This window comes from Ambystoma mexicanum, chromosome 6q, assembly GCF_040938575.1.
Source record: "Ambystoma mexicanum isolate Mex_15411 chromosome 6q, UKY_AmexF1_1, whole genome shotgun sequence".
Lineage (NCBI taxonomy): Eukaryota > Metazoa > Chordata > Amphibia > Caudata > Ambystomatidae > Ambystoma > Ambystoma mexicanum.
Window position 1 is genome coordinate 1,050,711,097 of NC_090937.1, and position 72,089 is coordinate 1,050,783,185.

Here is a 72,089-nt window from a genome sequence, read left to right on the forward strand (position 1 = left end):
AACATGCCCCATAGCAACAAACTTCTCTACAAACAGACAATCTGGTGTAGATGCTTCGTACCCATATATAACATAGGGGGAAGGGAAAAGTGCAAGGGGAAGGGGAGGGGGGGGGAGTGCAGTACAGGGGAAGTAGACCAAAAAACAAATACATAGGCCAGCTGGTGGCAACTGCAAAGGTAAGTGCAGACAAGTGCTGGGAAGGGGGGGCTGTAGGGTTAGAGAGACAGTACCGCAGTGCAGGGGTTGCCAGGGAGGCAGTGCAAGTGGAGAGTGGCTGGGCCAGGGACCGAGGTCGGTGAGAGTGGCCCATTTGCAGATCCAGTGCAGTTCCAGTGAAGAATTTTGCAAGGGAGAGGCAGAGAGAAAGCAGAAGCAAAGAGGAAGGTCTTGAGGTGCTTCCCGAACTGGAGATGGTTCCCCTCAAGTTCCAGTGAGGCAGGAAGGCTGTTCCGGAGGGAGGGCCCTGCTGCGGAGAGAGATCTACCCCCAGCTAGTTAAAAACGTATAAGCATAAAAACGAACCAGAACACCCTCCAGTAGATGACTTGACGTAGCAGTACCTCACAAAGGCCAAGTACTACCACAATGATGCAACAACCAAGGTAGCACAGTAAAACAATGTCACAACAGGATGTGAACCATGTGTGGTACATAACATAGGATGATGCACCATGAACGGATGTCTACTGTCACAGGTCCCGTGTACAGGTGCGGGAGTGTCACGAAACAACCACCACCACCGTGTCCCGGGTGCCTGCAAGGTCAAACTCACACAGGCCCCTGGGACCCTGGTGGGGAAGGAGGTTCAGGGATATGCAGTCGGGACAGGTGTTAGCACACTGGATAACTGGAATGAGTGGCAGGAGAGGGGAGGAGGAATGACACATGAAAGTAGGGAATTGTCACGAGTGTTGGGAACCAGCGTATTATCCTCCAAATCTGATATATCAATGTCCTCCTCCCCTTTCTCCTCACCTGTCTCTTCCGGAACGGGGTTTCGTCTGAAGGTCTTGGTCTGGGACTTCTTCTTCTTTGTGAAGAGGTACGGCCGTCCGTGGGAAGAAGCCACCCTAATCCCCTGATAAACAGGGAAGCAGCCGGCCCCCCTCCCGCAGAAACCAAGATGAGAGGAAAAAAGCAGCCGCTTAAAAAAACCTCTCTACGGATGTAGTTGGTACTAATGCTGAGCAGGAAAAAAACAGAACCGGATAATCAAGGCAAGTTCTTCTCGGTGCAGCAGTAGGCTAGGAGAATCCGGTGAAACTGATACTGAACAAGGAGCAGTGCGAGAGACCGGAGCGGAGAAAAACGCCAAGAACCAGGAATGGGAGAAAGGAAGGAGAGGCGAGAAGTAGAGCGAAAGAATATTGCGATAAAGGTCGCGGTGAATGGCAACAGGAGTAAGGTAAGGAAAACACAGTAGCACGGCAACAAGGCACAGGAAACAAAGTTGCAACGCACAGAGCCCAGGGGAGGGCGTGGTTAAATACAGGAACAAGAGAAAAAGACTAGACCGTCAAACCAGGAAGTGAAGAGAAAAACACGGAACATTCTAATGGCGCCGCCAACGCCAAGCCTTCCACAACCGCCAGCGACCACCAAAAGACGGCGGCATGACAGTATGCCCCCTCCCAAGGGACACCCCCCCCCGGTTTCCCCGGGAACAGACGGTGAAACCGCTGAATCAACGCGGGAGCGTGAACATGAGACACCGGTTCCCAGGAGTCCTCCGAGTGTGGATACCCTTTCCAGTGGATGAGGTACTCCAAGCGACCCCGCCGATAGCGGGAGTCACGAACGGAGGCCACCTCAAACTCATCGGAAGGAACCGCCTTGGGGACCGGGTCCTGTGGCAAAGGGCGATGGTAGGGATCACCCTTGCATTCCCTCAGGAGAGAGGAATGGAATACAGGATGGAGACGGTGCATGTGTTTAGGCAACTGAAGGCGGAAGGCCACGGGGTTGATTTGGTGTAGTATAGAGAAAGGACCCAGGTACCGGGGAGACAGTTTAGAGGGGCGAAGCCAGCGAGGCAGAAACCTAGTAGACAACCAGACCTTGGTGCCCCTTCGCCAAGCTGGAACGGGCTGGCGCTTAAGATTGCAGTATGATCGATACCGAAGATTGCTCGCTCGCAAACTTCCCGTGGCAGACTTGTGAGCCTCCGAGATACTGGTCAGCAAGGCATCCACAGATGGAGTGGTAGAAGGAGGAAAGGAGAGAGAAGGAATAAATCTGGGATGGAAACCATAGGAACAAAAGAAAGGACTGAGACCAGTGGCGCTGTGCTCGGCATTGTTATAGGCAAATTCCGCGGTGACCAGCAGACTAACCCAATTATCTTGTTGGGCGTTCGTGAAGCATCGAAGCGTTGCATTGGTTCTTTCAGTCTGCCCGTTAGTCTGAGGGTGGAAACCAGATGATAAGGCCCGTTCCATTCCCAGTCTCTCACAAAGCTCCTTCCAGAACCTTGAAGTATACTGTGAACCTCTGTCAGAAATAATCTTGTCCGGAGTACCATGTAAGCGAAATATTTCTCTGGCAAATACAGCCGCCATCTCAGCAGCAGTGGGAAGACCAGCCAAGGGAATGAAATGTGCCATCTTAGTGAAGCAGTCGACAGTTACCATGATGCATGAACAACCTTCCGAAGGTGGCAGATCCACAATAAAATCCGTGGAAATAATGCTCCAGGGTCTCTTGGGAAGGTCCTGTTGTTGGAGAAACCCAATCGGCTTTTGAGTGCAATGTTTGGATCGGCAGCAAACCGGACATGACTTGACATAGGTTGAAACATCTTTGGCCATACCGGTCCACCAGAACCTGCGATGAAGCAATTCCAAGGTGTTCTTAACACCTCTGTGTCCTGCCGTTGGATCATCGTGGCACCACCTTAAAGCCGATTGACGGGTGAATCTGTCTGGCAGAAACAATCGCTGTTGCTTGAAACATAAACCATCTTTAAGGGATAGATCCTTTGAGAGAGGAGAGGTGGACCGCGTGGCCATGCGGACCCTTTCTAAGAAAGACTCCACCGAACAGATTACTTTGACTTCAGGAAGCATGAGACTGGGAAATTCTTTCTGAGACATGTTTGAATAAGGCCTTCTAGAAAGAGCATCAGCCAGTATGTTCTTGGAACCTGGTAAGTAGGTTAATGTGAAATCATATTTGGAGAAAAAATGCGCCCAACGCGCCTGACGGGAGTTGACACATTCCATCTTTTGCAGCACTTTAAGATTCTTGTGGTCAGTTCTGATTTCAAAGGGATGGTTAGCCCCTTGTAGAAGATGTCTCCATTCTTTGCATGCAGAATTCATGGCCAGGAGTTCTTTTTCTATCACTGAATAGTGTGTCTGGCTGTCATTCAGTGTCTTGGACATATAGGCAACCGGATGTTCCAAACCTTCATGTTCCTGTAGAAGGGCTGCACCTATCGCCGCAGAGGAGGCATCAGTCTCCACAATGAATCTTAGATTCTGATCTGGTTGATGAAGTACCGGGGCAGAGCAGAATTCCTCCTTAAGTCGTTGGAAAGCTCGGTTTGCCTCAGAAGACCAGAGAAAGGGCATTGAAGATTTTTTTAACAGCTTTGTAATGGGAAGAACTCGATCCGAGAAACCTTGGATGAATTTGCGATAAAAATTGGCTAGCCCTAGAAATCTTTGGACGTCTTTGATGGAATGGGGTGTAGGCCATTGCAATATGGCGTCGATCTTAGCGGGATCCATGCGGATACCTTCCGAAGACAGGATAAAGCCAAGATAGTTGACCTCGGAGGCTTGAAAAATGCACTTATCAGCATTGGCTTTGAGTAGATTGTCCTGCAGTCTTTGAAGGACTTTTTGGAGGTGATCCGAATGGAGTTGGGCGTCTTTAGAATAGACCAGTATGTCGTCAAGATAGACGACGGCACAATGAAAAAGTAGATCAGAAAAGATGCGATCCATGAATCTCTGAAATACTGCTGGAGCGTTGACTAGGCCAAAAGGCATGACACAGTATTCGTAGTGTCCGAAGGGAGTGCGAAAAGCAGTCTTCCACTCATCACCGGATCGTATCCGCAAAAGGTGGTAGGCTCTTCTTAAATCGATCTTAGAAAAGATCTTTGCACCTTGTACTGCTTCCAGAATGTCTCCGATCAGTGGCATGGGATACCTATCCCTAAGCGTGACTTGGTTTAGGCCCCTATAATCGATGCAAGGACGAAGCTCACTGGAACCCTTCTTTGGAACAAAAAAAAGCGAAGCCCCCACAGGGGAGAACGAAGGTCGGATCAGGCCATTATGTGAGTTAGAATCCAGATATTCCTTGAGAGCCTTCTTTTCCTTGAGGGAAAGGGAAAACATACGTCCAAAAGGAACAACAGCATTGGGTTGGAGAACGATCTGACAATCCTCTGGTCTATGAGGAGGCAACTCCTGCGGACCATCGTCCGTAAACACCTCCTGGTAGCGGAGATATTCTTTAGGGATGCTGTTTACCTTCAACACATCTAAGCTGGAGGTTATATCTGGTAAAATGTGTACAGAAGTATGCAGGGTCTGTGAAGAACATGTCTGACGACAAAAAGTTGAGGTAAATGACAATTGGTTCTTTGTCCAATCAATGGTCGGGTTATGCTTCCGAAGCCAAGAAACCCCCAGGATTACTGGAAAATGAGCTGCTCGGATGAGGTCGAATTGAATGGTTTCATTGTGATGTAGGATCTTCATCTGCATCGGAGGTGTGGTATGGGTGATTAGACCCGAGCTGAGTGGTCTACCATCTACACCTTCCACCTTCTGGTCCTCGTCTTTCTGCAAACGGCGAATGCCGACCTTTTCCGCCCAAACCAAGTCCATTAAGCAACCAGCAGCGCCGCAGTCCAGTAGTGCCAGAACCTCATAGGATTTTTGAGAGATAAATAACTCTACTCCGACTACCATGAGACGGTTGACTTCTGTTGTAAGCATGGGTGTGACTGATAAAGAAACAAAGGGACCAGGAAATCCCCCTCGGTAACTCGCCCTACTAGCTCCGAGGAATGGCGTTTCCCGAACGTCTTGGTGGTACATTATGGCAATCTCTAAGGATATGTTGGTTAGATCCACAATACATACACAGGTTGTTCTCCCTGCGTCTTCTTCTTTCTTCCGAGGTGAGTGGTCCTCGAGTAGTCCCAATTTGCATTGGCTCCTCTTTCGACGTACAGGTAGGAGAAGGAGAGGTAATCCCAGAATCAGGGGTAGCAGGAAATCCACGCTGTCTTCTACGTTCAGACCGCCGTTCTGAGAGACGGAAATCCAGCTGTACCACTGTAGACCACAAATCGGTTAAAGTAGCTGGTCTGGTTACCCTTGCTAATTCATCTTTAAGGTCTTCCCTCAATCCTCGGCGAAAAATGGTGTACTGAGCGTTCTCTTGCCAGCCTGCGTCTGCAGCCACCCGTTTAAAGCGGGAGATGTAGGACAGAAGATCGGAACTTCCCTGTCGAATATCCAGTAACTGTTCACTGGCGAGTACCGCAGACTCTTGCCTTTCAAAGGCCAATTTGAACTGGGCGGTGAACCCGGCGTAATCGTGTAGTAGCGGGCTGGCACCGGTCACAAGCGGAGTAGCCCAGGAAAGAGCGTTACCCGTAAGGTTAGAAATCAGAAACCCTATGCGGGCTGCATCTGAGGCATATGTCTGAGGTCTGAAGGTGAAATATATTATGCAAGCCTCCATGAATTCTTTAAATCCAGTAGGTGAACCGTCATATTTACCGCAGGGTAAGGGCATGGGAGGCAGATCACCCCGGGACTGTTCGAAGTGGTCGACTCGCTGTCTTAGAGCAGCGTTTTCGGCTTTCACAGCCTGTAATTCTAAAGTCACATTCTGCATTGCTGTGAGCAGCTCTTGGACCTGTTCCGGAATAGACATTGTAATCTCTTTCTGGCGTTGCAAACTGTCACGAGTGTTGGGAACCAGCGTATTATCCTCCAAATCTGATATATCAATGTCCTCCTCCCCTTTCTCCTCACCTGTCTCTTCCGGAACGGGGTTTCGTCTGAAGGTCTTGGTCTGGGACTTCTTCTTCTTTGTGAAGAGGTACGGCCGTCCGCGGGAAGAAGCCACCCTGATCCCCTGATAAACAGGGTAGCAGCCGGCCCCCCTCCCGCAGAAACCAAGATGAGAGGAAAAAAGCAGCCGCTTAAAAAAACCTCTCTACGGATGTAGTTGGTACCAATGCTGAGCAGGAAAAAACCGGAACCGGATAATCAAGGCAAGTTCTTCTCGGTGCAGCAGTAGGCTGGAGAATCCGGTGAAACTGATACTGAACAAGGAGCAGTGCGAGAGACCGGAGTGGAGAAAAACGCCAAGAACCAGGAACGGGAGAAAGGAAGGAGAGGCGAGAAGTAGAGCGAAAGAATATCGCGATAAAGGTCGCGGTGAATGGCAACAGGAGTAAGGTAAGGAAAACACAGTAGCACGGCAACAAGGCACAGGAAACAAAGTTGCAACGCACAGAGCCCAGGGGAGGGCGTGGTTAAATACAGGAACAAGAGAAAAAGACTAGACCGTCAAACCAGGAAGTGAAGAGAAAAACACGGAACATTCTAATGGCGCCGCCAACGCCAAGCCTTCCACAACCGCCAGCGACCACCAAAAGACGGCGGCATGACAGGAATGCACGAAAATGTACTACCTGCATGAACACATACACAATCCAAACAAACTTGGACATCATTGTCATGGCTTTCTGTAGTCCAGGCTTAGGAGTGGTACGAACCAACCACCCCCTCTAGGGTTTTGGCGCCTGCAAGTTCGGGGCTTACACAGGCATCCGCAACCCCAGCGGGGAAAGAGGGTTAGGGAAAGCAATGCTGCAAAGAGAGCCACAGTCAACAACCTGTACGTGCCAATTACACAAATACACACCACCAAACATGCCGCATAGCAACAAACTTCTCTACAAACAGACAATCTGGTGTAGATGCTTCGTACCCATATATAACATTACCCCTGTGACGGGTCATACACAGTCAATGCAGTAAGTCAGCCGCCGGTGGGTGTGTGGCAAATGGAACACCAATGTGTCACAATTCACACAACATGCAATGTTCCCTGGATAAGCATGCAGACCCATATAGCAAGCCATGACTTCACAGAAAGTTGCGTACCACCATGACCGAAACAAAGTTGGCAGTGCATTTATCATAAAGTACATGGAAATGAAATGCTCTGCACCCGAGTATGTCCCTTGCTGTATGTCCCTGTGAGCTGCCCCTTTCCATGTCTCGGAAGGCTACATGGTTGATACAAGTGCCTCAATGGACCTTGGTGTACCGGAGGGTATGTGCCACTGCCCCTGCAGGTGTCCCAGACAACCTTACAATCAACAGCCATCAGTCCACCAACACATCTGAGCTGCATTGTGTGCTTCAACACCAATATTCGTCCAAGCTCACCCTCAGTGCTGTGACTAAGCCTGCATGTGCAACTCGCCTGGTGCAAGCTTTGCTGTGTTGTGGCCCCCCTGTGCTGCTCACCTTGCCTGTAGTTCCTTGGAACACGTCAGCAGTTCTAGGATGTAGGTCTGCAATCCCTGTGCCTCTGCATGTGCACACATGTGCATGTGGGCACCAACAAACGTGTCCAGAATTCCGTCGTCAAATGGGCCATGTCTGCTGGCAAAGGTGCTCTGGAGGCTCATCCACCTGCAGAAAGGGCATGAAACACATGATTAATGCTTCAAAGTCGTCTGTGTGTGTCTCTTCAGGCATCTCATTACTTGACCATGTCAGAGAGTCACATCATAAATCACACCATCAGTCCTTCTTTCACATCCAAAGTGTGGAACACTATCTACAGCATGAATTGCAACAAGCACGTGTACAGTAAAGATAAGAAACATACTACACAATGCATAGCAATTAATGTACACATTAATCATGAAAAACCCCATCTAGCAAAAGATGAACACTGGACAATAACACCAAAATCATCCCCACTAGGGGTGTCAACACAAGTCACACTGCACCAGACATGCCACAGATATGACAGTCCAAAGACCTTGTGTAAAAGTTTGTGACACCGAACCATCCTTGCGAGCCCATGGATAAGGGAGGCAGGAGTGGCATATGTGAGTCAAGGACCCCAAGCAGCAAACACATACACAAGATAAGCCTGAAGGGCCCAGCTGGAACAGACAGTGGATGCCTTCAAAAGGCACAAAGCACCGCACCGTCACATTAAAGCACAATAGACAAGCAATTTTAAACTATATTAACTAATTACAGTAACTATGGAAAACCTACATTACCTAATTAAACTAACTATCAAACAGAAACTTAACTAACTAAACTAAAAGAAAAATCAAAAATGGCCACATACGACCCGGGGGGAGGGGAGGCACCCAGGAGGGGGGAGGTACAGGGTGCTGCTCAACATCCACATGCGATGATGCTGAGCCAAAAAAAAAACCTCCATGAGCTCAACGCCTGCACAGCCTGACCTATGTGGGAGATAGATGGTCGTCCGAGTCTGGCTCATCCTGTAAAGAAGGACGTGGCACAGTAGCCTGGCCACGCCTAGCCGCAGCTTGCCCCTCGTCGGCAGCAAGTCTGCCGGACGGGTGAGCCTGGTCCTGTGTGGCGATGTGACGTAGGTCTGCATGCAGAACCTCACGTGATACACGTGCTTCCTCTTGCAAGGTAGCACGTGTAACACGGAGTTCCTCCTGCAAGGCCTGGCTGGACAACCGCTGCATCTCCCGGCAAGCCTGTAGCTCAGCCGAGATGGTACGCTCAAGCTGTGCAAACCTCTCCTCTGCCTGCTGCCTCTGGGACATCATAAGGACACCCAGAGTGGATCTGAGGGAAGCATACTCCTCCCTCAGGGCATCCATGTGCGCCTCTGCGTGAGCAGCTATTGCTTGACGCAGAGACGACATTTCAGCCTGGCGTGCCCTGTCTGATGCTGCCATGCCCAGCCTGAGCGAGCGGGCCGTGGACCGTGCCGCCTGCTGCTGGAGAAGCACCTGCCTGCCACACGCTCCATGCTCTCAGCGATGTTCTCCATTGCTGCCCCCTGCCGTTCTGAATTGGCAGTCATGTCTTCCTCCCACTCAGTATACTGCGGTTGCGCGCGGCGACCGCGTTGCCGGGCTTGACCCCTGCGGGACCCAAGGACCGGGGGTCCTCGATGTGTTGGCACCGCCCGCGGCTGCACGACTACATGCCCCCGTTGACGTGATGTCCCAGGCACATCAGTGACTGGTGTGGAGGGTGAACCTGCGTCCCGATCCACCACGGGCGGAGGAACCAAGACTGTCTGATCCCTCAGTGCAGGTGTCGCAGACAGAGGAGTGTCCACATCAGAATCACTCACCCCTGACACATGGACTTGATGCTCATCCAACTCAACATGGACATCAGAGTCGTCATCAAGGCTGGACTCATAGGCAGCCAGAGACAAGATGGACTGTAGCACTTGGGGGTTTTCGTGGCCTACCACCCCACGACCCCCACTAGTGTTGGGTTGATGTAGTGGTAACAACCCTGTGTCTGGCATGACAACACCATCCTCCGCCTCCATTGCATCATCATCTGAAAAATAGAGAGAAAAAAGGTCACTACACATGTCAGAAGCACACAACACACACACACACCGACAGCAAACGCATTAGGCAGACATGTGACACACAACATATAACCTGGCATGCATGCTGGGTCAACTTTGAATTGCTTTTGTGATCAGACCTGTTGAAAGGTGGCAGTTTCCATGGAAGTGGGTCTATGCAGTGCAGAAAATATGTACGCCACTCACTACCTACATGTACAATGACTCCATGGTGTGTGCCAGGAAATGTGAAGGCAGTGCAATGTCAAATTCAGACATCACGTGCATTGTGCATTCAATGTGTACCATATCTAGAAGCCAAACACCCCTCCACCCCAGTACCAAAGCAGGGATGCCTAGCATGGTATCAAAAGGCTGACCATACACCTGTGTATTGACAGTGATTCAAGTGACAACACTGCAAATGATGCTGGGACAGTAAGCAGGACACATGATGAAAACTCTGGATTCCGCCCATGTGTGAAGAAGACACAACAACAGTTGGACAGAGTCATTGGCCACTGAACAGGCTGAGGCCTGTGAGCCACACAGATTGTCAGACCCTAAACATGTGTGCAACGCAGGACTGAGCCACAGTTGACATGGGAAGGCTGATGAGATGGCAGGCAATGTATGTAACCAAGGACTTGTATTACAGTGATCATCCAGTCAAGGACACATAGGGGCATGCGTGCAATGCACATGGAGCATGAATGGGCACTCATGTCCCTGTGGGACATCTGACCTATGCACAGTAGAAGTGAGATACCCTGCTTCAAGTACTAAGGCTGTACCACAGAGCATATGTTTGGCAGATTCTACGCTGGAAGTTAGCATCTACACAGGACGCATGAACAAGAAAGTACACATTGGCAAGATTGAAGAACACCAATGCAAAGGTGGAACTGGGGTGCAGAGTGGCGGAGGAGGGGCAAGGGAGCATGCCTACATGGAGTCCCCGCATGCAGGCAGAGGAGACATGCATGACGGAAGCATTGCATTACTTACACATCAGAACCATGTACACATCACATGTAGCGGCAATCATGCACAACACATCCCACAAGTGAAACACACAGGTCCTCAACAAACACGCATCAACACTCACTGGACTGGGCATCAAAGTCCAGCATCTCTCGCACTCCTTCGACGAATTCAGGTGGTATGAACTCCGCAACGAGTGCCTCATGCGGAGTGAGCTCTTCCTCCTCTGGTGCAGGCCCACCGCCAGTCACCAGAGTCAAGTTGTAATTAGAGGCACGCTTAGCCTTGGTGCTGCGTTTGATGTCATTCCAACGCTTTTTGCACTCTTGCACCGTGCGCACCTCATGGCCGAATGAACTGACATGTTCCGCAACATGCTTCCAGTGGGTGTCACGTTGGGCAGCCGTAGTCTGACTATTGGCACCCACTAGCATGTCACGGCTGTGGCCCCGCACGTAGTCCACGAGGAAGTCCAGTTCCTGCTTACAGAAAGGCTTCTTCCTCGACGTGCAGGAGGTCGTGGCTGTGTGTGGGGCCCCAGCCTGTGCTGCAGGTGCAACCTTCCTCCTCTTGGACTGTGGCGTAGACCTTGGCTGGCTAATGCCGCCATACCAGTATGGCCAGTGGGTTCGGTGGATTGAACCAAGGGAGTGGCAGGTGGAGGGATGACCCAAGACCTGACTTGTGTCAGTGGCAGCTGGGTGCCCACTAATGGACCCTGCGCAGCAACATCAGCTGTGGCAGGGTCATTGACCGCAATGGTCCTGGTTGGCAGACTCACAACCGGGGTGCTGTTGGGTGCATCTGCCCCTGCACTTGGCAACACCGGGCTGTTCGGGGCAGCAGATGACATGACTGCCCCAGGGACACGTGTCTTGGTCTCAGCAGCCCGGCCTGCCCCTATGGTTCCCCTCCTGGAGTGTTGGAGATCTACCAAGGGCTCCTCAAGTGCCAACACAGCCTGCGCTGGCATACCCCGATCCTGGGTGGCAGTGTCCACAGCTGCACCTGCAGCTACCACTACCCTTGGGCCCGTGGCAGTCGATGGAACGGACTGCCGGGTCACACAGGCGCCAGTGCCAGATGCATCCCCCGGAACCACAGGGGGTGGTGGCATGACTGCACCGACACATGGCACAACATTGTGCTCAAGTGGCGCATCCCTGCCTCTTCCCCCTCTGTGGCCGCCCTGGACACCCTGGAGTCCCCCTACTCCCTGGTCACCACGGCCACGTCCCCGACCATGCCCGCCACGAGGAGGACGCCCAGCTGAGGCGCCCCTCACCTTTGGTGTCCTCCCAACCATGGCACAGATGTAGTAGTGCCGGCACAGATGGAGTGGTGCCAATGGGAGGTGTACACCACAATTGACCTGGGCAATTGGGGTGAAGGGGGTCGGAAGCAAGATGTTAACAGCCCCCCTGCACCTGCAAGGCTGTATGTGACCTCGGTGATGTAGTGATGGGTCACGCAATGCTCAGGCACCCCAAAACTGCAGTAAAACTGTGCACGCAACCCTGCAGCCTACGTGCGTGGATTCAACCTCCCGCAGTACGCGGTGGCACCCAGTAACACGAATAACGCGTACGCGTGGGACACGCAGGCTACTATGACATCGAAAATGGGTGCGATACACAGGGGCACCCGCAGTGGGAAAAAGAGCGTGTGCGACTCACCGTCTGACTAGCGCGATGCAGAAAAACACGCGTAGCCAATACCCCTGCCAAAAGAAGAGATACGTCCTTGATAGCTGTGAAGTTGTGATGGCGCGCGAAACAACAGGAAGCAGCAACACACGTCGGTCTCCACGAAAGGCACGTACAGCGAACTGCTGGGCCCGCTCACCTTTAACCCGTGCTGAGGGAAACTCCCGCGCGCGTCACGTCACTTACGCGCATGGGCGCTTTCCCCGGATTACACACGGACGTGCAGTTTTTCACGCGCGCTGAAATGCCCATGCACGCCTGTGCGCGTCACGTCACAGGGGCGCTTGCGCTTGAGGGGCCTTCTGCCCAATGAAATAGCGTATGCGTGTAGACGCGCTTACGCGCTAAGGGCCTTTCCTCGAATTACACGCTGACGTGCAGAATTTTCACGTGCCAAATCACTCCGTATCAAGCTGGCCACGCGTATTACACGGAAGACCACGCTCCTGCCCAGAAGGCCGAATCACTGCCCCCCAGAGCCCCGAGCACGCTCCCACCTGCCTTCTGCTGCTGCCACACTGCCTGCTGCCCACGTGCCCTGCCATTTGCTGCCTGCACATCAGCCAGGGGTGCTGTTGCTGTGACTACCCCTGCTGGAACTGAAGACTCCCGACTGGGATTCCATCGCTCCACAGCCCAGCCCCAGGACCCAGTTGCCCACCCACTCCTGCCTCTGGGGTTGTCATGTCGGGCACTGCAACATCTGGCACCACTGACAACCCCCGGCCAGAGAGGCAGAGGGGCACCAGCTTCAGTGCCAGGGAAGTTGGTGTCCTGGTGGAGCAAGTCCTGGGGCAGTATGATGCCCTCTTCGGAAGTTCCCGCGCCGACAAGGAAGGACGGACTCGGATCTGGACGGACATTGTGACTGCCATCAACGCGGGGGGGGTGGCAGTCCGCGACTTACAACATGTCAAGAAGCGCTGGGAGGACTTCAGGTCCAGGACCCTCAACAAGGCCCGGCGCCTCTTGAAGGCAGCGGATGCTAAGGGGCGCCGGGGCCACTTGTCGGAAGATCAGATGAGGGTCCTGGAACGCATATCCCCAGCGCTCCACGTCCAGGTCCTTGAGAGGCAGACCCGTCTGGAGTCGAGCGGTAAGTGTACATGCATCGTGATTGTGAGCTGTGCGTGTGGTGATGTTTCAGTAGTGTGCAGGTTGCACATCTGTTTGTATGGGGTCGAGTATGGGTGGGGGTGTACAGGGCCGTGAGGCTAACACATGCGAGGGCTGTAATGTGTGAGACATGGATGGTGCTTGTGTGTGTAGGCTTGCATGCCAAATGCAGTTGTGTGGGCACACATGTTTGGATGAATGTGTATGTAAGTAGACATGTTCGTGATGTCACGCATGTATGTTGATTTCAGCTGCATGTATCAGCACTGTGTACATGTGCATTAGTGTGTATTTGACAAGGGTGCAACAGTGATGCAACATGGATGCATGTGACAGCGGGATGTGGAAGCCTGATTGGCAGATGTGACATGGATGCCCATCTGAACACTGCGACACTTGGCAGAGGTGTACACATGCATGCAAGTGTGGTGGTGTGTGTACATGTGTAGTGCACTTCCTCTGTTGCATGTGATGTCTGGCTCAGCTTTGCCTGCTCATGATGTTGTATGTGTATGGATGGTGCTGGCAGTTGCGATATGGCTGTGGTATGGCTCATGTGTGCGAGTTGAAATGACATGTGTGTTGTGGATTGTGATGGCATGTCTGAGGTTTGCCAATGCCACTCATGTACAACTGTCATGTGTGTATGTGTCCATTGTACAGTGCCCTGATGCCTGTGTTTTATTTCTCCCTGTCTGCAGTGTCAACTGATGAAGAGGGCGGAGAAGGTGCTGTGGAGCACAGCGGCGGGGATCCCACCGCCAGCCGGAGACGCAAGGCCCGGCTCCCCTCCCAGGTTGTGATCTCGTCGGGGAGTGAGGAGTCCGGTGCCGCGTCCCAAGCCGCAGCTGCAGGGGGGAGGTCCAAGAGGCAGAGGTTTGAGTTGGACTCCTCGGCAGCAGAAGGGGCAGCTGGGACCCCACAGGGCCCAACGGGGGAAGATGGCACGGAGTTATCCGGGTTGGTGGGGGGTTTGGTGGAGGAGGAGGCTGTGCAAGCAACAGAGACGGGGTCTGGAGGTGGGGATCCCACTGGTGCTAGTGGTGCAGTGCAGGACCAGGGACAGGAAGCAGCACAGGCTGCCGCGGAGCTGCCTGTGTGCAATCCTGTCCCTGATCCTGTCCCTGCATCATCTTGCACCAGCAGTGATGCCTACGTCCAGACCCGTTTTCAGGCAGGGGATGAGCTAACGATAACTGGCCTTCCTCTGCCTGCAGACGTGGCTATCCAGGTCCGGGTTGAGCCTGTCCTGACTGGTGTGGCGTTGCGTCAGCGGGCCATGCGAGGTGACCTGCAGTCTTTTCATGAGGAGACTGCACGTCATCTCGAATGGCTCGTTGACCGCGTCGGCCTACTGGGACAGGTCACCCAGGCCGGATTCCTCCGTTTGATGGGGCTTGCTCCGACCCCCTCCTCAACTGAACCCCCTATGCGCCAGTCGTCCTCCGTGCCATCTTCCCACCCATCAGTCACCTGGGTGCCCTGTGGAGCTGCCTCTGACGGTGCGGCCAGGCTGGTGGAGGAGGCATCCCTGCCACAGTCGGGAGTCGGACGTCCAGCAGGGGTGGCCGCATCAACGACTGCACCCCAGCCGGCGGAGGATGTGCAGGCAGCAGGAGGCAGTGCACGGGCAGAGGCACAGCAGCAGCAGCAACGTGGTGGGAACCAAGAAGGCTCGGGCCTTCAACATCGGAGGGGCAGGCATCGGCCGGAGGGCAGGAGGACCCAGGACAGGGAGTGTCTTCCGTGTGGCAGCGGTTGGGCCACGCCATAGATGCGGAGCGGCAGCGGGCGGAAGAGGCACGGCTCACAATGGTCAGGGCGGAGAACTCCATGTGGAGGGCCCTGAGGCGGGCCGAGTACCTCGAGGTAATCTGCAGGGGGTTGGAGGTGGACACGTCGACGGCCCTGCGGACCCTCGGGCCATGGAGGAGGACCGCCTCCGGGACATTGAGCAGGAGTTTGATGATGCCCTGGCCCGGGACATCCAGAAGTGAGCCGTCAGACTAGCCCGCTGCCCTTGTACATAGTTATGTAGTTAGTGTTAGGTTTACTTTGTTTTTGATTTTATTTTGGACCTTTTGGACAATGGGCCACATTTTTGTATATAGTTTTTTTTATTAGTTAGTGTTGTTAGATAGGTTTCATTTCTTTTGTTGGGATAATGGACCCTGCTTGTTCGTCTGTACATAGTTCACTGTTGGATTTTCTTTTTCTTTCACATTTTACCCATGGAGCAATGGCTTTCAAATATAATTTTCCATTGGATTTTCTTTTGTGGACTGCGACTTTGGACACCATTCCTTTGGATTATGATTTTTGGTTTTGCTTTTTTTCACGGACATGCTTCTTTTCATTTTTGTACATTTCCATTTCTGTTTCTTTATTTTTGATTCAATTTATGTTTCCTTTAATACATATTTTTTTGATCGAACTTCAATGTGTAGTATCATCTCATTGCTTTCATGCATGTCATGATATGGGTTTTGAGATTCACTGACACCCATTGGGTGTATGTAAGGGACATGTGTTTGTTTCCAAACTTGCAATTGGTGTTCTGTCATGTTATTGCCATTTCTGAGTGGGTGGATGCAATACTCGGGTGGCTGTTTTGCATTTGGAGGCTGACCATAGGGACCAGGGATCTAGATTGTGATGACATGTTGGCTGGGGAACATGAGTGGGGGCCTGCTGGGAGGTGCCCCACAGTGCTGGGGGGTTGGGGTGCAGGGGAACATGAGTTGGACATGGGTAGGGGCCTGCTGACAGGTGCCCCACAGTGCTAGGGGGTGGGGGTGATAGGGGAAATGAGTGGGGGCCTGGTGGAGGCTGCCCCTGCACTGCTGGGGGGTGGGGGTGGTGGGAGACATGGGTGGGGGCCTGGTGGAGGCTGCCCCTGGTGGCTGGGGGGTGGGGGTGATAGGGGACATGAGTGGGGGCCTGGTGGAGGCTGCCCCTGCACTGCTGGGGGGTGGGGGTGCAGGGGAACATGAGTTGGACATGGGTGGGTGTCTGCTGGCAGTTGCCCCACAGTGCTGGGGGGTGGGGGTGCAGGGGAACATGAGTTGGACATGGGGGGGGCCTGCTGGCAGGTGCCCCACAGTGCTGGGGGGTGGGGGTGATAGGGGACATGAGTGGGGGCCTGGTGGAGGCTGCCCCTGCATTGGTGGGGGGGTGGGGGTGGTGGGAGACATGGGTGGGGGCCTGGTGGAGGCTGCCCCTGGTGGCTGGGGGGTGGAGGTGATAGGGGACATGAGTGGGGGCCTGGTGGAGGCTGCCCCTGCACTGCTGGGGGGTGGGGGTGCAGGGGAACATGAGTTGGACATGAGTGGGGGCCTGCTGGCAGGTGCCCCACAGTGCTGGTGGGTGGGGGTGCAGGGGAACATGAGTTGGACATGGGTGGGGGCCTGCTTGCAGGTGCCCCACAGTGCTGGGGGGTGGGGGTGATAGGGGACATGAGTGGGGGCCTGGTGGAGGCTGCCCCTGCACTGCTGGGGGGTGGGGGTGGTGGGAGACATGGGTGGGGGCCTGGTGGAGGCTGCCCCTGGTGGCTGGGGGGTGAGGGTGATAGGGGACATGTGTGGGGGCCTGGTGGAGGCTGCCCCTGCACTGCTGGGGAGTGGGGGTGGTGGGAGACATGGGTGGGGGCCTGGTGGAGGCTGCCCCACAGTGCTGGGGGGTGGGGGTGCAGGGGAACATGAGTTGGACATGGGTGGGGGCCTGCTGGCAGGTGCCCCACAGTGCTGGGGGGTGGGGGTGATAGGGGACATGCGTGGGGGCCTGGTGGAGGCTGCCCCTGGTGGCTGGGTGGTGGGGGTGGTGGGAGACATGGGTGGGGGCCTGGTGGAGGCTGCCCCTGGTATCTGGGGGTGCAGGGGGACATGCGTTGGTGGGCAGTAGTGCAAGTTGACATGTGGGTTGGCTGGGGGGCATGGCCATGGTGGATGGGGAGCCTGCAGGACATGTGCAGGGTAGGCCCCTGTGGTGTGGGCCACCTGCAGGGGCCATGGAGGGTGTAGAGGGAACACCTGGGAGGACCGACACGTGCAATTCGCGTGTGATACTTTCCGCACACCCCTGAAATATACGTACCCTGCTGATGTCACATGTGAAACTTCCCGCGCACCCCAAGATACACGTAGCCAGGACATTCGCGTGTGGTACTTCCCGCGCACCCCTGGAATACACGTACCCTGCTGATATCGCATGTGAAACTTCCCGCGCACCCTGTAATACATGTAGCCAGGACATTCGCGTGTGGAACTTCCCGCGCACCCCAAGATACACGTAGCCAGGACATTCGCATGTGAAACTTCCCGCGCACCCCAAGATACACGTAGCCAGGACATTCGCGTGTGGAACTTCCCGCACACCACTGGAATACACGTACCCTGCTGATATCGCGTGTGAAACTTCCCGCGCACCCCATAATACACGTAGCCAGGACATTCGCGTGTGGAACTTCCCGCGCACCCCAAGATACACGTAGCCAGGACATTCGCGTGTGGAACTTCACGCGCACGCCAAGATACACGTACCCTGCTGATATTGCGTGTGGAACTTCCCGCGCACCCCTGATATGCATGTACCCTGCTGAATTCACATGTGAAAATTCCCGCGCACCCCTGATGTACACGTACCCTGATGGAATCGCATGTGGAACTTCAAGCGCACCCCTGAAATACACGTACCCAGCTGAAATGACGTGAGGTACTTCCCGCGCACCCCAGTGATACACGTAGCCCGCTTGCCGTGCTGGTACAGGGTTAGCGCAGCCCTTTGCGCTGGATTGGGGATTTTGATGGCTTTTCCCTGCGCGAGTGGCGTTCTTGGGGGCGTAACTGGCGCTGCTGCAGGGTCGCTGCGCCACTGTGCGCCACGGCTGGTTTTGGTAGCCGGAATCCATGAATACGCTGTGCACGGAATTGGGTTTTGGCGCACGCGGCTGGCGCAGGGATTCGGACGTGCACACTGTGCACCAGCCGCGTGCGCCACTTGTGCGCTAAATTCTATGAATTACCCCCTTTGTATTCTCATTTTCTAATAAGAATCTTCAATATTCTGTCTCAATGCTGTCCCATGGTTCTGTGGAAGGGTATCTGGATAAAAAAACAAAAATAAAAAACAGAATGGGAGATGTGTTCGAATTTTGGCTGTACAAAAGTTATGTACAGCTGAACATTTAGAAAACATCTACCATTCGGTGCGATTACAGGGAACAAGGAGAGCAGGGATTACAGGGATGTCCCCCACACCCTTTGTTCTATGTAATCGCATCAGCGGTTGCAGGGGGTACCCTGCGACTCAGATAATAAAGTAAAAAAAGAGAAAAATATAAGGACCCTGCATCGCTGGTTCCCATGCACGTAAGTGAAGGGAACCAGCGTGGCAAAGGGATGGCAGAGGGTACGGCACACAACGAAGTGTGCTGCCCGAAGGCAAGTGAGTGGGTGGGGGAGCAGGTTGTCCGAAATGTCTGCAGGAGAGAAATTTGTTTTTTTCTCCTTCTGACTTTCGGTTTTGAACAATTCATGGATATTCATGTGGAAAGTCTTACTCTCTTCTCACAGATTTTAAAAAGAGATCCTGACTCACTGGTGTTCAAGGTGGATCCAGTATGTAAATTACATCTTATTGTGGTCTCCCTCATTATGGGCCTGAGAACAAGCTTCTCTTGATCTTTTGATGGCTCTTGCTTTGAAAGGTCACAACACATCTATATAAAAAGCTTCAATGGTGACAAACTGAAGTTCATTGTCTTGGTCGAAATATCTCTGATGGGGAGAGTTACCTGATAAGATAAGTTTATTGGGCCTCATTATGAGTTTGCTGGTCTGGAAACGGTAAGCTTGCCGGTACTGTTGTTTCCAGACCAGCAAACTATGAGTTCTGCGAGCGGGTGCCTTTCAGCCCGCCAGGTCTGACTTGGCAGGCGGAACGGCACCCGCTCGCAGACCTTGACGGATGCACCCTCCAATGGGACTCAAATGGGAATGGGGAGTAATATTTTCGGTGCCCGGGAATAGGCAATTACCGGGTCCGCCAGGGCTGTAATGTCACAGTAATTGCCCATTTCCGGGTGCCGGAAAATTCATGACTCTAGTATTTACCAGCACGGCTACTGCTAGAGTCATAATAAGGACCATTGTCTTGGTCACAATATCTCTGATGGGGAGAGATACCTGTCCAAATATCGCTTTAAATGTATTTTCACAATTACCCAGACCGTGAACTACAATACAAATGAGTGGATTCCTTGGGATGACTGGATACTGTCACCAATATGTTCTGGGGTATACATCAATTTGTAAGCCCTTCAAAAACCTTACCCTTGATTTGGTTCCTGAATACCAGCCCTGGTCACCTGAAACTGAAGAGGCTTTTTTTAAAATAAATAAGCAAGAATGTTCAACACCTCCAGTAGCCGATTATTATGTCATTCACACTGTTTTGCAATGAAAGAGAAGGTTTTACTCAATGTTTGTTAACTCAAATGTATGGTGATGAATAACACCAAGTTATTATAATTAGGCTTAAGATGCAGTGAGTGTAGGGTTACTTTCTTGTTTACAAATTGTAGTAGCTTTTGTGTTGTTGGATGAAAAAGCTGCTGCTTTGGTTCAGAGTCACCCAATAAATGTTGCAGTGTTGCATGCTTTTTTATTATTACTTCTGAAGGGTGATACCCAGCATATTTCAAATTCCTGATTGACCAAATATCAAAAGCTACCTATTCCAGCAGCAAACATGACCATCAGCAGATGTTTTGTTTTAAAATATGTCTTCATGCATCAAATTCCTTCTAGCAGGGTGACTCCTGATTGTCTGGTAGTGGTCGAAAAACACATGACCCCTAGATCTTACTTGAAAGATGTGCCTCTGCATAACCATTAGATAATTCTTTTCATTGCTGGATAATTTGTATGTAATTGTATGGGTAGAGAGTTGGTGGGTTATGCTGTATGTATACCCTCTGAAGTTCTAGAAGCTTATCAGTTACCAAACATAAACCCTGCCCAAGTGGCTGGATTGTTTGCACTCGCCCATAAAACTGCTACAATCTATACAGACTTTAGAAATGCACAAGGTGTAGGTTCAGGATTTTTATATCCTATAGAAGCAGAGAGGATATTTGACTTCTGGTGGTACACCTGCCCTAATTGACACTTATGTCTCTGTCTTATTGAATGTACTTCTTCTTTCCTCGGCTTTGGCTGTTGTCAAATGCTGTGATAATGATATGGTACAAATGTTCCTAGCCTGTGGTCATGAAATGGCTGATAAATCAATCCAAATTTGGGCCTGAAAGTCCCCCTGGAACCTAAAGAAATCCTTGTCTATGGGGGTCATTATGAGTTGGGCGGTAAGGGATTACCGGCACCGGTAAGGAGACCGGCGCCGGTAATCCCTTACCGCCCAATTCCGAGGTCCCTTAGCAGGAATCGTAAGGAACATGTGGTCTGACCACACGTCCCTTACGGGTCCCGCTAAGGGACCAGGGCGCTAAAAACAGGCTTGCTAGTCACGAGCCCGTTATTAGCGTTCTCCCCATTCCATTTTAGGCCTATGGGGCCTCAAATGGGAATGGGGAATCGCTTGTTCAATGGGGACTTACCGGTCCCTCCAGGGTTGGAATGCTCCGGTAAATCCCCATTGAACAAGACCGGTGCCTGACCCGGTATTGGAGCCAGCCATGGCGCAAATAGTGCCATGACTACCACCAATCTCGGAATGAGGCCCTATGTTTCATTGGGACAATCACCAATTGCCACCTTTTCCAGGCTGTGTGTACTGCAAGAGTTGGCACGTGAGATTGAAAAGGAGCTGTGCTTCGAAATCGACTGTTAGCTGTATCTGGTCACCTTGCAATGTTCTCTGGATGGCCACTTGGTAGCGCTTGGGCAGATTGTTCCTATCATACCAGTTTTGTGCATTATGGGTAGGGAGAAGTGATAAACATTATGCATCAGGAATAGTTAGCTCTCTACTTCAACACTAAAGAGATAGAGATTCCCATTTAAGGGAACAACTGGTTATGGATGTCTGCACAGCTCTTGTTATTTCACAGCAGTTTCAATGTGCATCTAGTGGAACAGTTTAATACTCTAATGGGGTAATTAAACTGTGTGTTTCAAAGTTGTACCTGGAGAGTGGATTTACATTGCCTGGGGCTTTGCCTCTAATTTATTACACATGTAAAATAACTCGAACAAAATACATGGTTGGCACTCCACACTATCTTAACTGGACTCCCTATATGCCTGGGTGTATCCCTTCCTGTGTCAATAAACAGTTTAAACATTCAACTGGAGGATGAGAATGATTTAACCTACTGCAAGCCCCTTTTAAAGGCAGTTTGATTTCTCCATTCAAAGGTTAACGGGGCATTGCAAGATCCAGCTTTTGAATCCTAACACTCTCTGCCACCTCGGGTTTATATGTACCTGCAGATCCACCAGAGAGACAAGCTTTTCAGCCCCATTGGTGAGGACCCTACCAAGTTCTGCTTACCTTCCAGACAGCTGTGAACTGTTCGGGGCATCCAACATGAGTCCATGCCTCCCACTGCAAGCAAATCACATTTCCACAGGAAGCATCAGGAATGACTGAAATGCCTTTGTGTCCATACCGCTGGTCAATACTGGATGGAGGACATCAACCAGCCCCTCCACATCCTACACTGTTTGTGTAAGTAGCATTCTTGAGACAAGACTCACAGTTGCTTTGTTCTTTCAAGATTGTCCTTGCACTCTAGAGGAGGCTCTGTAGGCAACTCCAGCACATGTTTATATCACACTGCCTGTAGGTGCTGATACTGGCTCGATAGGTGAGCAGTCACAGCCTGTTTTGAATATCCAATGTTCTGATTGGTCAGTTCATCAAAGAAAGGGCCTTTGTCCTTCCAGAGGATTATATTAAGTAGGGAGACTCTCAGAGCGCTAAAAAAGAAACATTGATTGAAATCTTTCTGGTTTCTATCTAAAAATACATTATGCAGTGCTTTCCATTTGTGATTGGCCTCCTTGTTTTGATTTGCGTATATGACCTCTTGTGACTCTGCCAGAACAGAACGCTTTTTCTGCCTCAACTGCTAATTGATTCAACCAGTATATGTGTTGTAGTTGTTTTCTGGCTTCTGTGGTCCTTTTCTTTTAGCCCTATATTCATTACCTCTGAATCAAACATGTTTCAGAACGTTGCTTGTCATAATTCATTAGCTGAGACAAAAATGATCATAAATAACTGATCAAAGAACAATCATGATGTTTCTATTTGTTTTGATGCTGTCTTTCAGAATAATAGTTTCTATGTTTAACATCTCCTACCATAAATCACAAGAATGTGATGCACATCCGTGGGACGGAAATAAAAATGCTTAATTTCAAGCCACGTAACAGTACACTTGTATTTAGAAAGTGTCTTATTGCTGGGTGTGTGCTAAGTGCCAACGTGGTTACCTACATAATTTCATGTAGCTTTTCTTTCTTTTAACTGGGCTGACATTTACAGTGACCTTAGACTGGTTTCTGGAACAAAAGATCCAGAGTCATTACTCTTAGATGGGATTTTCAGGTTCCCCAAAATCGTCCCTTCCCTGACCACCTTCCAAAGAAACCTCTAACAACACATCTATCTACTCCTGCGAAAGTCCATCACTACTACACTAATACAGGTTTTTTGTTTATGGATAATATCAATGCATATATTATCTATCCAATTGTAAAAGTATGATTATAAACAATAATGCCTGTTTCTTTTCACAAAGGTTTTTCAAGTGTCAATTCTGGGTATGTAACATTTGACATAGATTAATTCACCTGTGGGGTCATTGCTTACTCCTGGTTACCCATGAATTAATTGCCATATAAGTTGTTATACGGGTTATGATGTACATGCCATTATAAATTGCACTCCCACCCTGAAGAAAGAGAGAATCAGTTTAGGACCTTTTCAATGAAAGTATGGTACAGAAAATGCATTGAGTAAGTGTTGCATTGGACTCTGATAAGATCGTACGGTTATCTCTATTATTGGAGCCAGTAGACAATGACACTACTATATATCTGTCACTAATTATGAAGAAGCAACTGTCTATTTAAACTATGGCACTGCAAAATCAAATGGCCCTTGACACCATATTGGCCTCCAAAGGAGGTGCCTGTGCCCTTGTGGGATCAGAATGATGTACATTCTTTCCAAATTATGAAGATAACATCACCAACATTATTGCTCACTTTAGAAAAGACTATGGCCATACTACACCAAAAGACAACAATACACTGGATTGTCTTTATAGTCCTCGTTGATAGGTTTGGCTCATTGGGAGCTTCGATATTACATGCCAAATTGTTAATTTTTGCAATTCTTTCAATTCGGGTTGTGTTGCCTATTACTTTTGAAAAAAGAAAATTGAGAATGCATTGAATGATCAAAAAATACTTTGCCTGATGAAAACATTTGAACATTTCCTGGGATGAGATTTAGGTGTATTCGAGCTGTTTGCCCAGAATGTTTAAAAATGTGAAACTAGTAATGCTGTTCTCGAAGGGGGGATGTTTGCCTTGAAAAATAGTGTAATGATTAAACGCTAGTATGTTAGAATGCAATGCTTTAAAAACCGTAGTAAATAGATCAATTGTAAAATTGCTATACTCTTCTTAGACCTGGCCATATAGTGCTGCCCGGTCCTGGGTTAGTTAGAGGACTCCATCTTGACAATATCGATGATTGCTTGCTGGATAGACTTTCACTCTGGCATTCAGAAATGAGAATATATTCATTCACCTATTAGCAGTTGCACTAAGCTTTTTTTATGTAACCTTGGTCATGTGCTTATTTTACAGTCCGGCACAGGCTGACTCCACTTGAAACAAAGTCCAGACAAAGGCTGCAAATTCATTTCAAAACACATAGCTGCACTGATAACTAGAGACATCGTTATGGGGGTGCAAAAGGGGGTTTGTGCACCTGGCCCTCACCTTGGGGAGTTTGCATGGATACCCGACTCAAGGAAGTCAGGCTGTAATACATTAGGTTTGGGAGTACAGTTCTGACACTTATGTATTTAAGTTGGCTTGACATCACATCTTTGTGCTACTTTTCATCGACCACAGAAATGTGCAAGTCACCTTTGAGAATAAGCACAAATGAAAAAAACACAACCTCTGTGTTTTTCTCTTTTGCTCTCAGTTTTGAGAAAATGTCCGTTTGTCCTTTCACTATTCACAAAATCTGTAGCATACTCACCTTTATGTGGTGAAAGTATTGACCACTTGCAATCCTGAAAGTTGAAATGCATATTGATGCATTTGAATGCTATGAGCTTTTAGAGGATAGCTCAGTGAGGTAAACACTTGTTACAGAGATTTGTGTTCAGAGTCCAGATCACAGTCACACATTACAGCAATGTAGATACAGCCTTTCCTATGTTTGAGGTTGATAAACTCAGGTCTACATACACTTTTGTGATAGAAACACGTACTGTGCTGCTACAAAACAATGTAACTCACCAGATATAAAAAGTAATATTGTGTCAGTATTATGCAGGTCTAGAGCTTGATTCCTCCAAATGAGATATGTAATAACTAACAGCCATCCAAATAAAAAGCCTAAAGTGTTATTCGGGTGAGGTAATTAGATAGACCAATTCAAGATTAAGGAACCGAAGTGTTCAGGCATGTATCCTGGCTTTACCAGCAGATGATACAATGATCCTGGGCAAATCATCTTATATCAGTGTATTGTAGTCTGCTCACTTCTGTGAGAAAGCATTCCTTCTCACACACTGATGTCATTATTTAGCCCATTGCTTGATGTTTCTTTTTATATAGGATATTAGTGTGAAGAGGTGGTATACAGAAGAGAGCTAACCAAATGTCACCGGCCACTGGAGAAAATATTTTTAGGGGTGCTTATTTGGCACAAGAAATTGGTTACTTTCTTATAAAATTTCAAAGGTATTTCTGTGCATCAGAAATAACAGTCAACAATTGTGTGTCTTGGGTTTATTTAAAACTTTAAAATACAATATAAAAAAAAGATGAAGTCTATTAAGCTCTCACCAGTTGGTATTCTGATACTTGTATACGTGACTCGATGACGGGGAACATGAAGCCGAAATCATTCATTTAGAGCATAACATGCTTCTATAATGTTTTGCTTTTAAATATTGTCAAGTTTGGTTATTATGTGATTTGTGATCTTTCCAAGTCAGTTTTTAAAAACAGGGTATTATTTTAGTTTATGAAAGCCAAACATTCCCAAATATTTGTAGTATAATAAAAACCTGGAAACACTGGGCCTCATTACAAGTTTGGCAGTAGCCTTGCCGGTAAAACCGTCAGGCTGCCGGCAAACTTGCTATATTTTCCGGCACTCAAAATGGGCAATTACCGGGGCATTCCGGCCCTGCCGGACACAGTAACTGCCCATTTGCGGGTGCCGGAAAAAAAATGCTCCCCATTCCCATTCGTCCCCATAGTGCCAAATGGGAATGGGGAGGCCGGATACACCGGCACCGTTTATAATGGTGCCGGTGCATCCGGCATGCTGTGCTCGTGGGTGCCTCTCTGCCAACAGGTCCAACCTTGTGGGCAGAAAGGCACCCACGAGCACAACTCATAGTTTGCCAGTCCAGGAACGGCAGTACCGGCAAGCTTACCGGTACCATAGTACCCAGACCGGCAAACTTATAATGAGGTCCAATGTGTCAAATGCAGAAATTGCAGATGGGCTCCTAACCCAGATTCAACTCATTACCAAGGTGTGTGACCCTGGACAATTAATTTAATCTTGTGGTGCAGAACTGTCAAAATTGCCATTGCTATATCACTCTTAGGGGTTGTCAACCCCTAAGAGTGATATAGTTCTCAGGGTATACTCTTCAAAAATGTCTCACTCATGTTTTAAATAGCTATAGTGGTGCTTCATGCATGTCAATAGTGGCCTTGATATAATTCACGCCACAAAGTCATCTATTTCTTTGTTGACTCATATCAATAAAAATTAAATACCATAAACCTCTTCTAATCTCAGTCAATGTTAGCTTGCATGCACCTTTCTGTAGATCCTAATATACTTCCACCATCTCGTCTATGCAATGGTATGAGTACCTTTCCCATTGCTTCCAATCTATTTGCATGCTTGAGCACTTATATTGTCTTCTAATGGAGTCCTCTGTCAATTGTAGGTGTATCTTTTTCATACGATTATGGATATGTGTTCTAAATCTAAAAGTACACCCTCCTCACTAGCTGCTATTTTTAGTTTTGGCTATGAGGTGGTACTAAAGTGCCACCTATAAGTAAAACATATAGCATTAGCATACAGCAAGAATGAAGATGGGGTTTTAGGAGGAATTTACAGCCTGTGGGTGTTTTTTGGTTATTTAACCACCCATTGACTGAATTTGGCCATGCTAATCCCAATGGCCATTCCCACCCACTAGCAGCATCTCCTCGCCCCAAACACATTCTCCTGTGAACTTTAGCCTGCCAGTGTTCTTTCTAAACAGCTCCTGAGAGTTAATGGCTTAGTTGCAGTTGAAAATATGTTACTGGCGCAATAAACATGTCTTACCAAGTGTGTCTGCAGCCACTTGATTAATAAGCAGTACTCATGTTCCTGCACTGAAGCCCTGGTAAAAACAAGCAGTGACAAAGCCATCACTTCTGGCTTGTGTATAGTTATTATATTTGTATTTTTGAGGCACTGCTTTCATATGCCCAGGATTCACACCCTTTTCCAGATGATGTCATGTTATGGCCAGGTGATACTATTATGGCAGTGTGCGGCAAATGCATATCTCATACCTACACAAAAGTCAAACTGTTGGCTTTGTAAATTATTTGTTAAATTGTGTCCTGCAGCATCTTCGTGGGCTGCAAATGTCTCTCTTGAAATGCCACTTGTTTATTATTCTGATTCCTGCAAGTGTGAAGAGGGTATGGGGACTGCAAGGGAGTACCAACACATATGTTGATTGCTGCAGGGCAGCATCTCAAGCTATGGGTTGTGATCGCATTGAGGCGGGGGCAAGGGATTCTGGATCCCGTAATTTCTTTCATTCAGGTGTGTCCAAATGTTCTTGTGCCCTGGGCCCTAAAATTCCTTAAGATGGCCCTGTTGATAAAATTTAGAAGGGCTTGGGGAATAATTTGTGGAAGTTTGAATTGATTGCTTGTTTGTGGAGACTCTATGTGGCTCCTTTCTCAGTTCTCAGTAATTCAGCGGCGGGCACCTGTTACATTTACACTTTCACATGCTTGTTTGCCAACCTTTTTTTAATTTTAAATTTATTTTTATTTATTGTGGTTAACAGTTTGCAGTAAACTTTTCACACTAAAACAAAAATCATAAATACACGTTATTATCATTATACAGGAATACACATGAATACCATGTTTACATGTTTACATGAATACACATAAAGACTACTAATACGTATCAGTCCCATTAAGCTTATACAGTAGTTAAAAACTGTTTAAAAAAAGCAATAACAGCAATACATTTTTTTGTTGACATTTTTATTTTCAATTTAAATACAACAACAAAACACTAAATGTCAACGAAATTATATAAACTATATACATAATTATAAAACATCATAGTAATATCCCCCCTCCCCAATATTTACACAGTTCACATCATATAATATCCAAACGTCAGGTTCAGTACATCGCTAGAAATGTTCCCCAAATCTTCATAAACAACCCAGTCTTGCCTTGTTTCCAATATAAAATCCTTTCCACATCCGCTAGGTTATGCATTTCAATCAACCACACTTACTTCTCTAAAATAATATCAGATTTCCAATTCTTAAGGATGATTTTATTTCCCACCAAGGCACCTCTAAATAGCCATTTCTTTTGGCATTGAGCGAACTCCTCCAAGGTTGCATCATTTCCCAAAATCAGTATTTCAAAATCAAAACCAATTTGTTCATGCAAGACCTTCTCCAAAATTACACCTATATCTCTCCAAAATCCTCGTACCTTCCTGCAATCCCACATCATATGTTCCAATGTACCATTTTCATGAACACACGCCCAACATTCCGGATCATCCTTCAAACCTCTCTTCCATAATCACTCCGGGGTCCAATATACCCTATTTAGAATCTTAATTTGTCTCGTTCTTTCAGACAAACTCAGGGAACAAAGTCTGACATTCGCACATATCCTCGTCCATGTTTCCACTGTTATGTCAGAGCCAATACTTCTACTCCACTCATCAGTCAGCAAATCATTACCTTTATATTCATTCACAATCTCTTTGTATAAACCGGTAGCTAGGCCACTCTCTCCCACCAATGGCTTTCTTGTAAGACAATCCAGATCTACGGTAACCTGAGAATCAATCTCACCAATAGCAATCTTTAATTTCCTGTATTAAATTGTTGTTGTAATTCTCTAGCACTCACCCAATTACCGTCATTGAGGAGATCTCCAATCCAAATGACACCTCCCAAAAACCAATCTGGCCAGAATAATGTTTTATTTTCTAATTTAATAGAGGGATTCATCCATATTGAAGCATCAGGATTTTTGTATGCATCCACACACAATAAACCAGCCAATTTTATCCATGAGTTTCTCAAACAGGCCGTTAGCGGATCCTTCATACTTCTTGCTCTCGATTCTGTGGTTAATAACGCCCTTGGAGATAATGGGCCATTATAACTTGTGTCTGCCATAATCCATTCATCAGGTATCGGTGTCAAGAATTCAGCAATAAAATCACAAATAAATGCAAGATGATAGGCCCTAAAATTAGGTAGTCCTAATACACCTTTCTCCAAAGGTAATTGCAATTTCCATAATCTTAACCTTGGGGGCTTCTTATCCAACAGAAATCCCTGGATAAGTCTGTCTAACTCATTCCAATATTGATTTTCTTTATTTAGCGGGATCATACTCAAGATATAATTGATCTTGGGGGTTGAAACCATCTTTAAAGCATTAACCTTACCCCATAGTGAAAGATTCAATAAACCCAATCTCTCTAACTCATTTTTAAGAGTCATACTGATCATATTAATGTTTTCCTTCACCAACTCACTGACTTTCGGAGTAATCCAGATCCCAAGGTATAGCATTTTATCCGGGCACCATCTGAAACCTAGATCAGTTATATATCGTTTACTACAACAAGGTACTAGGGGCATTACCTCTGACTTTGTCCAATTTACTTTATAGCTGGATAAATCATGAAACATAGTCAAAATCTCCATGAGAGTTGGCAATGACTTTTCCAAGTCTCGAAGAACCAGAAGGATGTCATCTGCAAACAGCCATAGTTTTTGTTGCAACCCCCAACATGACACTCCTTGTATATTAGGATCATTTCAAATAACTGCCGCCAGTGGCTCGATCGCAATAACAAACAACAGAGGGGAAAGAGGACACCCTTGTCTAGTCCCTCTCTCCAGCCTGAATGGATCCGAACGTCTACTGTTGGTGTTGACATCAGCTGTCGGATCTGTGTATAGTAGTTGAATCCATGATCTGTACCCCAAATCCCATTTTTTCAAGGACTAAAAGGATGACTTTCTAATCCACTCGATCAAATGCCTTCTCTGCATCCAGTGAAAACACAGCAGCATCATCCAAAGGATCAAGCGCCTTAGCAATCGTATGGAACAGCCTCCTAATGTTACTTGATGTCTTTCTACCCTTCACAAACCCAACTGGTTCTTTTTAATCAAGGTTGGAAGAAGATTTTCCAGTCTGATAGCCAGGATTTACGCCAGTATTTTATTGTCCGTGTTAATAAGACTAATCGGCCTATAGCTTGTAGGAAGTGTCTCATCTTTTCCCTTCTTAGGAAAGACCGATATCATCGCATGTCTCATAGATATCGGTAGAAGGCCTTTTGCCAAAGAGGCCATATACATATCCTTTAGTAATTCAAGGGCCGAATTTGGCAACAGCTTGTAGAACTCCACTGGAAAGACATCGGGCCTGGGCGATGTCCCTACATTCAGTCTGTTAATAGCCCTTTTGATCTCATCCAATGTCAATTCCTCTTCAAGCAACTGTGAATCAGACTCTGTAAATCTGGCCAGCTGTGCCTTCTCAAGAAAATCTCTACAACCAGTAGTTGTACGAAATTCTTTCCGGTATAAATTTACATAGTAATCTTGAAAGATTTTGTTGATTTCTTCAGGATGAAAGGTGACCCGTCCATCCTTATCTTGAATAGATATAATAGAACATTCCGGCCCTCTCTTCTTTAGCCTATAGGCCAGCCACCGGTCACATTTCTCTCCATTTTCAAAATACACACATTTCTGGTTATGGTATTTTTGTTCTGTCCGTTCCTCAATTATGTTTTTCAGTTCTCTCTTTAGTTTCAACAATACAATAGTACCATCCAAGTCCCTTCGGCCTGCCATTATTTTTTTAGATAAATCACCAATTTTCATCTCAAGTTCCTTTTGTCTATTAACATGTTTTCTATTCAAACCACACGTTAGATGAATCAAATAACCGTGCATGGTACATTTGAAAGCTTCCCATACAATTTCTGGTTTCATATCGCCCCTGTGGTTTTCTGACACGAAACGGTCTTTTTCGGTCTTCAATTTCTCTACTTCCTCTTCAACTTCTAAGACTGCATTATTCATTCTCCAAATATATTGGGCCTCATTACACGGTAGGCGGTGAACCAGGGCGCACTTAGCCCCATGGTTCATGCCGGTAAAATACCGGCACCGCCTTGGTGGAAAGGGGAATTACCGCCCCATTCCAAGGTTGGAGGGGCGGTAATTCCCCCTTCCACCATTGCCCTTCCTCATTCCCATTTTTGCCCCATAGGGCTCTATGGGAATGGGGAAGGCACTAATTACGGCACCGCAAATTGCGGTACCGTAATTAGCTCCCTGGGTCCCTTTGCGGGTTGGTTTTTAACGCCTGCAAAAAGCAGGCGTTAAAATCCCCAACCCGCAAAGGGACCTCGTAGCAAGGTGGTAAGGATTTACCAGTACCGGTAAAACACCGGTACTGGTAAACCCTTACCGCCTAACGTGTAATGAGGCCCATTATCTTTGTCCTGCACAAGCCAATTTAATGCACATAGTCACATGAACATTGTCTGTTAGCAGAATGTTACCTATTCCACTGGTTTCATGATTCTCTGTAATTTTTCCGGCTCTCAGTAACATATCTAGTCTAGAATAAACCGAGTGTGCACCCAAGTAAAAACTAAATTCTCTAGCAAATGGATGTTGCAACCTCCAACAATCCGGCAGGGCGTGTTCCTCTAGCAGGTTTTTCAGAGATAGATAATGACGGTCAGTCTGTTTACCCTTCATGGACACACTTCTATCCAAATCCTTGTTCACAACAGTGTTAAAATCATCCCCTAGAATGATGTTATCTGTACCCAAATCCTGTAATGATTGAGCCACTTTCCTGTAAAATGACCCATCATCCACAGATGGGGCATAAATATTACATAATGCCACAACACTCCCCTGAATATTAACTAATAGTGCCACCATTCTCCCTTCTCGATCCGACAATTCTCTCAGCACTTTTATTAGAACATTTCTCTGAATAAAAATTGCTACTCCTCTTTAACGTGAGGAAAATGAGGATCCATAGACCCTCCCAACCCAACCCTTCCTCAGGGATTCAATTTCATCCTTAAGAAGGTGAGTTTCTTGAATAAAACAAATATCACTTTTTTGCTCTCTTAAGTGGGTCATAACCTTCATCCTTTTTTTCAAATTATTTAATCCATTTACATTCCATGTAACCACACGCAGGTCCTCCGCCATCCTTATCAGCAAACCATAAGTATCCAATCGTCCATATAAAGGAACCTCAGCTAAACGTATTAATCCTAATAAGTGATCAATAGATGTGAACCACACCCCACCTGAAATAGAAGCAAGTCAGCAACGATAGATATAATTTACAAACTAAATATAACATATCTATCAGTCAGTGTCCTGAACACCTTTCCTATAAACCAATGAACTTATTTACTATCAATAAATCGACAGAAAAACCTCAAACGAGATAAACACCACCCCATTCATACTAAATTCTGAATCAATCATCATCGCTTTTGTGTATAAATCATAGCAATTACTCTATATCCCCCAAGATATTCACTATTGCATCATAAAATGAACGAAGCCATTCAAAACCCAAACCACTAAACTAATAAACGCCATCCTAATATATAGTATTCTGCTGAACCTTTTTCAAATTCTCAATAATAGGTATCCCAAGCAGTAAAGCCGATTTTTGTCCTTTTACTTTATTGGAAATAAGCAACTTTTCATTTTCAGCTCCCGTATTCAAACTAATATATTATCAAATAAATATATAATACTCAAAACATTTCTAAATGCCCTTCATTGTGTCCAAATACCCACCGAGTGTATCCCAGTAATATCAAAAAGCATCACATCTGTCCCCAAGCAGCCTATGACTCTGGAATGTGTGAGCCAATCATACAGATCTATGATCTATGCAGCCGAACTTCATACCCCCAATTTTCTCAATAAAGCCTGAAGTACAATAATATCCACTTCCATTTACCCCCCCCACGTATATATTCACCATTTACCTGAAAAAGTTTTACATTCTTAAGCTCTCCACAACCACTGAATCTCAAACGAAAACCAAGCAAGCATGCATAGTCTTTATGGATCGCATGTTGAGTACTTGGAACAGTTGGTAGATCATGACGCAGTAATAGCATATCATCAATTTCAAACGTTAGTACCCAGAATGAGGGTCATTTTGAAGCTTCTGGCTCAGCACCCTGCTCCAAGATTCTATGTACTGCTAATGATATTTAATATGTATTATCACATCCAGCCGACTTTGCATGTAGATCAAGCACACTTTGGAAAGACCAAAGTAAGTCCACACAATCTCATTGGAACCATGGAAGACTCATAAGACCTAGGACCCCATTAAAGCAATTAGAATTAGATATCACCACCAAATACCATATTGGCCACCCATTATTCATATCACTATAGCTCTTTGATCTTATGAATTTAGATATGAGAATAAGTACATGGGTCAAATATATGGAAATAGGTATCACATGTCAATGTATAAATATTAAATATGAGGTAATATTATTACTTAAACAGGCCATCCCACTTCTGGTGAGTCCCATCAAGTACCATTATGTAGTCATCCATCTCCAGTTTTAGACCATAACTGACTACAACTCACCGCTTCGCACCAGAATATGTCGCACTAAAAAAGTGGGAATAGTAACACTCAGCAATCTCAGCATTTATCATCTATCCCAGGGCTATCACGTTACCTTATTAGAATAACAATGTAATTTAGAGCGATGGAAACATATCAAAGGAAAGGACTGACGTGAGATAACCATATGTGACAAAATCAGTGTAAATGCTATATCTCGAATTATGACAAGTATTTGAATCACAAGCTATTGTCATCCTATGTAAAGCCTCTCCCCTCCATGCCAAAAAATGTATTAGTCTATATGCACATGCTCACAATTGACCCGTAATATAAACAGAAGAGGATAGAAACGGAAAAAACAATTGAGAATTACAAAGCATTAAAATTGGCTGCCAATTGTCATTCCTGCTCTCGTTGTTATAATTGTCAAACCTATTAATGTTTCCTTTTAGACCGTATTGAAATCCAAGAAGATCCTACAAACCATCTTCTAATAGGTTAATGACCCCTTTCCAGAACAATGGATATGCATATTAAGTAGAAATTCATATAAAAACATATCGTATCATAGGGTCGAACACAAGTGCAACAACTATAGGATTTCCAAAACAGCTCACTGAATATCCTCTCAGGGCCCACCAACACTGCGTGGCCTCCAATCCGGCGAGAAGCCCTTTGAAACAGCCGGATTCGATGCATCCACAACGACTGGAAGAGTTTTGAGTATCACCATTCTAATTTGATCCACCTCAGTCTTGAATTTCATTAGGCAGTGGTGTGTAGGCCTGCCCAGCACCAGTTTTCTTTCCAGTAAACATCCATCATTGGTGTTTCAACATGGGATCACGTGTGTGTGTGCAGTGGGACAATAATCATACAACTTGTAGCCAAAGGACCAGTATTACCCAAATTGACTGAATACAATTGACCGAATGACCTAATTGGTCGAATTTTAATGGTCCTTATTGACCTTTTGCACAATTGACCTTTTATTTTTTTATATATATAGTGGGTTGGTTTAGTATTATAAATAATACAAGGGGTTTGGGTGGGGGGTTACAGGGGTTTTGGATTGGGTGGGGGGGTGCGGGGGGTTTCCCCCCTGCATATATGTACTAATTGAACATTAAAATTCGGTCAATTGTGCAAAGGTCAATTGTCATTCTGACAATTGTAACTCGGTCAATTCGTATACAACCAAAGGACCAGCGTTGGAGTGCTCTTTGCCATTTTACCATCTGACCATATTTCACAATAGAGCGTCAGAATACCAAACAGGTAAGAGTTATGTCTGGAAATTGAGTCCACTTTCCATTGTGTTTCTCATAAAGCGGAAGTGTCCATCCAAGTGTAAGCAGAAGTCTTTTGCCCGCGTGTGCTGGGACACTGTAGCCTTGGATGTGAGCCAACTTGCCCATAGTTTTCAGCGTGCCAGTTTAGGTGATTCAAGTGAGAGAAGAGGAAAAGAAAGAACTTTCCCCTACTCTGCCGAATGGCCCCAGTGGCCTAATGGACAAGGGACTGGCCACCCAAGCCAGGGATTATGGGTTTGAGTCCCAACTGGGGTGAATCGTGGCATTTTGTTTACACTTCTGCTAAAGGTTTGCAGTAGTAGAGGGAGGGCACAGGTTAGTACTTTGCTGGGCGCTGTGAAGTCCAAAACGTGCCCTGCTGGTAGGAGACTTTAAATGCCAAGAGACTGCAGAGTGTAGCAACCCCTCAAGGCAGCGGAGAGACACAGATGAGTGATAAGAAAGACAGGTAAAATATGTTTCTGGAATCTGAGCTCCTGCAGACAGGGCTCACTCTTCTGCCAGTTGCGACCTGCTCCGATAAAAACGAAAATAACAGAGCAAAGGCCGCGCACTTTGAACCAATTATTCGAGGCATCGTATTGAAATAAAATAAAAGTTAACAGCGCTGATAATCTGCCATGATTGGACCGGAGCGTAATAATATAATTTTCGCATCACCGCCCTGCTATGAGTATTTGGAGGAACGTCATCTTCGCAGGAAGTGCACACAGATACCATACCCTGTGTTGATTCTCGACACCAAATCACATATAGCATTGACCAGAGCGGTAATGTGAGACTGTTCCTGTGATTCGTAGTACTTCAGCTACATTCAGGAGGTCGAAGGAAGCAATACTTAATGAAACTTCATTGCCATTTAAAATTTGAAACCAGAAATCCTCTTGATAGTAGAGCATTCTCATGATAAATACATTTACATAAAAAACGTATTGTGCAATGGTATCAGTGACATACATCCAGCTAGCAAATGCGGTAGTGTCTCCACCTCCAATGAACGCACACGACAGACACGCCCTTTTTCCACAACAACGTTCCTAGCACCAGACACCTCACGTTTTAAAAACAGGTTAAGCTTAATTCCTAGCATGTCATTCCTAAAACACGTGGAAATGGTGTTTTCACAAAATAAGGAGATTGTATTTTATGCCTTGTTTTCCATTCTAGCATGATAAAATAACTGGTAGCTCATGATCAGATCTCTATTTACTATCCAATCTAATTCCACGATTTATTTATTTTACCAACTGGGGACGAGATAGCAACTCCTCTCTATTCGAGCAGTTTTCCAGCAATATGAGTCACATTTACCACTCCATGCTTGCAGCACGTGGCATTTATTATGCATCAGCTCTTTATGTAGCTCAAGAAATAAGCTCCCCGCTGGTGGTAAGATCATTTTGCTGAAAAGCTGCAAAGGTTTCCAAGTTACATGAGCCTGGAGTGAGATCAACCCCAGTTAATGCCTGATTATACCCACAGGCACACACAGAGGGGAAGCACAATAAATCACTTGAAGAACACCCTTTTGATGGTAAAAACGTAAAATGGGAGAAATTGAGAGTTGACCAAAATGTTTATCTAAAAGCCGTAGTTGCGCACCTGCCTGAATTTCAGCGGCTGCATAGGTATTTGTCGCTGACTGCTTTACACTCTGGATGTAAAACAACACTCCCAAATATTTAAAATGGTCAACCATCTACAATGTTCTACCATTTAAAAACCAACTAAACCTCACTTTCCTATTAGAGTACCATGGGAGTTTGAACTGTAGCACCTTGGTTTTAGCGGCATTTCCATGATGTATTTATTTATTTATTTATTGCATACTTATAAGGGGGGGCAAGGAGATAAAAAAAATTCCGTTCCTACTGGGCCTTGTGACATTCAGATTGTGTGGATCGTGCAAGTGCAACACCAACAAGTGCAGGGGAGGGGGCTAGGGGAGTGGGAGGGAGGGGCAGGGGGAAGGAGTGACCAGGGTAAGGCAAGTGCTAAGCAGAGCCCATGAGGGCAAGAGCCAGGGGGTGACGGGGTCTCTGTCAAGTGCGGGTAGGGGGTGGGCAGGAATCGTGGGGCGTGTCATCCCTCCAGGCTTGTCAGGAAGGGGGCCCGGAGGCAGTGCTAGTAGGGTGGGTGCTGGGGTAGACTGGACGAGAGGGCCTGGGGTCCTGTAAGATTCATAAGGGACCAGGCTACCAGTCACAGCAGGCATATGGGGGCATTAGCAGGGGAGCGTGAGGGGGAAGGAAATATAGAAGAGCAGGGTCTTGAGCAGCTTTTGGAACTTAAGGAGATCCGGCTCAAGTCTGAGAGAGGGATGCTCCTGCCTAAAAAATAGATCTAACCCCCACTCTCTGCCTGGAGAAACATCAAATCTGCAGAGAGTTGGAGCTAGAGGATCCAAGAGCTCTAGCCGGGTGGTATTTAGGGAGAGAAAGTTGGATGTAGAGGGGTCCCGGGCCATAGAAAGCCTTGTTGATTATGTAAAGGGTCTTGAATTTGATCCTTGAAGCCACATGGAGCCAGTGGAGAGATATTAGGGCTGGAGAGATGCAGTTCCTGTGCTTGAGGCCAAGGATAAGTCTTGCAGTTATATTCCGGATTAGTTGGAGGGGGCGACTAGAGGAAAGTTGAAATTGAAGAAGAGGCTGTTTCAGTAGTACAGCCTAGAGAGGACCAGAGCTCTGAAGAAATTGAGTTTCTGCGGGAAGGAGAGAAAGGGAGAATGCCTCTGAGGAGGTGAATATGAAAGCTGGTTTTCTTGGCAAGGTCCGTGATGTGAGCGGAAAAGGAGAGAGAGGAGTCGAAGATGACACCAAGGTGTTTTGCCTTACAAGAAGGTGATGGGAGGGCACCCAAGGAGGGCAGCCAGAGAGTCGGAGGGAAACCGGGAGCAGGCGTCCCAATGAGAAGGATCTCAGTCTTACTGGCATTAAGGTCCAAGTTCAACAGATAACGTACCACCCTTTTGCACTCTGCCGTGCAAATTAAGTAAACACTGCCAGCCAATTAGACATGGCAGGCAGCATTTTCAATCAATTCCTATGGGGTCTGCCTGCTTTTTGCTGGGTTAAAAAAATGGAAAAATGGTCTTGGGAGGATAGCTCAGGGGTAACGTGCTTGCCTTGGAAGCAAGACAGCACAATGCAACACAGGTTTGATCCACGGGTCCGCACTTAGAAACCTCTGGGTATTAAGCATGTTATAAATAACCTATCATATTTATATATAACCTATCATATCATAGGAAACCAAAGCATTTGCACAAGAATGAAATTTCTTGCTGGCGCAAATGCTGTAGTGTTTGCAGAGAGGACGTGAGCAGCAGAATGCGAAATCGTTATCTTTGCCTCTTTGCCACCATGCAATCTCTTGAAAACAATGTGTGACATAAAAGACATTCATAAAAACCTTAGGGGAGGCTTTTATACATGTTTCCTTACGTTACGCCCCATCCAGTATTAGTCCCTATGAAGATAACTGGGTAAGCAGTGAAATCTCCTTCAATTAATTAACAGATTGTTACATTCTTTGCTGCACCCATAGACTCCAATGTGTTAGGACGCATATATGAGCTGAGACACGGAGAGAAGGGGCATGTAGTATGTGTACATTTGTCTGAAGCCATTGTGTCATGTGTAGGTTCTTGTGTCACCTTCGACACTGATTCTATTCTGGCTTTGCCCTACTAATCTTACCTACATTTTAAGTCGAGTCTGAGTTTTTCCACATCACGTATATGCTTACATCCTGTACTCCAAACACCATGAAAGTGATGGTGTGTTAAAACATATTTTTAATAACCCTTCTACCTAAAATGTGAATGAATTGGCCATATCAGTTTGCTTGCATTTACACGTGCCATTTCACCACTGAGAAGTCATATTTGGAATCTCACCTCCAGTTTTCAAGCATTGAGCAATGAAATGTGTGTATGCAAATTAGCTGGAAACATAAATGTTTAGTCCATGTGAGAAAAGTCTCTTTGTCCTACAGGATAGCACCATTTTCTACATAGCTTTACCAACACAAGATGAACACCTTTTCAATTATGCAGGCAATCATATCTGTGTTTCATCCTCATTGGGCTGATGTGATTTTATCACCCCTTAATGCAGAGCCTTCCCTCCCCCGAGGTGAGTGTCCAAGACCTCTCCAGCAGGGGCTGTGGCAGGAGTAGGGGTAGGGAAACGCATGCACCGGTCAATGGGCATCAGTAATGAGAGCAAGCGATCAACCCCTGCAGTGGGTGGCTGCTACTCATTCATCAGCACAGGAGGGGTTTACCATTGTCACATATATATATTTATTGACAGTCCACTGCTCACACCATCTAGTAACCCTTCATAAGTGCATTAATAGACATGTACCATGAGTAACACATCAATACACAATGCATTTACATAGATGTCCCACTCTTTAAGTTCATGTTCAAATACTTATCACTCAGTAATGAACACTCAAGGAATGCTTCTTACACTCTCATGTAAAAAAACATATTTTATTTATGATAGATTTGTAATAAAGAAATGTTGCCATTATTATCGTCACAATACACAACACACTTAAAAGTGCAAAAAGTAATTGATGAAAAATCTGAAATCATTGTCATTGCCTCTACCTCAAATCAAGACTAAGACTGATCAACCTTCTCCAAGAAATCATACTCACCTTAAAAACCAACTATCTGTTTCACCAGGTGGTGATAGGCAACCTCACAAATCATGCTAGGCAATCTAGCACCTACCTCATCAAATCATGTTAGGCAACCTCATAGAAGCATCTGCCTCAATCAATACCTCAATACCATTCTCAATGTGTCTCGGGAGGATAGCTCAGGGGCAACATGCTTTCCTTGGAAGCAAGACGACACGGAGCAACCCAGGTTCGATCCTCGGGTCTGCGCTTAGAAAACTCTGGGTATTAATCGTATTATAGATAACCTATCATATCAAATGAAGGGTAACAGGCCTCCCATACTCAGAGTGTAGGGAGTTGAGAGGGCTGGGAAAGACTGGATGTCTGGGAATATGCACAATTGAAGGAACAATGGAAAACGGGAAACATTTCACAAATATGGAAAAAACACCTATGAATGCACCATGATCTTTTCATCACAAATAGGATACAATTCTTTAAAAATGAATTAATGATTAATGGTGCCAGCATATAGCCAATGCAGCATAAGGTGTCTGCTCTTAGGTGGTGAGCTGATTTGCCTTTGCAGAAATCAAAGATGTTCCCCAAGCAGGTCAAACTGACTCCAGGTTCTGCTCAAAAGTCAGTAAGCAGAGCCCTTTAGGAACGGAAATCAAAACAACAAGAATCCAGCTTGGTGACTTTAATATCCAGTAACAGAAAGGATGGTCAGACTTTGTTTCTTCCAAAATAGCATTGTTTAGTGCTAGGGTGATTTTTTATCAGTGTGGCAGGTATGTAAATGCCCTTGGCTTGGGATTGTCAGGCTTCCAGGTTTTAAGCAATTTGTGGTTGGTTGTTAACCCTGTAGGTGAACTGATATAGTTAGGCTTACTTTTCCTCCTTGACACCTCGATATCAGTATTAGTCTGAGTCTGTTCATCATTTGGGTAGGTGAGCATCACCTCTTAGCCACAGCCATTAAGAGTTGGAGGCTTTTAGTGTCGCCAATGGTGATGCGTATTACTTATTACTTACTACTGAAACTAAATATTATTAATTGTTCAGGTTGTCTGACATGATGGCCTTCTGTGACATCCCATTTTCTGTGTTAGTTTGAGTTTGTTTATCTGTGTCTTAGGTGAGCATTGATGCTTTTGCTTGATGTGGTCAGGTGTTGGTGGTTCTATAATGACTGGGTTTCTTTGTAAGTAGATGTGGATTGTAGCTAATACCACTCCAGGTATGGATCTAAATGTCGCCACTAGGGTGCATGTGATTTCTGGTTTCACTTGGTCTTTTTTAGCATACCTTTAGTGTGCAAAACAGGGCCAAAGCAAAACAGTGTTAGACCAGGCTAGATGGCCTGACTTAGTTTCTGAAATGTAGCAAAACTTAATCTGCAAGTCAAATCCAAAGGCTGAGCCTAAGGCTATGAAGTATTCTGTGAAACCTGGTGTTCCATAGGAGTTGGTGTGGGTTGTAGCAGCTACCACTGATCCTTACACTTGTATGCTTATCACGGCATAGGATCAAAAATATAAAAGAAAACAAGCTTTAACCTGAAACCTTTCCCAAAAATTAAATTAGGATAAATATCCTGATGAATATTAGCGAGACTCGAGTATATAAAATTTGGAAAAACAAGCAGGATACATGCTAACAATAAGAAAATTAGAAGGTACAAACACTTCCTCTCCTGAAGAACCATTGAGAGTGACAATGGGGAAACACGTGTCGAGAGAGAGAAACATTTGAATCAGAATATATTGGTGTGAAGCAAAAACAAATGAAAAACAAATGAAAAAAGTGACATCTAACAAAAATGTCTCTTTATCTGGAGCGCGCAAAGGGCATCGACTCAACGGAGTATCCTGCTGTTGTGCTGTGGCTGCATTTACGGTTCTGATCAGCTGTTGCTGTTGCTGCGAGGAGAACGAGGAGAGCGAGGAGAGCGAGGAGAGCGAGGAGAGCGAGGAGAGCGAGGAGCGGCGCACAGAAGGAGAGAGAAGGAGAGAGAAGTGCGAATCCAGCTCCGCCCCTTTCCCGCCTCCGTGCACCGCCTCCAGGAAGTATATAAGGACTTCCCAAGCACCCTTGCGGCGCTAAGCCCGAGCGCGCAAAGGGCATCGACTCAACGGAGTATCCTGCTGTTGTGCTGTGGCTGCATTTACGGTTCTGATCAGCTGTTGCTGTTGCTGCGAGGAGAACGAGGAGAGCGAGGAGAGCGAGGAGAGCGAGGAGAGCGAGGAGAGCGAGGAGCGGCGCACAGAAGGAGAGAGAAGGAGAGAGAAGTGCGAATCCAGCTCCGCCCCTTTCCCGCCTCCGTGCACCGCCTCCAGGAAGTATATAAGGACTTCCCAAGCACCCTTGCGGCGCTAAGCCCGAGCGCGCAAAGGGCATCGACTCAACGGAGTATCCTGCTGTTGTGCTGTTTGGCTGCTGGGCTGCGTACGCAATAGCCTATTGTAACGACAAGCGGAGCTGAGGAAATAAAGCTCACACCGAGGAGCTGCAATACAGGATGAAACCTACGGCTGTACACATGGAGTCACAAGGAACAGCCGTGCGAACTCGCCTGCAGGTAAGGCAAAAATTTACATCACTTCCGGAAGCAAATGCCAGCCCAGAGTGTGTACAGAATATGTCAACGCTGAAAAAATCTCGCCTACCTTTCTGCACCAAGAAGCGGAAAAGCTCATCTATGGGGGCCCCAACGATTGTTACAGGTAGTGAGAAAAGGCTGGGTATGGCAATAGAAGACCCTGTGCGGCTAGCTCCAAAATCGCCTGTTCTACCTATGGCTTGCACAGCTCCTACTGTCAAAGAACTTATAAGTCATCCTTCTCCCCCCGTTGAAACATCGAACCCGGATGAGGATGCCGACCAGGCTAAGAAGTCTGATTCAATTTCTGATGAAAGATATCTGAGTAAAACGACCAACACCGAGTCCCCAAGAGACAAAGAAAAAAGCTTAGTTGAAGTAAACCAAATGGTAAGGGTATCATCCGAGAAAAGCCCAGTTCTCTCGGCTAATCTGAGCCCTGAAGAGACAATGGATATATCAGATCAGTCTAGCAACTTTGAAATATGGAGAGACTCATGTGATTCGATACCACCTGCAATCTCCCTAAGGAAGGGAATTGACACTATCCACATGCCGACTTATGATGCAGCCAATTATGGTACTGCACCTATACTAAATATGTGCGAAAGCATTTCGGATGAAAACTCTAGTCTGCCATTGACCTCCCCTACTTTGACCCTAAAGGAAACTACAAACAGACCTTTACTGTATGAGTCTGTCTGGGAAAAGGAGGTTCAATGGACCACAAAAGACTTAGAATTATGGGAGAAAGCTTCGCCAGACCCCAACAGGGAAACAGAGAAAAATAAACAACATCTGAGAGCCATGGAAGAACCCACAACAATAAGTGACATCTCCCAGCCATACAGGGAAGAGAACAGAGGTCTGTGGCTCAAGGAAAAGACCCCCCAAAATAACATCCAGCAGGAGGCAACTGCCCTGATACCTAATGACCTAACGACCCATCAATTTCCTTCTTGGACCCTCCATAGAGATATGCCGGAGTCGCCCGATCCAAAGGGGATGCTCCCCCCAAAGGCCAGACTAGAAAAGGAAACCCTGTGGAATTTTGATAGCGAAATTCCGTCAAAAACTACAGGTGTTGAGGGAATGACAATGTTGCCACTAGCAAATCTGAGCAACTCAAATTTAGCTAGCAAAATCATGCAAGACCTTACCCTTTTGACGGGGAAAATAGAGAGAGAAAAAAGGAGGAGCTTCTCGATAATAAGCGAAAAAATGGCTGAACTCGAAAAGGATCAAATAAAAGGGAACTCTCTGGAGTCGGAGGTCGCGGAGGCTGAGCTCCTCGTTGCAAAACCCCAAAGAGACCCTAGGCCACTGACCCTATTACAAAGATCTTTAACGGAGAGGAGAAACCCATGCCTCGAAGAGAGACCGACAAGCTCAAAACCACAAGGCCATTCTGTGTTGGACGGTCAAGAGCAGTGCTCTGAAACTTCTACGAAAGACCAAATTACACACCTAATTAAAGACGCTTACCAAATGACCAGAGAAAAGGATATGAAACACCTTCAGCAAGTGATTATGACCTCTTTGAACATCACACTGGCCCCATACCTAAAACTGTATGAGATGATAAATGATTCTGTGAAAGAGATGACCACTACTAACATACAAATCAAAGAGGCAAACATACAAACAGAATTGTCCTTGAGAAATTTAAATGTACGAATGGACAAAGAAGCCGAAAAATCGCTCACTTGGCAAAATCGCCTTACGGATCTAGCAAGGAGAGATGCTAATGATAAGTCCCTATTGATGGAGGCGGTCCTGGAAGACTGCAAGTGGATGCGAAATCTATGTAAACAGGAAAAAGATGAGATAAGCGTGGTTGAAAATCCGCGTCGAGGTAAAGGTCCCATGAAACTGAGCAAAATTAAACCATATCAACCTATGCAAAATGAGCAAATGACCAAAGAGGTAATATTGATCTCTCCTGGCTGTAAGGGGATGGGAACCTCTGATATTAAATTACAATCAGAAAAAACAAACTTCGCCATCTTTAGAGGTGGGACATCCAAAGACCTGCTCTTAGATAAGGAAAGTGAGCTGAAGACTAAACCTAATGAAAATGGAAAAAAAACTAAAAATGAAGGATTAAAACGGAAGACAAATAGCTCGAGGGCTTTTTTAAGGAATCTAAGAACACCACCAAGACGAGAAAATCCCCAACAGGCAAAGAAGCCGAGGAGAGAATTGGTAATGGGAGACACAACTATTTCGGCAGATACGAATGCTAAGGAAGTGGGAGGGGGGCATGACCCGACTCCGACCAAGAAGGTAAATGGAGATGAATCATGCCAACGAGAAGACCTAAGTGATTTGATTGACATTATGGAAGAATATAGAGAGGATGAAAAATGGCAATGCATCAGCCCATCAGAATGGGAAACTATGGACAACTGGGAGCTGGTGGAGAGAAGTTCTAACCCCCCCAATCGTAAGACACCCCAACGAGATATCCTGCCGATAATCTTAAAAGAGAAAAAAAAACGATCTGACTCGTGGGAAGTAGAAGAATTCAACGAGGCTGATGACAACTTTGCTAACTTCAAAACCTTAGAGCAAAAAAGACAAATGTTGGCTACCAAAGAAAAAAGGGTACAATTTCACCCTGAAAATTCTCATCTAAAACAAGATGGTAAAAATAGAATTAAAGAAACAAAGAAGAGCATTAAAGAAACAAAAGCGACCGCTCCCCCCTCGAGGACAGCCCCATCAAAAGAACGATGTCTGAAATTAGCGACGACATCAAATGGTCCAAGAAGGGCTTTACTCAACAGAAGCTACGTTGTCTCACTTTGCAACCAAACATCAGCTCTACGCATGATAACTACTAAAGATATAAAAATTGTGGAATTCCCAAAAGAACAGAGAATGGACCAAGTTATATTACATCTCAACTCAAATGACATCAAGCAGAAATTTCTGAAGGCTGCTGATATCCTTAAAAAAAAGGGGTTCCGCGTAACAGAATTGGAGGATGACTTTAAGCCTGATAGTACCGATATAACCGCAAAGGATAGAAAAAAGGAAAATAATGAGTACTCACCCTACACCGAAAAAGAATCAACGGGGAAAAGGTGGGGAGAAAAAGGACAAGAAAAAGAGGAAAATAAGAGGAAGATTTCGAAAGAAAACGAAAAAGAAGGGAGCAAAAACCCCGAAAGCCACTTACAAAGTACTAAAGAAAACGTCGAAAACTTAAAAACCCTGAGGTTCACGGTTGATAATTCACAAAACCCAAGAAAGGACAAAATAAATGAAAACAAATTTGAGATTAAATCAAATGTTCGGTATCCCTTGTCAAAGGAACACAACTCAAAAAAGAAACAATAGAATGAGGAAGCTGGACAGGGATCCGTTCGCTGTGCCTCATGGAATACCAGAGGATTCCATCATCTGTTCTCGACGGAAAGCGCTTTCCTGACTAAATATGATCTCATCTGTATCCAAGAATCATGGCTGTGTGAACCCCCGATATGCGAAGGATTTGAAGTCTTCTTCAATCCGGCAAAGAAGGGGCTAAAAGGTCGACCGTTTGCTGGCTTACTGGTACTAAAAAAAATCGATAGCAACCTTCAAATACTGAAGTACGAAATGCCAAATCCTTATGTTCAAATATTGGAAATAGCCTCTACAACAGAAAATCAGGAAGAGACGACTAAATTGCTATTGATTAACACATACTGGAGGGAAAAAATGCCTAACCCAGGGGCATACCTAAAATCAATCACGAAAGCCATTGACAAGTCCATGACGGAGGAAGAAGATCAGCTTATATTACTGAATGGTGATTTAAACATCAAGCTCCTTGACACAAGGGGAAAAATCAAAGAGATAGAAAATCTTACAGGAAAAGAAAGCCAATGGATGACGGAAATGGGCACACGGGATATGATGATGCTAAATAGCCAAACAAAGGGTGATCTAATGGGGGCCGACACCTGGCATAGTGGAAAATTGAAAGCTTGCTTGGACTATTGCTTTGTGGGAAGAGAAACGCTGGCCCGGATAAATTCGTTCCGAGTGATCAAGCAAGCAAATAGTGATCACTCTCTTCTGGAAACTGAGCTTGCATGGAATTCAAGAACTCTCCCAAGGGGAGGAAAAGTGATGGAAACTGAGATATCCTGGGGAAGAAACAGACTGCGATTTAAAGACCAGACTATTCCAACACTGGTGAAAAACTTCCAGGAAGCGGTAGAAAAGGGCAAAGAGGTGGTCGATTATAAATGGCTGTTCAAAGCCTATGAGGTTCAGTATGACCCATCTAAGCTGAAGCAAATAAAGAAGAAACACGCCTTTAATGAATTTGTAGTCGCCAGACGAAAAAGATACAGAGCTGACCTTAGGCGTATTAAAAAATCTCATAGCCTAGACAAACGTGATCGGGAAAGAAAATGCCGTCAAATCTACAAGAACTGGCTAAAATCAACCAGATATCAAAGAACTCAAAGTGACGCAGAACACATGATGGCAGCCTTAGCAGCTAATAACACAAAAAGCACATGGGATCTTATTAATAACAGAGACTCAAACCAATCGGCCATAGGTATTAACCAAGTCTCCGAGAAAAACTGGTTCGACCACTATACTGCCCTGTTCAAAGGAAAAACTGAGGGAAAGGCTGCGGAAAAAACAACAGGAAACGCTACGTGGTCATTGATCTTTGATAAAGAAGAAATCCAAATGCTGATCAAAAAATTAAGCTCTTCTAGGGCGGCTGGACCAGACGGCGTCTCCAACAAAATGTTAAAAGAAAGTATGGAAGGCTGGTCTGATTTAATTCACGCCCTCTTTAAACAAATAGCAAGAACTAAACAAATACCTAGTACGTGGACGGAGGCCTACATTGTGCCTATTTTTAAAAAAGGGGATCGTGGCAACCCTAGAAATTACAGGCCGATTGCGCTACTAGACTCCATTGGCAAGCTCTTTGCCTCCATCCTTCTACGTGATTTAAAGAACTGGGCAGCTCAAGCCGGAATTCTAGACGAGCGACAAACTGCCTTTGTGAGTGGAGTGGGCACCTGCCTTAACCTGTTCCTGATCAATATACTAAAAGCGAAGGCCTTAAAAAAAAAAACAACTATCTACCTGGCCTTTATTGATCTCGAGCAGGCGTTTGATGGAATAAACAGAGAACGGCTCTGGGCTAAACTGAACGCTTGGGGATGCCCTGTGGACCTACTGGAAGCAATCCAGGCATTGTATACGGACACTTCAATCCAAGTTCAGATTAATGCAGATGGTGGACTATCAAGGAAGATCAAGACATCCCGAGGCATTAAGCAGGGATGTGCCCTCGCCCCTTTTCTCTTCATACTTTACATGGCTGATATGAAAGCCTCACAAGATCGGATCCGGGCCTTCCCACCGAAGATAAATGGCATAGATATACCCTGGATGCTCTATGCGGATGATGTAGTGTTCATGGATCAGACGCCGATAGGTCTTCAGCGCAGGATTGAGGCCTTTAATGAATATCTGAAAATGAATGATATGAAAGTAAACGCGAAAAAATCAATGATCCTGACCATGAAATCAAGTCACGGAAAGAAATCGGCAGGGAAAATATACTCATGGTCGTTAAATAAAGAAAAACTGGCAGTGGTCGATACTACGATCTACCTTGGGATAAGAATTAACCGAAGCTATAATGAGCAGGCTCATTATACTCTGATCAGAGAAAAACTAAAAAGTCTGGTTAACCAAGGGCTACTTGTACATCGCAGATATGGGAAATTCTCTTTATTGCCGGTTATAACCTTCTACAAGCAAAAGGTAGTAGCCGTCATCACATATGGAGCCGAGGCTCTTCTAGCCCTACGTTGGGAGGTCTGGAACCAATGTGAAGCCTACTTCTGGCGAAAGATTTTGCGCCTTCCGAATTCATTACCCCTGGAACTTATAAGAATGGAATTAAGACTGCAATCCGTCATTTCAATCACGACGTGGAAATCATTATCCCTCTATAGAAAGTGCATCTTAGATAATCCACCTGCACCATTCAGAATCCTAGCTAAGCTAGGCGATTCCAGTAGTGATTCAATTCTACAAGACTGGAAAAAGAGGTGTGAAGATACTTTGAAACATCTGTCGATTTCCGAAGATACTCTGAAAAACAATCCAGAAAAGGCAAAAAGAACAAATCGGGAAAAAGATTGGGAGGAAACACAGGAAAAGAAATCAGCACGAGACCTATGTCACAATGTCATCTGGGAACGCAAAGTCCTGAATTTACTACCTCCATATTTGATGAAATTCCCCTCACAGCACTATCGTGATCTGCTCATGCGCTGTAGGTTTAACATCTGGCACTCGAGAGAATTAAGGTGGCGTAGAAGGCAAATTGATAAATCACTAGCATACTGTAGATTTTGCAGAAAGAAGGCCCAATTGGAAACTATAAGGCATGTGATGCTGATTTGCCCGAGCCTTAAACTAATTCGGTTGATGTATATGGGAAATTATACGAGTCTGATCACGGAGGAAAACGAAGAAGAGTATTGGGAAAGGCTCATCACAGCTGAGAAAGTGGGCCGTACCTTGGATGCTCTGAAATTTGTTGAATCTTTGAATCTGGAGTGGGAGGAGGGGGAATCTGAGGTGGATGCCACCCAAATAACTAGTGCCTCCGGCCTAGGGACGATCATTTAGAGATTTTGGAACTCGACCCTATTTTTAGGGTGGCCTCCACCTCTTTGAGGAGGGATTGCTAAGGGAATGTTAAAGGTTTAACTTTGTCAAACCAATAAAACAAAAAAAAAAAAAAAAAAAAAAAGAATGTTTTTTTGAAACCTTTAATGAAAAATAAAAATTATTAGTGTGAAAAAACACTAATAAAATTTAAAAGACTGTAAAGACTCGCCTGTATACATTTATTTAAGGGGCTAGCGCATTTGAGTCTATTTTCCCAAATTTCTTTTCTTTTTTCGCAGCTACCACTCCAGTTGTGAGCAGATGTGTCACTGCTAGTGCAAATGTAATTTTAATGTTTTACCTCATATATTTTCAGCAGACTGCAGAGAGTTTAGGTGCCAAGGTGTGCAGTATGAGAGTGTGAATGAATCAGAGAGGTTGGATTGAAGGCATTGGTGATGATGAGTGCGGAAAAGGGCTGGGTGATGTGGAGGTTGTGTGAATGTAATTGATTATGGAGAGCTGAGAAAGGGCTTATGGAGAGGTTTTTGTGATTAGGGGCATTGAAAGAGGTGTCATTGTCAGCGGACAATAGGTGTAGAGGTCTTCCGAAACAATTTCAGGTGACTTAAGTAAGTCGATGACGACTAAATGTGTGTGTGAGTGTGTTGCAGGATGGTATGGGGGTGTGGTGCATAGAGAAATTTGAGGTGTTATTGGTGGCTCTATGTGTTCTGGACTTGAGAGAAGGGTTGCCATTATATGCAATGGAGGGTGGACTAGCTATTGCAATCCTGCATGTGTGGTTTTGAACTTGCACAGTTATTTTGAGACAAGCAGGAGTTTCAGTGGGATACAGAAAAGGAGTGTGGAAAAAATGACTGATCTCACTCATGACTGGATTCAAGATCCTGGTTTCCCCTGGATGGAAAAGAGTTTGATGAGTAAAGCCACAAGATTTACTTATGCCTGAGTTACTTTCTGAAATGGAACTAAATGTCCTCTAGCAGTCAGGCCCCAAAGCTGAGCCCAAAATGGCTGTACTAGATTTGTTACTCTTCTAGGTTTCCTGTGGTGAAGAAAAAATGGGAGAGTATGGTGGCCAAGTTAGGACTTCATTGTATCAGAAATATTTTTAGATACATGTTTGTCTAACACTTCTGAAAATGTCATCAAATCTATGACTGAACCAAGCAACCGGGAGTGCCCATCAAGGTTAGCGTCTTTTCTCAGGCTCAATGCTTATTTTAGTTTCCCCACTTTCCATGGCACATGCAATTTGGTGGAGTGCCCCAATACGGGCCACTGCTCCTGCAATATGCTTCCAAACACTTCCCTAAATCTTTGGTCTTCTAAGAGCCATCTGATTGATTCTGGAGCCCTATGCTCCCTGTGATGAAGTTACATTAGTGTAACAAGGGCAGACACTGCACTTGTCAATAGGGGATGGGAATCCCTCTCTCTGCCAGGGGTGGAGGCCTACGAGGGTGGCATCCAGTGTCAGTCCTACCCCTGGGGCAGTGGCAGTTGAGAGGGTCCCAATTTATGTCTCTGTCATGCCAGCTTATTTCTGAAAGGTTCATATGAAACTCGTACCATGCCATCTAGAAATGATCTTCTGCATACCAACACTGAATGAAGAAGAGCATAAAACATGTGGCGTCGCCACAGTGTTCCTATGTGGCAGTCAAAGTAAACATGAGGTGCTGCCAAGTGACAGCAACAAGCAAATGCAGACATTAATGAGCATTCCAGACCACCATGGACTGTGGTGGGGAAAACAAGAGTAGTGATTCCCTGTTATACTTATGGAAACAACCAAAGCACAGTGAGGGTGGAGATCAAACATGGCACAAGTGCACAGACAGCAGCAGTACTGAAAATGGGACACATACTATTCTGTACACATTGACAAACAAGCGTGCACCTCATGGACTGATCCACACTCAATATGGCAACAAAGAGTGTTCAAACCCAGCCCACAGATCTTTTGTGGCTTGCGGACCATTACAACCTAATGCCACACTTCCAGAGGCAAAAGGTTGTTTACCACTGCAGAGAAAGTTTGATGAGTAAAGCCACAAGATTTACTTCATCAAAATGGTAGAAATAGTTTCTAAGCCTTCTAATCTGCACTTGAAAAGGCAACTTTCCAATCATGGAAGTTCAATGGGAAAGACACACACCACACCTGAAAGATAGGATAGCAGAATAGGACATACTGGGTTGGGAGGGTTGAACTTGGGAGTCCCCTACAACTCCATGCCAAACAGACATCTGCAACACAAGATTGCCCAGCCAACTGCCCAGATTATTAGGTAATCTAGAGTCTGACCTGGTGTATTAAAGTTGAATTTGAATCAGACCATAATGTGAGTAAGATACCAATATTCTGCTGGCGATTGTATCCTAGACTTTAGAAAAGAACACAATAAGGGTAGGGGTTTTGGGGACTTACTTAGTATTTTACCATAGTTTATAACAGGTGCTAGAGTCCACAAATATGAGGCCATAGCCTGTTGTGGGAGTGAGCCCAGTAGTGTAACAATTGTCTGTTGGCTGATAATGCCTTCACTCTAAAAAACATGGAGCCTGGAAAGTAGGGAGACATTCTTGCATTTAAAATCCATGCTAATATTCTGGCAACAGACTCACAAGATTCCTGATGATAATGGATCCCCTCCACTAAGGAGGACTTCATTACAAGCCTGCCGGTCTGGAAACAACGGTGGCGGTAAACCTGCTGCCACCCTTGTCTCCAGACTGGCAGACTATGAGTTCTGCAGACTGGTGGTGTCACTCCCGCCAGTCTGACCTGGTGGGAGTAACGCCACCCACCTGCAGACGTAAATGGAAACACGAGCACCATTATTTACGGTGCCAGTGTTTCCATTGTCCCCATCCCCTGGAGTCCTACGGAGCCGGTTTTTCTGGCACGTCTACCACCGGACTCATAATGAGGCCCAATATTTTGTTTCATTTATAAACCTGAGTAGGCTGTTCAGAGAAGACCAAAGTTGGAACCATGAGGAAGAGTCACAAAACTAAGAAGCATGCTGGTACCTGATCACTGGACTGAGAGGAAGCCAAGAAGGGTGCTGTGTGATATTGCTAATAATAGAAGTGAACCAAGAAGTATACTAGGCACTGTATACTTCAAAGCTGCCAAGCAGTGCATTAACCCACTACCCAACCCTGCCATGACACATTCCATCGAAAAATCTACCACCATCAACACCTTCTCCATTGACAAAATCAGTAAGAACCTCCAGCACATAGACGGCAGCTCTGTCTTCACAGACCCATCTCACATCCCCCTTTGCAAAATCACCACACCCTGGACAACATTCAGGACACTCTCAATAGAGAACCTGGTAGAAACCAGAGCCGCCATCAAAACCACATTGTATACGGATTACAACCTCCCAGCATCCATCCTCAAGACCCTCCCCGCAGAAGCTATCCTTCCCTACCTGGAGATCATCAACAGCTCCCTAACTCAAGGAACCTCCCTATCAACCCTAAAAACAGGACAAATCCATCTTCTACTAAAGAAACCCATGCTGGATCCCGGCAACATGGGCAACTGTCGCCCCATCAGCCATCTTACCTTCCTAGGTAAAATCATTGAGACACCGGTAGTGTGGGATGTATTAAACCACTTATGCTCTGCCCTGTGGCATCCCTGTGTTCTGATGGTGCCAAAAATCAAAATGGCCGCAAAACCCTTATGCGCGCCAAAACCTACGGAAATCGCGCTTTAAAACACGAAAAGATGGCTGCCAAATCTACCATGCATGTTGTCAGTGGTGGAACGGAGATCTCACTCCTGAAACATGTCACTGGGCTTCACAACAAGTACAAATGGAACACAGAGGGAAAAAGTGGTGCTTTGCTGAAAGAAATCCAAAATCTTGCTTTTAAATCCTTTTTCTTGGTTGCTGAAACTGCAGAATGCGGGTACAAAACACCCACAAACATCCAATATTCTTGCTGGGTGTTACAAGTCACTTAGTTCAAGAAATCATTATGAACATACAATGTCCTGAAAAGCTGAATTTGTTATCAAAACATTGACAGCAAAAATGTGTCTGCCTGTGAAATCTCTCAAAATCTGGGCGCAGTACCCTCGGCCGCCTGTACGACAGCTGTCAGAAGCCTGTATAGAATTTAAACTTGTACAACTGAAATCTAATGTCTGAAAACTAAGTGACCTGTTATTGAGAGTAACCTAGGTTGTAACTATTTAATCCCATGGTTTAGAATCGGGAATAAGTGTTCTAGCTGCTTGTTTTGAAATTACAAGTTTGTTTTAAACCAAGAAAAAAATGTAACAGAATGGCATTGAATTTAAGGCTGCCTAAAAGCAATCAAACCAGTCCAACAGCAACAGCTTCCCCCACGGAGGTCAGGCATCTTCCTTCTGCTTCACCCCACCAGGAAATCACACCTCTGTGATGATTAGATTAGGGGAGGAGAATTTGGGCTGCAGGGGAAGGGGACAATGGACATCCTCTGGCTGAAAGGAAATGCGAAGTGTGAAGAGTCATAAATGGCCGGGCCCAGAAGGAACTTGGAGGAGACTGCTTCCGAGCTGCCAGGAGAAGAAGGAGGCGGAGACAAACCACAATTTGTTGCTTAACAAAGGCCAAAAGCATTTTTCTAAAAGACTGATAAATTACTGTGTAAAATTGTGAAAAATATGTAAACAATAGATTTGTGAATCTAATTTTTGGCAGCACGTTTTAAGAGGTGGCAGAACTCTGTGAGATATTCTGGGAAGTAACAGCAGAAAATATAGTTTCACACCAAATGTATTTATGCCAAAAGCATGAAAGTTCATACACTTATGGCTGTATTCAATACGAACAGACCCAGTACCATCCGGTGTTCCCAGCAGAATCCCTGACGAGAAATCTTGACGGACCAGAATTCCTTACGGTTCCGCTCAAAACATATATAGTGAGTATCTATAGAATAGAACTGTGTCACTAGCATATGTACCTGGCTTAGTCCAATCCCTATCTAAATCCATCCTATCTTGTCTTCAGAACTTGCATTGTTAGAAATCTTTTTGAATTGCCTGAACTCTTTATCTCATCCCTACTATCTTCCTTCTGTACTAGTATTGTTAAAAATATCTTTGTGCTGATATATTCCATCTGAAGAAGGCAAGCTCCTCGGCAGGCGTTCGCCCTGATCCAGTGGCTGTGCTTCTGTGTGGTATTTGCTTCTTCATAGTCATCCCCTAGTGTAAAAAATTCCTGTTTGTCTTTTAAAAGTGCATCCCTGTTTTCCCATTCTTGCGCCTATCTCAGAAAAATGACCCCCACTAAAATGTCTATAACTTCCTCAATTTTATGCTAGAAACAAAATATCAACTTCTGCTTGTAGCTAACATCCCCAGCTTTCCATGGAACCAAAACCATTCCAAATCCATATAGTTCTCCCGCAATCGCGATTACCGTGTGCTGAAAAGTTTGCCGCAAATTTTGTTTTAGGAAAATTCTATCACGTGTAAAACAGCTTTTGATTGCACCCAACCTCAATTTTAAGATTTCACATTGTTCCTTAGTATCAAATCATTGCTAGTGTTAGTCTGCAACTATCTAAAGCGGCTCCCATAAGAATTAAAACAATTTCAGCAATTTAACCCATATTTAGTGTTTTACCCATTCCTTTCTCAAGATAACTTTAAAACCATTTTGACAGTTTGGCAATCAATTCTGTTTCTCTCTTGTATTTACTGGGGGGAAATTATGATTGACATTTTGTTTGAAATCTACATTCCTGAATACCTGCTCCTCTCTCCTCCTATCTCTTTAGATTGCCTCTTGGGGGCTTGAGCGGTGTGCAGGGGGAAATAGTAACCACACTGCTATTTGATCCGTACACACACAAAAGTATTATTTCTGTGCTGAATTGCTTTGCTCACTATTACTAATTGTGATTAAAGAGATTGGTTAGTGTTACATCACCCCATTGGTGATTATTGAATACCCATTAAACATAGTGTGATTATATTGTGAATACATAAATAAATATTTTAACTTTGCAAACCAGCCTGATTCCTGGTTCAGTGTGACCGGGGGGGGGGGGTTCCAAGAGCGGGGCGTGATATGAGTGGTACATCGTTCAGAATAAAAGAACTTTTAGACACAAACAAATAAATAACGATTTCAGTTATGTATTACACGCTAGCCGTTGACTTAGGTGAAGTGCAAGATTGAAATCACTTACAGGTTGGGGACTTGTCACGAGATTTCTGAATTAGACATACCACTTGTGACAGTGTAATACAGCATGCTAACTGACGGGGTACATAAACCCTATTGGGCTACCACTCTGTGCTACACTGTAAAAACACCCTTCAATAGAAACACTCTAAGGAGTTTGGCCTTTTTCCAAAAATAAAATAACTCCTGTAAGTCAGAAGGACATTTATGTTTCCGGAATGGCAACCCCAGTAGAAACTAATATGGCAAAAGAACACTAACTGCACAAATTATTTGTCAGGGTTGAATGGACAGAGCAGGATGAGAATGTCTGGCTGCAGGAAATCAAGCAACAAGCCACCGCCACAGAATTAGATATATAGCAGGATCAGGGTCCATTACACACGGCCCTTAGTGAATTGTACATGGCCCCAAGGGGAAAAGAAGAGCAATGCAACATTTCCAAATTAGCGGCATACATGTACCTCCACATTGGAGGAATACAGGAAAAATATGCCGAAAACCTAGATCTGGCACAAAGGCAAGTACAATCACTAGAAAAAAAAAACTGATTTGAAGGCTACAAAAGAGCCAAGAATCAGACAATGAAACCAGACAGTACTTGATAAAAGTAAAAGGAGATCTGGATATCCTGCAGGAAGAGAGGGTAGAACAAGACACCAAATTACTGGTGCTACAAAAAAAGTGCCAAGAAAGGTTGCATTCTCTACTACAGAGCCAACAAAAGCTGGAGCAGCAATTAAGTTATAACAGGGCCTGTACAGGGCAGATAACCACCCAGGAAAACAAGATTGATGAGATAAAAGAAGAAAATAATAAATTAATTCTTAAATCTCAAACTGAATTTGATGAAGAGCGCCAGAAAGCTGGTGCATTCAAAAAACAAAGGGACGACCTGGCTGCACAGAGGGGTACTCTAATTCAGGAAAGGGACACCTTAGGCCAGGAAGTCAGTTATTTAAAAACCAAGATGGAAGAAAATCACCTGGCCCTCCAGGGACTAGGTTAGCTCAAAATGGACTACAAAAAACTGTAAGAGCACGCCAGGAGGGTGGAAGATGCTCTAGCCAAGAATGATCAGGCTGGGCCCAATACTCCAAAATTAGACAGGAAGCACAGAGAGACAATGAGGCCTCTGTGAGACACATGGCAGGCTCCATAGACAGGTGGCCATGCAGGAACAATTAATAGAGACCAGTTAGGCCTTAATAGAAGAACAAAAGGGTCAAATTCTTGCATGGCAACAGGGAGTAGGGGCTGAGAGAGATGAGGTCCGCTGCGAGAGGGAAACCCCTGAGCATAACCTCAGGAACCCAGGCACCAGAGACTTTAATCTCTTCAATTCCATGGACTCTGCCACCCCCATGTCCACTGGCTCATATGAGCCAAGGGCCGCGTGGATGCTAGACTTCAACCCAATGAGGAATATTGGGGCTCATAGGTCAGCGCCTCCCAGAAATGGATGGGCAGGCATCTGTGTATGGGTTCCCAAGTGCTAATGCCAACTTCTATGATCAGTGAGACTCTAATGAGGGCAGAATGAGAGAAATGTATCCTCAGAAATATCACTTATTCATAGATCAGACGGTAAAATTTAGTGGAGAATACCATGAGGGTAGGCCCACTAAGAGTATATTAAAAACCTCTTTCCAGATAGGACAGTGGGGCGGCTACTCAGCCAATCCTGGGAGCAAGTCAGAAGACTCTTCTGAGCGCCACAGGACCCAAGAAACTAGGCCCCTACATTCTGCCAGCCATTCCCAAGCTCGCAGAATCCGGGAGAGCGTAGAAGACCAGACAGCCACCTCTGGTAGCAGTGCCTTTGAGTCAGAGGATGAGTGGACCAAGGTGACCTGAACTAAAAAAGCCAACAAAGTCAAGAGGGCCTTGCTCAAGGATCCCTTGAAACAAATAAAAGCCATTAGGAGCGTCATCACACTCTACCACAAGAATGCAAAATATTCAGTTTGGGAGCACCTTGAGTTATTTGAACAGATGATGGAAACTTTCCATTTGAAGGACAGCCAAAGCTGTATTCAATATGTAAAGTGGACATGTTCTCCCGAGTACTCCAGCTTCTTTGCGGGGCTGGAGGATCAAAATCATTCGAGATGGTCCACCTATAGGGCGGCCATCCTGAAACATTTTTCCATTCACAGGAACCCTCAAGAGGCTCGCAAGGCAGCCTACAACGTACAATGTGGGGAAGACCAGGCCCCACAAGAATTTGATCAGGAGTTGAAATGAGCCTTTGCACAGACCACTAGAAGGGTGTGCACTGACATTAAAGAATTTGTAAACACCTTCTTTCTTGCTCTCCCTAAATATATTATGACCCAGCTAGTGAGGGACTTTCACAAGAGAAGATCACTAGACTGGGTCATTGAACAAGCAACGCGCATCTATAAGGTGCAGAAGCCGTTGGAAAATATAAATAGCAGCAAAAGCCCCAAAACAACCAACACCCCTGCTGCTGCTAAGGTGGCGGCAGTGAAGGTTGCCCCCATTTTAGATCTGGAAAGAATCCCAACAACCCCAAACCCAGAAGACCCTCGGGCCAATCAGAAACAGAGAGCCAGGAAGGCAACCCCACAAATGGGACCCGTAACTCCTCTGACTACATCAGCCCACGCTACAAGGGAAATAGACCCATCCTGGATTATGTGTGGACTCCTTCAGCTTTGGGGTTGTGGGGGGAATCCAACCAGACAGCAGGAAACCCAAGGAACTTCCTTCCTCACTTTCCCCAGGAGGGCAGTAATTCCCCAAATGCCAGACCAAATTTCTTTCCCAGATACCCGCCAAATTTCAACCCCCAAAACAACCCATCCTTCTTTCTCCACTTTCCTGAGCCCAGACAGCCCAATCCGGGAGAGGGGAGGCCAAGGGTGGAAGGGTACCCAAACTTCCCTAATTCGGGGTATTTTGTGAAAATGGATAGCTACCCTTCCCGGGATGAACCCAGGGGAGACATGAGGACCCCGTACCAGCAGAGCGGGTGTCCCAACTAGAGCGCCAGGTCCAGAACATGGCACGTGATCTGGGTCGCATGCTGAGGGCTCAACAGAACCCCCAGATGAGCATGGGTGCTCAGAATGCCTCAAATCCAGGATCTGGTGCTCCAGAGCAATGATGGGGGAAGAACCCCGATAACCCACCGGTTCCCAGGGAGGAGGCACAAGGGGAAGGGTGGTGTAAAGCCTTGGAGGAAGCTTCCTTCCCCACTTGTAGAAAGCCCCTGGAAACCCAGGAACCGGAACCAAAATCTCCTGCCCCCGAAAGTCTGCAACCCACGGAGCAGAAGGCGGGTATGAGAAATAAAGAGCCAAAAAGACCCATTTTGTGGAGGAGGTACAAATCTTCCAGTTTGAAGGAGAGGGAACCTCAGAGGATCCTGGGAAAAGGATCTTCTCCTTCAGGGATGGGGGAACTCCTCTCAAAGAAAAGTGGGTCCCAAAGGATCCTAATCCAGACTGGGTAGATGTGGGGACTGAGTTAAAACCACCCACCATCAAACCCCAGAACACCAGCACGAAAATCCCCTGGTTCAAACCCATCCTGGTTACTGCCTCCAAAAAGGGGGGGGGGCGGGGCAGCCCAGAATCAGAACCAGGGGAACCCAAAACTTCCCCCATATCTAGCTGTCACCTTTTTCTTCCAGTTTCCCAAGACCCCAAACAGAATCCTGCCCAAATCACCTCTCTGTCAGTGTCCAAAGCAAAGAAACTAATCCACCAGCTGGCCAAAAATCTGCATTATCTTTTCCCCCTTGAGGAAACGGAAGGACGATTTTACGCCCGCTCCAAATACAGGGGCAATGTACAATTTTGGCACTGGTGGACACTGGATCCCAAGCTACCCTTTTGTCAAAAAGGGCCTTTGATCAACTGAATTCCTATCACCCCTCTTCCTGGACAACTTCAGAACTTTCACAGGAATGGAATTCCCGTCTAGAGGACTGCGGATTTGGACATTAAAATTGGGTGAGACAAGGTAAAGCACCCAGTCATATTTGTGACTCCAGAGGGCAAACCTTGTTTACTAGGGAATGACATCCTGCGTAGGTTGTCTCCCCTCATAGATTGTGTAAACAAGATCCTCTGGACCCAGACTAACCGACCAATAAAATTGAAACTGAGTGTCAAATATGTTAGTTTAAACGGCACATGCCACATGGTTGAACAAAAACCTGACCAAATACAATTTCACTTCCAGAATAATCAAATCCCAGACGTGACAGTAATTGCAGTAGGACAACAAACTGGTGATGGGGAGTCCTCTCTATTTCTGAAAATCAACCTTCCTTCCAGTCTAAGGTGGCATTGAATACTGGAAGGAAACACTCTGAAATTCTATACCAATTCAGAGTCAGAAATCCCATTCCTATAGTCGAAAAAGAAGAGAAATCAGCTCAAAGCTTGGCTGATAATCAGAAGATTGGAGAGCAGTTGTTCATCCCTATTCATTTAAATAAAGGGAAGGACTCTGTTCTCGACCGAGTGTATGTGAGCAATGGTAAGAGCTTCATCAGCTAAGCCATGTTCCACAAACTCCCAAAAAACCCAGCCATTCCCACATTTAAACTGGTAGACAAATGGGAAATGGACCTGGAAACACCCAATTCCAAACATTTCCTGCCTAGCAGGTGTATGCTCAACATTTTCATTGGCAACAAGAGCATAGTCCATAATTGTTGGGTCGTGCAAGATTTCCCTGCTGCATTTTATTTAGGCAGTGACATTCTCAATCGCTTTGCCATTAGTTTGGACCTAATAAACTTCAAAGCTTGGTCCCGATTAGCGGGTAATCCCATGGATTTTGATGACCCAGAGAAAGGATTTTGGTCAGCTCAACTGCTGCATTATGCAGTTGAAATTCAGATTGGAGAGGAAGTCACCATCCCAGAACGGACCCGACAATTCTCATTGGAAGTAAAAATTAAAAGAGGAAAGAAACTTAAAAATCCTGACACCTATATTCATCGTAATGCTCATTTTCAACAGCAAGGGTTGGAGGTAAATCCAACACCACTAGTCAACATAGAACACAACACCATTCAAATAGAGGTGGATAACAGCGACCTAAAGAGTATCACTCTGGCAGCAGGCACCATTATTGGAATGGCGGTTGATGACCGACATTTTCCATAGATTTAGGTAATGAACTGTTAGGCCAATCCCCAATGACTGTTTTGACAGTGATAGCAACGAAGACGCAACACCAGACAGAATCTTTTCCCGGCATGGGGGGAATTTCATGGTGTCACTTCCTGCCCTTATAGTAAGGAAGATGAGACCTGTAACTTCAGGAGGGATGAGGTGATCTTTCAGATCCATGAGGACTGCCTTTCCCACCTGAAGCCACCAGTCCAAATCAGCACTTTGACCGGGACTTCACCACCCAGCTGGAGGAGGCCTCAGAGATAGCAAAACTGAAAATCTTTCCAGGCTTCAGCAGATGGTTGAAGAGAGAGTCAACATAGCTGATGCCTGTGAGACGCTGGAGCAAAAGCAAAAAACTGAAAAAAGTTTTCTTAGATTTTCAAGATCTCTTTGCAGTGGACTCATATGACTGTGGTCGCACCAACATCCACACCAACAATTTACATGGACCCTGGCATGACTCCAGTGTTTGTGAAACAATATTGCTTGCCTCTTGCATCAATGACTCCCTTACTGAAATAATTAAGAATCTTGAGTCCCGTGGGATAATTTGTCCAGACCACATCACCTTCACTAATCCGGTGCTGGGGATTTTGAAACCAAACGGCCAGTGGAGACTCTGTGCTGACCCAAGGGAGCTCAACAAACGGGTCCATACTTCCCGATGGTCTCTTCCCTACATTGACCAAGGGCTGGCCCAGATCCAGGGGTCAAAGGTATTCACCGCCATTGACCTGACAAATGGGTACTGGACTGTACCTGTCAGTAGGGAGGACCAATACAAGCTGGCCTTTACCTTCGGGGGGCAGCAGTACACTTGGACCCAGACTCCCTTCGGATACATCAACTCCGGCAATGAATTTAACATTTTTCTACACACGGCCATTCCCAACCTGGGTGAAAGGGGTAACCTGGCCTATGTAGATGACGTCCTCAACAAAAGCTCAACTGTGGAGGAACACATAGCGGAGAACCATTTATGTCCTGACACAGTTGAGGGCTGCCGGAGCAAAACTCTCCTTTCTAAAGGCACAGTGGACAGAACCTGTGTTAATTTCTTGGTGCATGAGATTACCCCTCAGGGTCTCTGTCCCCAGGAAAAGAAAGTGGAAGCACTCCAGAAATTAAAAGACCCCACAATTCTGCAGGAACTAAGGAGCCTCCTTGGACTAACTAATTACAGCAGAAAGTTATTTGAGGATTACCGAGTGATCACAAGACCCCTGATTCATCTTTTGAAGGGGGGGTCAAGTGGGAGTGGGGTCCAGAACAAGCCGAGGCAGTAAGACAACTCAAAAGAAGCCTCTGACAAGCCCCTTGCCTAGTTTACCCTGTAAAAAACAAGGAGTTATTCTTGGAGACAGGGTTCTCAAATACATGCTTGACTGCAGTACTATATCAAAAGCATGACAAGGTCAATAAAGTAATCTCCTATGCGAGTAAGACTGTATTCTCTGTGGAGGAAAAATTCAACAATTGTGAGAAGGCACTCCTGGCAACGTTGTGGGCATTAAAGAATTACTGCCCTTTTATCCAGTGGGAACACAGCATAGTGGAGACTCCACACCAGCCTCTGCAATATCTCCAAAGTGACAGAATCTGGGCCGGAAATGTGAGTACTTCCCGAATTACTTCCTGGATTCTGTCAATGCAAGGCTTTCCTGTGGAGGTCAGATATGGCCAAAACAATAAGAGTCCCCTCGCGCAAGGTCTGGCTGACTTGCATGATTGTGCCAGAGAAAACTGTCTCGAGGACGAAAGTCTTAAAATCAAGGACAACATGGAGGCATACCTTAATTCCCCACACAAAGTCTTTGAAGAAGACAAGTTTGAGGGAATGCCCACTGTCTATGTGGATGGGTGCTCCTACCATTTTAACAACAGGGAAAAATAACTTGTGGTCGGCGTAGGGAATGCATGAGTGAATGACACCCCAGAACCCTCCGCTGGGTATAAAATCAGTCCCCGAAGTAGTCAAGTGGCAGAGTTGATGGCTGTGCATCAAGCCATCCTCACTGCTGTCCAACACCAACTCCACAAACTGCTCATAATCACTGATTCGGATTATTTACAGAACGGGTTTGTGGAGCACCTGGTTAACTGGAAAACTAGAGGCATGCTATGTGCTAATAACAAACCATGGAAACATGGGAAATTAATCCAAAATATTGATGATCTGGTCACCTCGAATGGGATGACCATATACTGGAAAAAGATCAAGGGTCATTCTATAGTAGAGGGACCAGACAAAACTGGAAATGACCTAGCTGATCAGCTGGTCAAAACCGGAGACCTCCAAGTGGATCTACTTGAGATCGAGTCCCTGTTGGGGGAAATCCAGGTCACTGCTATCACTAGGTCCCAGACAAATGCTCACAATGAACTCTCAACTGCACAATGGAGTAAGGAGACCCCAGATGCTGATTTGATTACGGCTCAAAAAGGGGATCCAATAATAGGTAAATTTTATCAACACATTGAGGACCCTGAGAACTTTCCCCTGATGGATACTGATTACATAGCGAAAGAGGACCTCAGAGTGTTTATGAAACGTCCAAAATTTTCCGAATCCAACACGGGTTGTTGGTAAGTAGATCCATAGCTGGCCATGACCAGTGGGTGGTCCCTACCTCATTCTGAAGCCTGATGCTAAGTCACGCCCATGATGCGGCCACAGCCGGTCATCGGGGGTTTCATACAACACTAGAAATCTTCAGAGAGGTTGCATACTGGCCACACATGTGGCAGGACGTTGACCAATACTTGAAGGGGTGTCTTATGTGTGCACAATTTCAGCCAACATCACTCACACACTGTGCTCCCCTCCAAAAGAGGGGGATGACAATGCCTTGGTCAGATTTACAAGTTGATTTTATCGGGCCTGTGATCCGCTCCGCTAGGGGGAACAAGTACATGTTGACCATAACATGCTTGTTCACTTAATGGGTGGAATGTCTCCCGGCCCCAATTTGCAAGGCAGAAACAGCAGCTGCCCTGATGTTCAACCACATCTTCTGCATTTTGGACTATCCCAAAGGATCGAGTCAGACCGAGGTAGTCACTTCACTAGCGAAGTGATGATGAAGATGTGGGAGATACTTGGGGTCAAAAGGAAACTACACATTGCCTACCAGCAAACCTCTAGTGGTGGAGTTGAGAGATACAACAAGACAATTGTGAGCATATTAAAAAAGTTTGTGGCATATTCTGGGCCAAGTTGGGACATTCGATTACCTCTTGTCCTGATGGCCATCAGATCTACCCTTTTGCAGCAAAAATGTCAGCGTTTGAGCTGATGACTGGATGAAGGATGGTGCTTCCACAGCATTTGCTCTACAGAACCTAAGAGCAGAACTTGATAAATGCCTCCACAACTCATGAGTATGTTGAGAATCTGAGAAAACACCTTCAACATGCTTTTGCCTATGCTCAGTGGAATCTAGAAAGATCTGCAGACAGTATGAAGACCCACTATGAGATTAAGACAACTAAAATAGAATACCAAGTAGGAGACCGGGTCTACTTGTACAATTTCCAAAGGAACAAGGCCAAATAGTGCAAATATCTTCCTAGCTGGCGGGGTCCTTTTGAAATTGTAGACAGAATCTCACCAGTCGCCTACAAAATCCATATCCCCAAAGGCAGTTTGGCAGAAGGGGAAGATAAGTGGGTCCACATCAACCAGCTGAAGTGTTGCCATCCTAGGCATACTCTGCAGCAAATAGAGGAGTCATCTGGAAACCCAGAGGGGGACACTCTAGATCCCTAGAAAATTACAACTATTAAAAAACCATTCCACCTGTTAAAATCAGTGGTAATTACAGGCGGGAAAGATTGTCAATTGTATGTCAAATGTATGCCTCTACCCCACTACATGAATAGTGGTGGGGAAATGTCCGTAACTTTGCTCTGTTCTGTCATCATAGCACTAGAATCATGGATTCTAAACACCAAGGAGGACCACTCAGGGACCAGGAGGAAAGACCCAAAGGGCCCGGAGTATTGGTCCATACTCCCACCCGGAACCGGCGAGGATAACCTGTCGATCCAGCACTGATGGGAGAAGCAGACACATTTTTTCCACTTGGACCAAACGAAAGAATGAACATCCCAATCTCCCGACTTCCCCTTGATGGGCGGTCAAATTCAAGTCGTGAGGGGGTGCTTGTGGGATGTATTGACCCACTTATGCTCTGCCCTGCAGCATCCCTGTGTTCTGATGGTGCCAAAAATCAAAATGGCTGCAAAAACCTTGTGCGCGCCAAAACCTATGGAAATCGTGCTTTACAACATGAAACGATGGCTGCCAAATCTACCATGCATGTTGTCAGTGGTGGAACGGAGATCTCACTCCTGAAACATGTCAGTGGGCTTCACAACAAGTAAAAATGGAACACAGAGGGAAAAAGCAGTGCTTTGCTAAAAGAAATCCAAAATCTTGCTTTTAAATCCTTGTTCTTGGTTGCTGAAACTGCAGAATGCCGGTACAAAACACCTGCAAACATCCAATATTCTTGCTTGGTGCTACAAGTCACTTAGTTTGAAGTAAACATTATGAACATGCAATGTCCTGAAAAGCTGAATTTGTCATCAAAACATTCACAGCAAAAATGTGCCTGCCTGTGAAATCTGTCAAAATCTGGACGCAGTATCCTCGGCCACCTGTATGTCAGCTGTCAGAAGCCTGCATAGAATATAAAATTGTAGAACTGAAATCTAATGTCTGAAAACTAAGTGACCTGTTATTGAGAGTAACCTAGGTTGTAACTGTTTAATCCCATGGTTTAGAATCTGAAGTAAGTGTTCTAGCTGCTTGTTTTGAAATTACAAGTTTGTTTTAAACCAAGAAAAAAATTTAACAGAATGACATTGAATTTAAGACTACCTAAAAGCAATCAAACCAGTCCAACAGCTTCCCCCACGGAGGCCAAGCATCTCCCTTCTACTTCACGCCTCCAGGAAATCACACCTCTGCGATGATTAGATTTGGGGAGGAGAATTTGGGCTGCAGGGGAAGGGGACAATGGACATCCTCTGGCTGAAAGGAAATGCGAAGTGTGAAGAGTCATAAATGGCGGCCGGGCCCAGAAGGAAATGGGCGGAGACTGCTTCTGAGCTGCCAGGAGAAGAAGTAGGCAGAGATAAACCACAATTTGTTGCTTAACAAAGGCCAAAAGCACATTTTTAAAAGACTGATAAATTACTGTGTAAAATTGTGAAAAATATGTAAACAACAGATTTGTGAATCTAATTTTCAGCGGCATGTTTTAAAAGGTGCCAGAACTCTCTGAGATGTTCTGGGAGTAACAGCGGAAAATATAGTTTTACTCCAAATGTATTTGTGCCAAAAACATGAAACTTCATACACTTATGCCCTATTCATTGCGCACATTTCTACACATTTTCCGATAAACTGGATATTGTGTTCCGGACAAAAAGGGCAAAATTCTGTACAAAGCAGACACAAGATCTTACAGCGACAAGGTTTGGAGGAGTATCTGCTACACAAAATATGTAATCTATGGCCCTCATTCTAAGGTTGGTGCTAGTCATGGCGCTATTAGTGCCATGACTAGCACCAATACCGGTACTCCACTGACTTGGTGGTATGGGGACTTACTGGTCTATTCTGACCTTTGTGAGGCCGGTAAGTCCCCATTTGAAAAGCCATTCACCATTCCCATTTGAGCCCCCTTAGGGCTCAATGGGAAGGGGGAAGGCGTCAATAAAGGTACCGCAAATTGCAGTACTGTTATTGACCCCAGTATCCCTTTACGGGTCCCGTCCATAACGCCTGGTAAAACCAGGCATTAAGGGAGGGACCCGCAAAGTGACCTCAGAATAGGGCGCAAAGGGATTACCAGCACCGGTGTCATTACCGGTGCCTGGTATCCCTTCACCCAGGTCGTAATGGCCCCCTATATATGTTATTCTTATAGAGAGTGCACACATGTAAATATGTAGTGTACCAAATGTAGATGTATGTTCAAATGGACAAGGGGAGGATTCTCTGACTCATAAAGTCACACCATCATGGTGACACCCTATTTTTCTCCTCCAATGAAGGTAGAGAAGAGACTCTAGCCAATCACCAGCCTAAGGGGTGCGCTTAGGATAAACCAGCACACACACACTTTATCATAAGCATAAATAGTGACAGCTGAGGACTTAGAGAGACACACAGATTCACCCACTAACCGATTGCTGGCGGAGCACCCTGCTAGAGAACCATCCATCTTCCTTGCTCCAGACTCCAGAAACTTGGCACGCAGAAAGGCTCATTGCATAGCGGAACCATTTTTAGCTAGGCCTTAAAATTCCAGAACCCACCCCAGAAACCTTAGGGGAACAAAAGAAACAGCCGGGCTGTGCTGCAACTGCTTTCCTGCTAAAAGAATTATCAGCAGAACCAAAATATCCAATCCAGTTGTGCTGTGCTGTGACCAGAGCCATTGCAGACCCGATCCAATCGTGGGCCATGCTGTAAACAGAGCCAGTCTCATCCGGTGTGCCCAGCAGAATCCCTGAGCAGAATCCCTGAGCAGAATCCCTGACTAGTAATCTTGACGGACCAGAATTCCTTACGGTTCCGCTCAAAACATATATAGTGAGTATCTATAGAATAGAACTGTGTCACTAGCATATGTATCTGGCTTAGTCCAATCCCTATCTAAATCCATCCTATCTTATCTTCAGGACCTGCATTGTTAGACATTTTTTTGATTGCCTGAACTCTTTATCTCATCCCTACTATCTTCCTTCTGTACTATTATTGTTAAAAATATCTTTGTGCTGATATATTCCATCTGAAAAAGGCAAGCTCCTCAGCAGGCGGTCGCCCTGATCCAGTGGCTGTGCTTCTGTGTGGTATTTGCTTCTTCATAGTCATCCCCTAGTGTAAAAAAATCCTGTTTGTCTTTTAAAAGAGCATCCCTGTTTACCCATTCTTGCACCGATCTCAGAAAAACAACCTCCACTAAAACGTCCATAACTTCCTCAATTTTTATGCTAGAAACAAAATTAATTTCAACTTCTACTTGTAGCTAACATCCACAGCTTTCCAGATCCATATAGTTCTCGCGCAATTAGCGTACGCTGAAAAGTTTGCCGCAAATTTTGTTTTAGGAAAATTGTATCACGTGTAAAACAGCTTTTGATTGCACCCAACCTCAATTTTAAGATTTCACATTGTTCCTTAGATCAAATCATTGCTAGTGTTTGTCTGCAACTATCTAAAGCGGCTCTCATACGAATTTCAACAATTTCAGCGATTTAACCCATATTTAGTGGTTTACCCATTCCATTCTCAAGATAACTTTAAAACCATTTTGACAGTTTGCCAATCAATTCTGTTTCTCTCTTGTGTTTACTGGGGGGAAATTGGAATTGACATTTTGTTGAATTCTGCATTCCTGAATACGTGCTCTCTCTCCTCCTATCTCTTTACATTGCCTTTTGGGGGGGGTTGAGGGGTTTGCAGGGGGAAATAGTAACCACAATGCTATTTGATCTGAACACACACAAAAGTATTATTTCTGTGCTGAATTGTTTCCTCACTATTACTCCTTGTGATTAAAGAGATTGCTTAGTGTTACATCACCCCATTGATGATTAGTGTATACCCATTAAACATAGTGTGATTATATTGTGAATGCATAAATAAATATTTTAACTTTGCAAACCAGCCTGATTCCTGGTTCAGTGTGACCGGGGGGGGGGGGGTTTGATATGAGTGGTACATCGTTCAGAATAAAAGAGCTTTTAGGCACAAACAAATAAATAAGGATTTCCGTTGTGCATTACATGCTAGGCATTGACTTAGGTGAAGTGCTGGATTGAAATCACTTACAGTAGCCACTCAACTGCAGCAACACATCGACCCAACAATCTCCTCCAAACCTACCAATCTGGATTTAGACCCAGATACAGTACAGAGACAGCAACCATGCTGGTGGTCGACGATGCCCTCAACATCCTTGATGATAGTCAGCCCTGCCTCCTGTTTCTAATCAACATCTTGGCCGCTTTTGTCATAGCAGAGCAATAGGTGCTTATGGACAACCTACATCCAAGCATGGGGATCAGCAACCTTGTCCTACTCTGGTTCAAGTCCTACCTTGCCAACGGCAAGGAGTTTGTGCAGATAGACTCCCCTGGATTGCCAATGCTATCCATCCCCTGTGGAGTCCCGTAGGGTTCCATCCTCTCCCCAGTGATCTTCAATCTATACATGGATCAGTTGGGAGCCATTCTAGCCACACACAACATCCACATCCACCAATACACCAATGACACACAGCTATACCTCAAGCTCGGCTCCTTCAAGGACATCCATAGGCTCAAAACCTGCCTCTTTCTGATCCAGTCTTGGATGTCCAGTACATACTCGATGCTCGACCCCTTCAAAACCGAATTCCTACTCCTCACCAACAATACCGAACACCCAGACATAAATACCCGGCTATCAACCATGAACTCTGAGTGAGGGCATCAAACCCACGCTCACCTCCTGCGCCAAGTGCCTCAGGTTCCACATCGAAAAATACCTCTCCTTTCTAGACACACATAGCTAAGAAAGCTTGGTATCAGCTCTCCCTCCTGTGAAAAGTCAAGTCCTTCCTCCTTACAGACAGCTTTAGATCCACCGCTAAAGTATTATTCCTATCCCACCTGGACGGGGCAATTCACTCCTCAAAGGGATCTCGTCATCCTCCCTTGTGCCTCTGAGTAGTGTCCTACATGCAGCCGCACGCCTCCGAAAGGGCCTAGGCAGATACAACCACATAACCCAGCACCTCATCGACTTTCACTGGCTCCCACTGCATGCACAAATCACCTTCAACTCTTGCTGCATCATCTATAAGGCAGTCAGCCTCAAGTCAGCCAGCTTCCTCACAGGGAAACTCTGCATCTCTGGTGGGTAATGCACCCTAAGAAGCCAGAACAAGTGCAGACTTGAAATCCACTGCTGCAAAAGGGAAAGAACAAGAAAACAAGCCTTCTCTGCCTATGCACCTAATCTATGGAATCTCCCCCCATTGGCATCAGACTAGCTCCCATGCTCCTACCATTAAGAAAATAACTCAAGGAGTCTCTCCTCCTCAACAGCTAGGTCATCACGTTGCCCCTTGTGCCACCTGAGACGCCGCCCAGCCCTCTCATCCCCACCACCGGGTACAGATGTATCCCTCCTCTGTGCCCCGCTGTATCCTACCCCCTCTGTATATTGGTTCTGTTGTTACCACTCAAAAGTGCTCTGTTATGCATCTGTAATGTTGGACACCTCTGTAAAGTCCTCCATTATGTATCTGTATTGGTGTATACCTTGTAAAGCGGTCCATTGCTTATCGAAACTAGGTCAGTGCTCAATTAATACAATTATAATAATAATAATAATAATAATATTAAGAGGATGAGTGAGAGAAGGAGCATTCGTGGTGATGCCACTTTGGAACTCTAAAAACGAGATCAGTGAACTTACATTTTTAGATGAGATACTGTTTAGAATATGTCATTGAGCTTATTTTTGTGATGCCTCAATCCTGAAACTCTTATCTCAAATTATACCTTCAGAGTTTAGTTGAAACCCTCTATACACATAGTCACTCTTCCACCCTTTACTTGTGGTATGAGCAGAAACTGTTAGAATGGCCAACCAAGACAAATATCCCTGATAATCAGAATAATATGCTTGTTTCCTAAAGTAAAGTTTCATATGCTGGCCACATCTATGGCTGCTGGCAATGATCCTTATAGTGATGAAGAAAGTTTCTTATCCCCACATGGATGGCTCCTAATGTATAATAACCCAAATCCACAATTGCAGGCATACATAAGGGTGGAATGCACCCAAGTCTGGCTCGACAGCCAAGAAATCTATTGATGTTGGGGATGGGGGAATCAACAATGATTACTAAGCAAATGTTAAAGATAAGGAGGTAAAGGAGTGTCAGGTCTGGGGGTAAACAAGGAAAAATGAAGGCTGTGAGTGTCTCCCCTTATGCTTGGGGAATGAGTATCCAGTTTGGTGGGTAAGCAGACAGGAAGGAGGAGGAAGAGAATGGTGGGGTACTCCTCTGCCACCAGGAGAAATAGTGAGGGAAGTGTCAACCAAAGCTTTTTACAGGGAAATAGGGAAACAACTATGCAAGTGGTATCAGCATAGCATTCCAATTTATAATACCAAGGAATGTGAGTGTAAAATGTATTTGCGGGAACAGGAGATCAAGGAAATGTGGCCTGTGGGAGGAATAATCGTATAACCTGCTTTAAAGTGCTGAGAATATCAGCCTTGGTGAGTGCCCATGAGCTAGTCAACCCAAAGTAAGGATGGACACAGGACTAGGTTTGGTGGAGTGGATGGGACTACTATATAGTTTGAAGAATAACATAAGGGAATGGAAAGCCTGGATACCAGTCACCATTTCACCGAACTGACTTAAAGAGATGACACCTACATTATATTTGACTACTTTATAAATTATCCCGAGGCCCTTCCTCTACATTCAAAAACAAACAATACATTCTAAAAGATCTGCTCACATTTTTTACCTGCATGGGATTCCCAAAGGTAAACACTACTGGCCAGGTTTCTAGTTTCAGATTGAAACCCATATGTGAAATCAAAGAACGACTCCACATTTAGTTTCAAGACATCAAAAAGACTTTCAATCCAGAACCAACAAATTAGCTGAAAGATTTAATTGAACCTTACATATTCTTTCATGGAACCTGCAAGATGAGGAAGGAACTGGGATGGGTGGAGTGATTTTAGAAATTGATCTGATAGGCCTCACATGACAAATAGGAGTTCAATTTGGGGTCTTCTTAATGAGACTCAGCAGGGTGAAAGCCTTGCTCATTTTCATCTATATGTATGTCGGAGAGGAGGGGCGGAATGCAACTTGATGCTGCAGGGGTCGCCACACATTGCACTAGGAGTAAGATATAAATATGAGTTTTGATGCATTATACAACACACTTTCTGAGAAAACTTGTCTAAAAGGCCACCGCGTTTGCAATTGTTTTGTAGGGTAACACCAATCCAAAAACCAATACATTCAAGTTACCAACAGTGCACTCGAACATTAATGATTTAATTAATATATTTCTTTGCTATTAAAAATGCCATGCCACAATGAAAACATGTCCAACTGGCTGCCCAATGTAGACCAGTTTAGACACATAATAACAATACAGTAAAGCATGCAAAGCCACATTAAGACATACCTAGGCTGGTTGCACCAAAATGCCAGTCGAAGCAATAACATTTATCATGGTTATTTTATCACATATGACCAGAAAAATATACAATGCTGCAGAATGCTAGACTGGGGGCTAGACTGGCAGCACTCACATGCCAGACTAGCCAAGTAATTATACTTAGAAGGACTGCTTTATCAGAGATGCCCAGTTAAACGAAAAGTCGAGCCAAACTAATAAATGACTAGACTGGCTGCGCCAAAATGTCTCTCTAGCCACTAATACCACATATCATGCCTGCTTAGCCTGGACATGGATGACCATTCTGATTTTTCACACAATACCTGTCCCACCCCACCTCCGACACATTCCATCTCCTTCCCACACCTTGCCCCAACCCCCGAAATCAGCTTCTCAGCCCAGAATTACCTCCACATCCCTTTTCCTTGTCCCAGTGCTTACGTATAAGGCTCCTTGCCACATAGGTAAGTACTCGGATGATGAAGAGTGGGACTAGGAGTAATGAAGATTACAGGTAACTAAGCCATGCATTATCTCAATGTCCCAGTACCTCATCCCATTACGTGTGTATAAGTCAAAGTGCCGTATACACAAGTACTGGGACGAGGAATAATAGGGATATGAGTAATGAAGATTACCAGTAAGCAACCAAGGGATTAAACACAAGTAGTGGTGCAA